Source organism: Cyrtonyx montezumae, unplaced genomic scaffold, assembly GCF_038088225.1.
Source record: "Cyrtonyx montezumae isolate F1298 unplaced genomic scaffold, pur_monq_1.0 scaffold_7, whole genome shotgun sequence".
NCBI lineage: Eukaryota > Metazoa > Chordata > Aves > Galliformes > Odontophoridae > Cyrtonyx > Cyrtonyx montezumae.
Genome location: NW_027072078.1, coordinates 264,951 through 335,904, shown reverse-complemented (window position 1 = coordinate 335,904; position 70,954 = coordinate 264,951). Strand labels below are relative to the sequence as shown.

The window sequence follows — 70,954 nt, the reverse complement described above, 5'->3', positions numbered from 1 at the left end:
CCCCATCCCTCACACCCCAAACACACATCCCTCACACAGTGTCAAAATTTTCACCATTACGTTGTACAGTATCAAATGCAATCAAACACGTAAATGAACGGGAATGCAACAGAAGAGCTGCACGTTCAGTATGCAGTGGAACAGGTAATGGCATTGTGAAACATGTAAAGGTGATTCGTGTCAAAGATAAAAAGTCAAAGCTGCTGACACAATACCTTCAGACTGGCATTAATTCCAATTGGTATACAAAGTTACTTAAAGGAGTAAAATGTCCTTGTGAGACATGGAAGGATAGAACTTAATCTACATTTCAAACACCAGTCTTGTGTAACAAAAAGCGTATTCCTCACACTAAGGGGTGAAACTAACACAGACCTTGGAAGATTAGCCTGGAATGCACCGAGAGATGGGGCCAGTGGCCCTTTTCGGGGTACTTTCCCCTCACTACAAGAAGGACATTGAGGCCCTGGAGCGTGTTCAGAGAAGGGCAACAAAACTGGTGAGGGGCCTGGAGCACAAGTCTTATGAGGAGCGGCTGAGGGAGCTGGGATTGTTCAGTCTGGAGAAGAGGAGGCTCAGAGGAGACCTTATTGCACTCTACCACTTCCTGAAGGGGGGTTGTGGTGAGGAGGGGGGTAGGCCTCTTCTCCCTGATAAGTAATGACAGGACGAGAGGGAATGGCCACAAGTTGCGCCGGGGAAGATTTAGATTAGACCTGAGGAAGCATTTCTTTTCTGAAAGAGTGGTCAGGCACTGGAATGGCCTGCCTAGGGAGGTGGTTGAGGCACCATCCCTAGCGCTGTTCAAGAAGCGTTTAGATGAGGTGCTAAAGGACTTAATTTAGTAGTTGGGTAGAGATAGTGATAGGAGGATGGTTGGACTAGATGATCTTATAGGTCCTTTCCAACCTTATGAACTTATGAACTTAGCTTGGGGAAGCTAATCCCTGGAAAAGGACCACATGGCGCCAAAGGTGCTACTCCCTTACTGATGTATCTGTTGGACCAGCTGTGTTAAGCTTATCGCTACCCCTCCTAACAAAATACCAGTGAGGGGCTCTTCCCCTTCAAGATTTGAAGATTTACATCAAAATCAACCCTTAAGTGTAATCCTCTCTATAAATCAGAGTTTGGAATGTGATGAATATGTATGAACTATACCTTGAAATAGGTATTCTTTCTTTCTTTGCGGTGTGTGTCATTGGTGGAGCGAGACTCCCCGGCACACCCAGCGCTGCTTGCTTATTACTTTTCACCTTTTGATTATAATAAAATATTCTAAAAACTCAGATTGGACTCTGAGCGTTTATGACAGCATGACCCTAGCCAAATGTACTCATCAATCCCACCCAACTCAATAAGGAAGCGTGTAAGTCAGCTCCTAACTGCTCTGCAGGCATCCAAGCACCACCCCAACCAAAGGACACTGCCTGCCTCTCCGCCTCTCCTATTGGCCAGCCGTTCCTTCAGGCCCTCCTCTCATTGGTTGTCGCTGTTGCCTGTCATATGCACACCCCCACCTTGGTCTTCTTTCCGGGAGAGCTCTGCCCCCATGATTGGCCACACACTCGTGCCCACCCCATAGTCTGAGCAGAATCAATTGGCTTCTGCAGCTGTCACTCAAACCCCGGGAGGAGTGACGACTGGACAAGCGAGCCCACTCTTGCTCTCCATTGGCAGCCTGCTCTGCGCATGCGCAGAACCTGTCACGGTGCCCAGGCAGCCGTGCTGAGTGAGGGCAACTCCGGGCAACGGCAGTGTGACGTCACCGGACGTGACACACAGCGGCCGTCGCGTGAGCTGAGGAGGCGGTAGCGCGGCGCTCGGGATGGGGTGACGTAGGTCCTTGCCGGGCTGCCGTGCTGGGAGGGGCCCGTGGGGCTGAGGGGGCACGGGCTGTTCTGTGGGGTGTTCCTCTGAGACTCGGGAGACGGCTCCGAAGGGAGAAGCAGGAATGCATTTCACACGCAGGAGGCCCTCGTGCTGTGTCACGAGGATCAGAGCGGACCCCTTTGCATTCTGAACTCCTCAGAGCAAAGAGCTGGGCACATCATATAGGGCAGAGAGTCTCTCCAGCACAGCAAAATGCAGATCTTACTGTCTCTGGGCTTGGAAGTAACTTTCAGTGCCCTCAGGATTCTGCCAGCCCCTTCAAGCTGTGTCTTGCTTGGGTTTTATACCCTCCTATTACTTCTGTGTGAATATGGAATTTGCATAGCTGGCCCGTTGCTTTTCCCTTTTTGGAGATGAGCAGCCAGGGCTACCTGTGAAGTTCTTTCGATGCTCACTTGGATGGAAATGCGTCATGTAAGGTACAGGATTTGATAGTGCTGTTCCTCTGCAGGGTCCGTGTAGCAGCTGGGATGGGCATCTCCTGCTACTCCACTGGAAAGGGCTGTACCAGAAAGGCTGAGCTGAATTCTGTTTCTATTACTTTGACAACTTAGAAGAAGGTAAAACTGGTGTAATTTGCATTTGCACTCATAAAACCTTTTTTGTATGTTAAAGGTTTCCTGTGTATAAAGAAATTCCCATTAAAAAAGCAATCTATTCCTTGTGCACTCCTGGAGATCTGCAGTACTCTTAAGTGTGCATTTAAAGAAAGAAGTAATAATCTTACAAGAGCTTTCAAGAAGCAAGCATCTGAAGCAGCTCCCCAAAGTTTGGGGCAGATTTTTATTAACGTGCTCTGACTGCAGGAACAGCAACAGCTTTAAGACCTGGATGGCAATCTTACCTACTTGGATGGCAATCTTACCTGCTGATGTGGTTCTTGTTTGCTTGTTTGTTTATAAATATCTGAATTTGAGGCGGTTTTGTTTTTTACTTTTCCCCTACAGGTTAAAAGCACTGGGAGTGAAGTCAAGCTGGGGAAGAACTTCTGTAGGTGGGCGGTACAAAGTGCATGAACAGGAGCTGTGCCAGGGCTGCAGAAAGCCTGGGTCCTGCTGCATCCCAAAGGAAGCAGAGATGATATGTTTGTGTGGCTTCAAGCATGAGGTCAGTGTTCATCCTTCATCCCTGGATGGAACAGTGGCTAGGATCTTGCTGACAGATTTGGAAAAGATGATTCTTTCAGTGTATTTTGAATGAATTTTTAAGGATGTCTGCCAAATGCTGTTTCCAAGCTCAATCTGCACTGAACTGTTCAGTATTACACAGTGACAAGGACAGACTAGCACCTTTCATTTGCCTATGAAAATTAACACATCCTAAGATGACATATCCTGAGCTACAGATCTCTTATTTAGAAAAAAACGTAGATCCATGGAGTTAAAAATCTTGGCCTGAAATAAAGTGGATGAGTTTTGTTACTGATTCCAGAGGCCTTAGAATTTTACCCTTTTTACTTAGGTGTGCTTAGAGTTACCTTTTCTCTCATTTGTCTTTTATATGATGATTTTTTCTTTCTGATGGAATGGTCTCCTCACAGCCTGCTCTCAACCCCACGTCTCATCTATTTTCTCCAGGCTTCTTCAGGGCCATGAAAGGTTTTTTTTTTCTCCTCCTTTCATGCATAACGTGGCCTCTGGGTTGGTTTGTTCTTCCGTCTTCCTCTGAAGCATCAGGAATTGGCCTCAGCTGGAAATGGGCTGTTGGATGGGGTCCACAGCTGCTTCTGGTGGTAGCAAGAAACTTCTCGGGCTCCTGGCTGATGTGTATTGCCCCCGGTCACATGGGCAGGGATCATTGCCATTCGCTTTTGTAACGCTTCTGTCTTGTGAAGGACAGAGCACAGGTGTGGTATTTGTGGGTTTTAGTCCTGTGTGCTCAAAGTCTGGAGCTTGCAGTAAGGCAGGGGAGGTTCCTGGATGCCTTGTGGTGAGGAGTGCTGGAGTTGAACTTCCGACTTCAGCTCTGGGATTGCTGTTGGCGTGGGCACTGTAGTGCAGCCTGTGTCTCGAGCTGTGTGTTGCAATGGTGTTAGCTGTGGTGCTGTACAGAGCCGGTAGATAGGAGATGTGAAATGAGTCTTTGCACTGCCTGTGCTCACTGAAGCTGCCGTGCAGCGGAGGAGCACGAGGAGCAGTGTTCTCTCTCTCTCCCACTTTTGGTCGCTGTGCATCCATCAGGTTAACAGAAGGGAGCAATGCAAGTCAGTGTGTCTGTGTATTGCAGTTTTCTGCATGAAAATATTAAGGCCAGGTTCTCATTTAGGCTAAGCCCACTTGCAATGTTCTGGCAACATAAAGATGCCTTAACAAGAATGTAAACTAAAGCCTCCTTCTTCTTTTAATAGTGTTTGTAGTTTCACTTGGCTGCAGTACAGGAAAAGCACATGTCTATACAAACTGCATTTGTCATCCACTTGAGATGGCTGCTGGTAGTCTTCGTGCCCCCAACTAGCTAAGCCACCAGTCTGCTGCAGTCCCAGCTTCCAACCTCCTTAAAACAAGTCTTTCATGTGAAACATCTAGACCAGAACTTAAGATAAAAATAAGTTTTCACCCTTTTTCCACTGTATATGAGCTTATATTTGCCTGCATAATCCTAGACTGAGTGCTCAGATCCAAAATGCTCAGCCAGACTCTTCTGATCACGTATGTTACTTCAACTGGAGAAGAAAGTCTTCAATCTCAGCATGTCTTATCTGATGCAGGACACCCTTTTATTTTCCTCATTAAGTAAAAGATCATCTCTTGGGAGAAAGCCTGTGTTATGAGCTCCTGAAGCAAGATTTTAAATTAAACCATCCCAGCTTCTATACTTAAGGTCCATTTTCATTTCTGGCTATAAAAGTAACATGTGCCAATGGGAAGTATTACTCTGGGTGATCTTATAGCCAGGACCACCAGTGGAAAATGCCTCACACTTCCCAGACTCAGGCTTGCCCCGCGCCACGAAAACCTTTATAATTACATGTCACAGCTCCATTTTCACACAGGGTGAGAGCCGTAACCCAGCTCCTTTTCTCTCTGATCAAACGAGACATGCTTGTAAGCAAGGATTCATTCCATCTCAAGTGGGAAGTTTCTCACTTTTGTCTCTCTACTGCTTCAGGATTCTCCATGCCTGTAACTTTGGAATCTAGGTCCACAAATCTGCCCATCTCATCTCTTACCCCAAAAAGGCCCAAAACAGCCTTGGTTATGAACAAACACAGGGTATGAGCAAGGATGGAGAGACAAGGGGATGGTGGGACAAGGACAAGACAAGAAGAAAACTCTTCCTTAGTTGAAAATATGCGCTCAACCCTGTCTTAAAATCAACTCCAGCAACCCCATGCAGCTGAAATTAACATTTTAGGATGGAAACACTGGTACAACTTTAGCACAGTGGTCACTCCGCTTGCTCATCCCACAGCATTCTGTCGGGTACTTCGCATCTCCAGACGCTGAGAAGCTCGAGGGCTCAGAGAAAAGGTCACATCAAGATGTAGAAAAGCAAATAGTGCAAGCAGGAATTTTGACATTTAGAAAACTAAATGACATCTGACAGAGCGTCACTGCTACCAGCAGGATCTAAACCTGTAATGATCCTTCACCTTAGGAAAATCGTTCACGTTTTTTGAATACTTGTCCCCTCCACCCCCTCCAAACAGCATACCTGAAAGAGAAGCACGAAGCACAGAGCCTAATGCTCCCAGAAAACCTAACCAGAAGAAGAGAAAGTTGTTCCAGACCAAAAGCCTCCAAAAGCTTTTTGAATCCCTTCTCAAGTGGATTCAACTTATAAAGCACACAGAAACACTGCACCCAGAACGCTTTAAATCCATGTCTACGTGTTGAGTTTTAATTTCAAAAGCCCCTTTTTTCTTTGAATGAAGAGGCACTCATTCAAGCATTTCATTTTTACTAGAAATAAACATAATGCAAGAGACAAGATTGCAGTCTTCCCACCAAGCATCAGACATGGAGCTACTTTTGAGGTTTAGATGAGTTTTTCATGTGTGATTTAAAGTCGTCCATACTCAGCACCAGCGAGCTCCCATCAGGGCTCATCACACAACAGCAGCTGCACAAAACTTTTCCCTCAGCCTTAATGCCAACTTCCACAGACTCCTGGACAAACCAAACACAAAAGCAGAGCGAGGACTTACATTCAAGGAGGGCAGCAGCACTGAAGAGTAGCAAAGCAGAAGAGGAAACCTTAACAAAGTACAAAAATCCCAAAAGCCAACCAGCTCTGCAACAGATGATGCTCTTATTTCCCTGCTCCAGTTTTCAGATCATCTTTCTTTTCACTAGTTACATAAAATGATGAATTCTTAGCACTACAAGGAGGTACGCTCTCCACTGGTCTTTTTTTTTTTTTTTGTCTTTCACTGTCCTTCATCCATTCACTGGAGGTGTTCTGTTTATTTCCCCTCGTGTTTATGTAGCATTGTTCATGGCAGCTGAATAGTGACAGCTCAGGAGAGGTATTTAAATGAAAGAAATGGTGGGAGAGGGATAGGAACAGAATGTGAGCTCATATACGTACAGCGAATCTGAGCTCAGAAATAGTACTTTCAAAGCAACCTTTTCGTTCCCACTTTGTAATTAAAAAGGGATTTGAGCATGAAACAACACATGTAAATCCACAGCACTTCTACAGAGTAGCAGGAGTAAGCAATGGGCAATCGCTGCAAGTAATCCTACTTGGTAATTTATTGCCTACAGGTACAATTACAGTCCTGCAAGAAGAAATAATACTGCTGAAGGTTAATAAATTCCTTAACCAAATCACTGCATGCAGCAGTGAGCTCAGAGATGTGTTTGGAGAAGCACCACCATCAGCCTTCAGACAGGCCCAGCGTCACAAGGAATTTCTCCAGTTGAATGAGACAAGGATAATGCAGCCAGCACAAAAAAAAGTTATTTTGGGTTCAGAAAATCCTACCAACCGACTCCTCAAGTGGCTTTTGGATAGTGTTTGTGATTTAGTCAGAATCTTAAGATTCTGCACCAGCATTAAGCTCCCAGCAAGCATTACTTTCAGCAGGCAAGGAAACCCTGCATTCCTCAACAGATGACAAACTGGCCTCAACCTGACTATTCCCAGCATTTCTGGCTCTGCCTGCACCACTGTGCTGAGTCCAGATACAGAAGGCCCATACAGAACAAACCCTTTTTTCAGGGGTTTATTTGTGGCAAGTAAACGTGACCTGACCTCTGCTCTGAGCCGCCTTGCTATCTCCAAGTGTACCTCCAAGGCATGGGGAAGCGTCTCTGGGTGAGATGATCAGAAGCAATGGCCGAGGTGAACCAGTCTGCTCCTCTGACATGAAATGCAAGTGTGTGCCTGTAGGGATTATCGGCGCAACAGTCTCCACATGAAACACGGCAGGAAGAGCACGTCACACGTGCCCTTGTTGCTCACTGCCATTCAACTCACACAAGATGGCCCAAATCCAGAGCCAGCTGCCTCCCTGCTGCATCCTCCTCAGCAAGCCCTGAGCCAGCACTATCTTTATTCCCTGATGAAAAGAAACAGAATAACAACGGTCCTGCTTTTAAATGATGTCGTCTGAAATTCCTCTTCAAACAGGAGCTCTCCTCACCACCAGCAGTGGCAACAGAACCAACGTAACTGCCCTTCCTCGCTGACTGCCGCACAAACTGGTGCTGAGTGCAGCCTTAAACACACATGCAGAGCTCTTCATTCATCCAAGGAGACCCCCAAAAGGATTTATTTACAAACAGAACCTCGCACTTCCAACAGCACTAATTCTGTAAGCCTTAAAAGTTGCTTCATGGCATTTTAATCAAGCACTACATTTCCAATATCTACTGAGCACTATGGTTGTTTGGGTTTTTCTGCACCTAATGGGACAGCATTCCACAAGAATTATATCATTTAGCAATTCCTTCCAGGAGAGGTTGTTGTCCTACACACCCAAGAAGCACAAACCAACGTAACCGTTCCTTACCTCAGACAAGTCTCGCAAAACTAAAAATGTCACACTTACTCAGGATTGTGTTCCAGTGTACGCACTCACGAAAAAACAGCAGGCTTACAGAAGTCATCTAAAGTAAATATTTTAAGTTAACTGTTTTAAGTTCATCACTCAAAACAAAACCAACATGTAGACACGGAATACAATAAAAGAAGGTTCTTGGCCACCTATCAAAAGCATTCATAACGTGGGTTGGCGTGGTGGGTTTTTTTCCCCTGCAAGAATTTGTCAAAGATGGATTAGAAACTCCGCTTCCATCAGTACTTAATCACCACTGGTTGACACACAGTACCTGGGACCACGCTCCTTTCTGAAGATAATTCAGCACAACCAATGGAAGATAGCCCTGATAATTTTGATGAGAAGCCAGCCTGGAGGCTGTCAGATTACCTGCCTATGACAGATGTAAGCATGGACTGCAAACTGGCACTCAGAGAAGGAGCAACTCTGCCATGTGCCCAAGGTCACTTTGCAGGGCACCAGATGTGATTCAAGGTGAGAGATCAGCAAAGAAGATTCATAACTGACAGAGAAGCCCATAGATATTTTTCTTTGTTGTTGTTGTTTTCTTTAACGTGAGTACAAGCCTTCTCATCTTGCTGCTCTCGTCCCATTTCACGTCAAAGGCTTTGCTCAGGCTGCTGGTCACAAAAGCAGAACGAAAAACAGAAAATGCAAGCGCATGAGTTCCCACTAATCCCCTTGCAGCCCACCACGGTGGCACGTGAGCCAGCAGCAGTGCCACGCCGCCACCACACGCCCTGTCCTGAAGCCCACCATGCTTCATCAAAAGTGCCCAGCCTGATGATTAACAACAGTCTTCAGCAGGGAACCAAAGGAACCGGGGGAACTTGGAGCCAATTCTCACCCAGAGGCTTTTCCCCCTTAGCAGAAGATGGGCTGACACCACCAGGCTGCTGAGCCAGTCAGTACCGAATAGCTGATCCAGCTGAGAGCGATCTCCTTCCCCTCGGCCATTAACTTCAGCCAGCTCCGATTTGCTTTCAGCAGAAGCTGGCAGCTGGATCGGTGTCACGGTGTTATCCGTGACAGTGACCCAAGGGAAACAGAGAAGGGAGAGAGGAGAGAAAAAGAAACTGCGTCAGTGGCTGCGCGGCTGCCCGAGCAGAGCCGCGCTTTGGGGCCAGGGGGGAAAAACAGCGGGAAGAGATGAGTCTACAAAAACAACGGCACGATCTGAGAGGGAACGGTAACTTTACTAAATATAATAAAATTGAACAATTGAGAGAGATAAAATTTCCAAACCAAAAGCTGTGAGCTTACCTAGGATGGTGTTTCGGGCGGTAGCATGGGGTACTGCGTATGTCTCAAGCCACCCAGTGGTCGCCTCCACCATGGTGAGCACGTAACGCTTACCATCGCGAGTTCGTGGCAAGGTGATATAATCAACCTGCCACGCCTCCCCATATTTATACTTTTCCCATCGCCCTTCCTGCCAGAGGGGTTTCATCCTCTTGGCCTGTTTAATTATGGCACATGTGTCACAGTCATGGATAACCTGTGCAATGGCATCCATAGTTAAGTCCACCCCTCGGTCTCTAGCCCGCTTATAGGTCGCATCCCTTCCTTGATGGCCTGAGGTCTCATGGGCCCACCGAGCTAAAAATAGCTCTCCTTTGTTCTGCCAGTCCAAGTCTATCTGAGACACCTCAATTCTGGCAGCTCGATCTACGTGATGGTTATTTTTCTGCTCTTCAGTAGCTCGATTCTTGGGCACATGAGCATCTACATGGTGCACCTTTACACCCAACCTTTTTGTTCAGGCAGCAATGTTTTTCCACAGTTCAGCAGCCCAAACAGGTTTACCCTTCCGTTGCCAGTTGTCCTGTTCCCACTGCTGCAACCACCCCCATAAAGCATTTGCCACCATCCAAGAGTCAGTATAAAGATATAGCATGGGCCACCTCTCCCGTTCAGCCACATCTAAGGCCAGCTGGACAGCCTTTACCTCTGCAAATTGGCTTGACTCTCCTTCTCCTTCGGTGGCCTCTGCAACTCATTGTGTGGGGCTCCACACAGCAGCCTTCCATCTGCGATGCTTCCCAACGATACGACACGATCCATCAGTGAAGAGGGCATACGTCTTTTCATTCTCTGGTAGTTCGTTATATGGTGGGGCCTCTTTAGCATGTGGTATCTCCTCTGATGGTGATGTCCCAAATTTCTTGCCTTCAGGCCAGTCCATGATCACCTCCAGGATTCCTGGACGGTTGAGGTTCCCCATCCGAGCTCGCTGTGTAATCAGTGCAATCCACTTACTCCAGGTGGCATCGGTAGCATGATGGGTGGGGGGAACCTTTCCTTTGAACATCCAATTCAGCACTGGCAGTCGAGGTGCCAGGAGGAGCATTGTCTCAGTACCAATTACTTCAGAGGCAGCCCGAACCCCCTCGTATACTGCCAAAATCTCCTTCTCAGTTGGAGTGTAGCACTCCTCTGAACCCCTGTACGCTCTGCTCCAAAATCCAAGGGGTCGGCCTCGGGTCTCCCCAGAGGCTCTTTGCCACAGACTCCAAGTGGGACCTTTCTCTCCAGCAGCAGTGTAGAGGATGTTTTTCACATCCTGTCCCAACCGTACTGGCCCCAGGGCCACAGCACGGGCTATCTCCTGCTTAATTTGCTCAAAGGCCTGCTGCTGTTCAGGACCCCATGCAAAGTTATTCTTTTTTCGGGTCACCTGATAGAGGGGGCTTACTATGAGGCTGTAGTTTGGGATGTGCATCCTCCAAAAACCTACTACACCCAGAAAAGACTGTGTCTCTTTCTTGCTAGTGGGTGGTGACATACTGGTGATTTTGTCAATCACATCTCCTGGAATGTGACGACGTCCATCTTGCCATTTTACTCCCAGGAACTGAATTTCTTGGGCAGGTCCCTTCACTTTCTTCCGTTTAATAGCAAAACCAGCACCCAGAAGAATTTGGATTATTCGCTCTCCTTTTTTAAAAACTTCCTCTGCTGTATCACCCCACACAACAATGTCATCAATGTACTGGAGGTGCTCAGGTGCCCCACCCTGTTCCAGTGTGGTTTGTATCAGCCCATGGCAAATGGATGGGCTGTGTTTCCACCCCTGGAGCAAACGGTTCCAGGTGCACTGAACACCCCTCCAGGTGAAAGCAAACTGTGGTCTGCACTCTGTGGCCAAAGGAACAGAAAAGAATGCATTGGCAATGTCAATGGTGGCATACCACTTGGCTGCTTTTAACTCCAGTTCATATTGCAGCTCCAACATATCTGGCACAGCTGCACTCAGTGGGGGTGTGACTTCATTCAGGCCACGGTAATCTACGGTAACCTACCGTCAGCCTCCATTCTCCACTGGCTTTACGCACCGGCCATATGGGGCTGTTAAAAGGTGAGTGAGTCTTGCTGATCACTCCCTGGCTCTCTAGCTGACGGATCAAGTTATGAATGGGGAGCAAGGAATCCCTGTTGGTGCGGTTGTGCCGTCTGTGCACTGTTTTTGTAGCAATAGGTACCTGCTGCTCTTTCACTTTCAGTACCCCCACAACAGACGGATCTTCTGACAGGCCAGGTAAAATAGACAGCTGCTGAATGTTGTCTGCATCTACAGCAGCTATTCCAAAAGCCCATCGGTACCCCTTGGGATCCTTGAAATGTCCCCTTCTGAGATAGTCAATATCGAGTATGCATGGAGCCCCCTGTCCAGTCACTATGGGATGCTTCTGCCAGGTTTTACCAGTGAGGCTTATTTCTGCCTCCAACACAGACAGTTCCTGAGAACCCCCAGTCACTCCAGAAATATGAATCAATTCTGTCCCTTTATAACGAGGGAATCAGAGTGCACTGTGCACCAGTGTCCACCAGTGCCTTATATCTTTGTGGCTCTAACGTGCCAGGCCATCTAATCCACACAGTCCAATACACTCTATTATCCCTTTCCCTCCCCTGGCTGAGGGCAGGGCCCCTCTATTGGTTACCTGCAGTGACGGGAGCAATTTCGTTGGTGGCTGATCTCTGCTGTAGTTCTCTCACCTGTGCTCGCAGTGCAGGAGTGGGTTTTTTATGCCACTTCCTCATGTCCTCTCCGTTTTCTCATAAGAAGCTCCACATGGCCACACGTGACATGGTGTTACTGCTGTCATTTGCTTGTGCAGAGAGGCGGTTGCCTTTGGTGGCCGAGACTTTCAACAGTTTGATCAATTGCTTCTTCAGATTCTTTGGGTCATGCTCGTTGTCATCAGGTGTTTCCAGTACTGACACAGGTTCATCCCTATTCATCAGTAATGACAGTTCCTCCAGTATAGTTTTCTTTATCTCACCTACTTCTTCTGCTACTAGAGCTGCAATGGAAGCACGTGATGGTGGAAACTGTTGTTCAAAGTTTTGGAGTGTAATAGTCAGTTCATAAACTGGGAGTCTTCTGTCTTGACCCTCGAATCTATGGAACATTGCTACCAGTGTACTTGCATACCTCTCTGGTGCTGTTTTTGAGAGCTTGCGATATACATCAGGTGTGCACCTTACTCTATCAGGATCACGGTCCTGGTGTGGATTGTTAGGGACGAAATTGGGATCATACAGCATCTCTACTATGGCTGTTTCTCTCAAAAATTGGATGCCTTTCTCCACGGTGTTCCATCTTTCCACCTTAGGCTCCAGATCATCTTTGTAAGGGTATCTATCCTTTACAGCCACTAGTACTCGTTCCTAGAGGGTAGCGACTCCACTCAGACATCTGCCAATTCCTCTGTCGATAGCTGGGTCTCGAGCAATGCTTCCCAGTTGGCGGGCATCGCTGCCATCTATGGACACGCTGCTGGCACCGTTGTCCCAACACCGCAGCAACCAGGTGACAATAGATTCACCCGAGTGCCGTACAAACTCCTTTCTTGAACCTTGTATTTCAGTCATCTTTAGGGGCCGACGAATAGTGGTAACAGTGACTCCATCATCATCGCTGGCTTCTCCATGTCTCTCACTTTTCTTAGTGACCTTTCTAGTAGGTGGTGGTGGTGGTGGTGGTGCTGAGGAGGGCCCCTCGCCTGGATCTTCCTTTTCTTTCTCTGCTTCTTCTTCTTTCCGTTCTAGGCGCGAGGACGGCCATGTCCATTTCTGGCCTTCCACAGGGGCAACCGACACTGATACCAGTGCTTCCTGTGATTGGTCAGGTCTAACTTCGAGGTTCTCATTTTTGCTTTGGACCTTGGTTTGGAAACCATTTCTCTCCAGAATATCAATTATAGCTCGATAAGCACAAGCCAGACCCCAAACAATACATTCCTTCTCAGATCGTCCTGAGTCACATGACTCCTTACCTAAACACTCACTGAATTTCTCAGGATCCCACAGGTGCTCAAGATCAAAACTGCATAACACCGGGGGTCCCCACGCTTCTAATTTCTTTCCTAATTTTTTCCACCTTCCCTGCCATTCAACACTCTCTGGTTTTGAGGAAAGCTTCCTCCACATGATGTAAATTACTGTTGCCGAGAGTGCATTCAGAAAAACAGATAACACAGTTGCCAGGCTGACATCCTGAATATAGGTAAAGACCTGAAAAGAGTAACTGGAAATCAATCCAAATGCCGCATAATCTGTCACGTTAGCCAGGGTATTTAGGCAGGAGGTATGTAACCCCCTCAGCACTCTAAAGTAGCTGTATGCACACATTACTCTGGTGCTGAACATGAGGAGCTTAAAAAGATGCCAGCATGCTATAAGGTATATGAAAAACCTTAGTCCACGTAGTACCAGATTTACAATGGAGTACAAATACTGCACTGCCTGCATTCTCCGCCAATAATTGTCACAGTGTTATCCGTGACAGTGACCCAAGGGAAACTGAGAAGGAAGAGAGTAGAGAAAAAGAAACTGCGTCAGTGGCCGCGCTCCAGGGCCAGGGGGGAAAAACAGCGGGAAGAGATGAGTCTACAAAAACAACGGCACGATCTGAGAGGAAACGGTAACTTTACTAAATATAATAAAATTGAACAATTGAGAGAGATAAAATTTCCAAACCAAAAGCCGTGAGCTTACGTTAAGGAGAAAACTGCAGGGGAAGCACACGTGCTGAACCTCCATGGCAGCCCAGAAGAACGCGCCCAGGCAGAGCGCCGCCTGGCATCCGGTGTGGAGCTCCGCCCCTTTGCTGCTCCCAGCAGCGTTAACTCCTTAACTGCTGTATCACGGTCTGATGTGGAATACCGGCATCAAAACCACAAAACCACAACAATCGGCTTAATGGCATCGGGACAGCATGGTGCCAGCATCACGTACCTGCACGCACCAAGTGGAACAGTGCGCTCTCATTGAAGTCTCCTGACCAAGGTCAGGGGTCGGGGATAATCCTGCTCTCCTTGGACACTTCGCCTGACTCACGGTAGCCCAGAGGTTCATTTCCCCTCCCACTGCCACCTGCAACGTTAAGGATAACCAACGCAAACCAGCAGCTGCACAAGCAGGATCCTGGAGCAGTGGCTTCACTGTAAAGGGAAAAATCTAGAAACAACAATACACAACTGGGCAGCACTGTTCTCACTCACCTGGAACAGCTTTCCATAGGTACCTGCTACATGATTCCTCCCCACAGACAGCTAACAGAGCTGGCATTTTAAGACAGAGCCATCAGTTCAGTGCTGAAGACTGCTCTCTGCTAGGAGACGTTCCCTTTTGGAACATTTTCTGGGGATGTGCGGCTTGCTGAGCTTACTTTTAGCTATGTAACTTCCCAGATACACAGGTCAAAGCACTCACTGCAGTCACACAAGCAAGGAACGTAACACTGTGATGCTTGACCTGCCGAACGCAGCAGCAAGACCATAGTGAGTCCAGCAGAGAAAAAGAAGCCTAATGCATTTCCCTTTTTATCTTCTGCATCATCTGCCAAGAGTCTCACAGTTTACGCAGGCTAAGTCCTGGACACCTGTGCTTTCAAACACCTACCCAAACCTACAGACTAATGTTACGAGAAGCCAAACAGACATCCACAATCATAACCCCAATGGTGAGACGGCCACAACACTCTGTGTTCCACCTCGCCGTGATCCCAGCCGCCCAACCTGAGAGCGCAGCACTGCGTTTGCAAACGCCAACATGTAGCAGGAAGCCCAAGCTGCTGCTCCTTGGAGCAAGGAGCCTTCCAGACACAGGCAAAAAATCTCTCATTATCCTGCTCTTGCCTGAAGGAATGCTCGGGAAAGTATCAAATTTGCAAACTTTAAGCCATGTTTACTTTCAGAAAAGAGAGAAATCCTGTTCAGTTAAGAAGAAGTTAGGCAAATGTAGGCATGCAGCCTGAGAAAATCGGGCAGCTCTTTTTAACCCCTGCAACAATAGCTCCCAACGCTGAGCCCTGTGCACAGAACAGCCCCTGCCCCACCAGCTGCCGTCAACCTCGCAGTGGGCAGTGCCCAGCTTCCTGCTGCAGCCAGCAGCCCTCCTGCAGCTCTCAGTTCATGGCAGTGCTGCTTGAGGGCTTTACAGGCAGAAGGAGCTGCGATTCTGTGTTATTTATAAAAGAGTTGGGAGCAGGAATCTACAGATCCAGTCAGACCAGCTAGGACACTTCAGCAGCAAGGCTTGACAACGCTGCTCTCCCCCCGATAAATGCACATTTAAAGGAATTGCACCCAACAGTTTGAACAAGAACTAGACCTTAGCAGAAATCATCCTCCTGACCAGATGCATGCTTTTTGCTGCGCCCGCTGTGAAAATGCCACTCTAAACCCAAAAGATGGCTTTTGGATAGCACTAACTCCAAAATGAATGTTTTTCCTAAGGTCCAACAGCTAAAACTTCAGGAAGATGAGTTCTCAGAGCTGCAAGAGCTGACTCTGCTCCTCACCCACCCTGCTTCCAGCCATCCCACCAATGTGGTGCCAGGCAGTGGGAGCTGCATGGGGATGAGGAGTGGTGCTTCCCTGTGCTCGCAGCACTCCCCCTGTTGACTTGTGGGTGAGTTGGAGGATCCCTACAGGGATCCCAAGGAGCTGGAGGCCATCCCTGGGGAAATCAAGCAGCAAGCAGGCAATCTGGAGCTCTGGTGCAGCCGCACCTCGAAACGGGCAGTGCTGAGGCTGCGCAGGTAACCCTCGGTTTCATGTTTCCCGGGCACCTGACCCTGCACACTTAACATTCTCAGGTTTTCTTGTGAACAGGATGAAAGCTCACCAAAATGGCCACGACAACAGTAATTCAGGAATATGACATTCAGGTGTGTGGCAGAACATGCGAGATGGAAGCTCGGGTTCAGCGTGAGAGGTGGCAGCTGAGGCTCCCCCAGATCCACACAGAACACAGTTGCATTGCCTAAGCAAGGGTTGTGAATCCAGCACACCATCCTCGCCGCTACACCACGAGCATCACGCTGTCACTGATGGACCAGGGGACAAAAGCCATGTGTCACGCTGCTCAGTTCTGACAGTCCCTGCACCAAAAGCCTCACAGGCGGTCAGAGGAAGTGAGGCGAGGCTGTGCCATCACCGCTCTGGGACGCGGCTCCCACTGCCTGCTCCGTGCTGTAAGCTCCCTGCCAGCACACGGAGCTGCCGACACCTGCAAAGCACAGCGTTGGGCAGGGACAGCGGGGATTGCTGGTGGGAGGGAGAGATCCTCCTGGATTTCGGAAAATTCTAGAAACAGACAGTGCCCGGAGCACCTCCAGAAAGTGTGTGTGTGTGTGTGGGGGGGATACACAAGGGGATGGGAGAACAGTGGTGGAAAGGGTGCAGGGGTGGGTACAGAGGTGAAGGGCTGCTTAGAAACATACGGGTGAAGGTGGGGGGGGTGCAGAGGTGGAGGGCTGCTTATAGACGTAAGGGTGAAGGGGGGGGGGGCTGCAGAAGGTATAAGGGGGGAAATATAAACATGGTGGGAATACAGAGGGCTGAAGAAGGGAGGCACAAGGTCGATTAAAGAAGGGATAGGGCTGAATACAGACACGGGGATGAGGGCAGAGGGCCGCAGATGGATGCGCGGTGCAGACGCAGGGACGCAGTGCGGGGTGCAGACGCAGGGACGCAGTGCGGGGCGCCTCGGACCGAGCGGGGCCGCCGCCCGCCGCGACGCGGCCGTTCCCCGGGGCGGGCTCTGCGGCAGACACAGAGCGCCTCGCCCCGCTCCCGGCGCGGATGGCGGCTGTTAGCCCGCGGGGACCGCTCGCAACAAAGGCCCCGCCGCGCAGGGGCTGAGCGGTACTGAGGGGTACTGCGGTGCTCCCTCCCATCACCTTTCCCCCCCACTCCACCCCCCCGTCCTCAGCGCCCACCGCTCGGTGCTCACCTGGTCCCGGGGCGCGCGCCGCGGGCGGGATTGGGCAGCTGGGCGGGGGGGGGGGTGAGGGGGGGGGGGGGCGGTGGCTCGCGCTGCCCTCCCGCTGCCCGCGCGCCGCTCTCAGGCGCGTGCCGCCACGGGGTGGGAGGGGGGAGCGCGAGGAGAAGGAGAAGGAGAAGGAGGAGGAGGAGGAGGAGGAGGAGGAGGAGGAGCCGGCCCCACCCGGCCCCACCCGGCCCCGCCCCACCCCGCCCCGCGCGACTCGTGTTACGACACCGCGCCGCGCTGTTTTACGGCGACGATCGGCAACTGGGTGATGAGGCGGCAGGTAAGGAGCGGTGCGCTGAGGGGGCTCGGGGCGGCGGGAGTGGGGCTATGAGGGCACTGCGGGGCTTCCCGCGGTCTCGTGCAGCTGTGAGGGGACTGCCTGGCCAGTCCTCCTCCGTCCCGTCCCGTCCCGTCCCGTCCCGTCGATGGGACCGAAGGTGGCAGTGCGAAGCTCCCCGCGCTGTACCCTTTCCCTGGGCACTGCGGTCACGTGACTTGGCGCTGGGACGGAGGAGCGCGGCGCCCTTTTCACGGATCGCCCCATCCTAGCGGGAGATGCGTTTTTATAATTAAAATTCCTGAGCAGGAATTGCGCTGGGATTGTCCGCAGCGCAGGTGAGGTTTGCGGCCGCAAAGCGCTCACCAGAGCTTGGTGCTGCCCCCGGAGCCCGGCTCGGGCCATGGCACGCCATGCCTCCCAGCCCCACCGGCGCTGCCCACGAGGACTCTTCAATTACTTCTCTGGGAAGCTCGGTCTGCTGCTCGCTGCTTGCTGAGGAGGATCATGGGGCGCACGTGGTGTGGTGTCCTGACAAAGCTGTAGTCTTGTTGCGTCATTCCTCTTTCTACCCCTTCTGTTTTCCAGCTTTCAAAGTTCCCTGGAGTGCTGTGGCCCCACCAAGTGCAGGATGGACCCTGTTGTTCTCAGTTACATGGACAGCTTGCTGAGGCAGTCTGACGTTGCCCTGCTAGATCCTCCAAACTGGCTCAACGATCACATCATTGGATTTGCCTTTGAGTACTTTGCCAGTGACCAGTTGTCATGGTTTTATGATTTTTGGTACTGGTATTCCACATCATAACATCATGTAGTGCATTTAGAGTTAAAAGAACCCACGCCCCCGAAGAGACTGGAGTTTGGAACATGCATTCTCCAAAAGCCCACTACACCCAGAAAAGCTTGGGTTTCTAAAAATATGGAACACTTCACGAATTTGCGCAGGGGCCATGCTAATCTTCTCTGTATCGTTCCAATTTTAGTATATGTGCTGCCGAAGCGAGCACAAACCAGGGGAGACCAGAAATCCCATCGGGAAGGCTCAAGCCTTGAGTGCATTTAGAGTTAAAGAGTTAATGCTGTGGTGTAGTAGTTAGGAGCCGGTGCTTGCACGGCCGCGGCCCGGGTTTGATTCCCGGTCAGGTATACCCAGAACGGAGCTAGAGCATTAACTCTTTAACTCTAAATGCACTACATGATGTTATGATGTGGAATACCAGTACCAAAAATCATAAAACCATGACACCAGTTCCAAGAATTTAGCGACCAGATTTGCTTTATCAGCCCTGAAGTGGCTCAGTTCATCATATGTGCCCTTAGTCAGGAAGAAATAGCCATATTCCTTCAGCCACTGGACTTGCTCCACAAGAAGCTGGTGTTCCTGCCCATCAATGATAACTCCAGCCAGGTGGCGGGGGGCACCCACTGGAGCTTACTGGTTTACTTCAGGGACAAAAAGTGCTTTGCTCATTACGATTCCCACAGTAAGTGCAACTCTGTCCATGCCAAGCAAGTGGCGGGGAAACTGGAGGCCTTCCTGGGGAAAAGAGGGGGCAAAGCAACCTTCGTGGAAGAGAAGGCACCTGCCCAGCAGAACAGCTATGACTGTGGGATGTATGTGATCTGCAATGCTGAGGCTCTGTGCCAGGGGTACTTCAGGGAACAGCAGGAGCCTCTGCTACAGCTCCTCACCCCTTCATACATCACACAGAAGAGAAATGAATGGAAAGCAATCATTACCAAGCTCACGCAGAAGTGATCTGGCTGCTCCTGTGTCACCACTCCCAGTGCCTGAGGAAGGTGCCCACACTCAGGATTTTTCCCCTCTAGAAGAATGTAACCCCTTCACAGCACAGTCACAACCTGCAGTGCCCTCCTCCCAAAGCCTTAGTCTCCTCTGGAAGTCACCAGCCTTTCAGATTCCCACCAGTGAAGCCACTTGGCTTTCAAAGAAATTCCCTATCCATGGTGATTTTTATGCTTGCTGCTGTGGGGAAAATGAAGTGCTAAAGACACTTTTCTGCCTCTACCCACCAAGCAACATACCCTCATCAGGTGGATTTAATTAGCTGGTGGCATTGCTGCTCCAGCCAGGTTTAAAAACAAAAAACAAGTACAAAATGTTTTATCACAGAGAGCCCTCATCTGCACCTCCAGCTCTGGGTATTTGAATTTGCCACCAAACACTTGACACTGAGATACATCCAGTGGTCAGACTCAAAAGGAAATGCTGCAGTGAACTGCAGAATGGGGCAAAAATCACTGTTTTTCAGATAGCTGTTCCTGGTCTCTGTGGAGGCAGCTTTATTTTTGTAATTTTTTCTTCCTTTTTTTTCTTCCCTCCTTCCCCACCCCTGCTTGCTCTAATTTCAAATTAAAGCCTGACTCTGAGCTGCTGGAAGATGAATAGGTGAACAGGAAGCTGAGAAAACAACTCCTAGGAAAGGAAGCTTAATGGAGATGGAAAGTGACGCTCTGTCTTTGAAATTTTTTTTTTCTTTCCTTATGATTTTAGGTCATCTCCATTTAGGGGTGTTGTGGTTTTGTGGTTTTGATGCCGGTATTCCACATCAGAGCATCATGCAGCAGTTAAGGAGTTAATGCTGTGGGAGCAGCAGAGGGGAGGGGCGGAGCTCCGCACCAGATGCGAGGGGGCGGCGCTCGGTCTGGGCGCGTTGCTCTGGGCTGCCGTGGAGGTTCAGCACATGTGCTTCCCCTGCAGTTTTCTCCTTAACGTAAGCTCACAGCTTTTGGTTTGGAAATTTTTATCTCTCTCTCAATTGTTCAATTTTATTAGATTTAGTAAAGTTACCGTTCCTTCTCAGATCGTACCGTTGTTTTCTTGTAGACCCATCTCTTCCCACTGTTTCCCCCTCCCCTTCCCGGAGCGCGGCTCTGCTCGGGCGGCCGCGTGGCCACTGACGCAGTTTCTTTTTCTCTCCTCTCTTCCTTCTCAGTTTCCCTTGGGTTACTGTCACGGATAACACCGTGACAATTATTGGTGGAGAATGCGGGCAGTGAAGAATTTGTACTCAATTGTAAATCTGGTGCTAAGTGGACTAAGGTTTTTCATGTACCTTATAGCATGCTGGCATCTTTTTAAGCTCTTCGTGCTCAGCACCGAAGTAATGTATATATACAGCTACTTTAGTGTGCTGAGGGGGTTACATACCTCCTGCCTAAACACCCTGGCTAACGTGACAGATTATGCAGCATTTGGATTGGTTTCCAGTTACTCTTTTCAGGTCTTTACCTATATTCAGGATGTCAGCCTGGCAACTGTGTAATCTGTTTTTCTGAATGCACTCTCGGCAACAGTAATTTACATCATGTGGAGGAAGCTTTCCTCAAAACCAGAGAGTGTTGAATGGCAGGGAAGGTGGAAAAAATTAGGAAAGAAATTAGAAGCGTGGGGACCCCTGGTGTTATGCAGTTTTGATCTTGAGCACCTGTGGGATCCTGAGAAATTCAGTGAGTGTTTAGGTAAGGAGTCATGTGACTCAGGACGATCTGAGAAGGAATGTATTGTTTGGGGTCTGGCTTGTGCTTATCGAGCTATAATTGATATTCTGGAGAGAAATGGTTTCCAAACCAAGGTCCAAAGCAAAAATGAAAACCTCGAAGTTAGACCTGACCAGTCACAGGAAGCACCGGTATCAGTGTCGGTTGCCCCTGTGGAAGGCCAGAAATGGACACGGCCGTCTTCACGCCTAGAACGGAAAGAAGAAGAAGCAGAGAAATAAAAGGAAGATCCAGGCGAGGGGCCCTCCTCAGCACCACCACCACCACCACCACCACCTAGAAAGGCCACTAAGAAAAGTGAGAGACATGGAGAAGCCAGCGATGATGATGGAGTCACTGTTACCACTATTCGTCGGCCCCTAAAGATGACTGAAATACAAGGTTCAAGAAAGGAGTTTGTACGGCGCTCGGGTGAATCTTTTGTCACCTGGTTGCTGCGGTGTTGGGACAACGGTGCCAGCAGCGTGTCCCTAGGTGGCAGCGAAGCCCGCCAACTGGCAAGCATTGCCCGAGACCCAGCTATCGACAGAGGAATTGGCAGATGTCTGAATGGAGTCGCTACCCTCTAGGAACGAGTACTAGTGGCTGTAAAGGATAGATACCCTTACAAAAATGATCTGGAGCCTAAGGTGGAAAGATGGAACACCGTGGAGAAAGGCATCCAATTTTTGAGAGAAACAGCCATAGTAGAGATGCTGTATGATCCCAATTTCGTCCCTAACAATCCACACCAGGACCGTGATCCTGATAGAGTAAGGTGCACACCTGATGTATATCGCAAGCTCTCAAAAACAGCACCAGAGAGGTACGCAAGTACACTGGTAGCAATGTTCCATAGATTCGAGGGTCAAGACAGAAGACTCCCAGTTTATGAATTAATTATTACACTCCAAAACTTTGAACAACAGTTTCCACCATCACGTGCTTCCATTGCAGCTCTAGTAGCAGAAGAAGTAGGTGAGATTAAGGAGACACAGAAAACTATACTGGAGGAACTGTCATTACTGATGAATAGGGATGAACCTGTGTCAGTACTGGAAACACCTGATGACAACGAGCATGACCCAAAGAATCTGAAGAAGCAATTGATCAAACTGTTGAAAGTCTCGGCCACCAAAGGCAACCGCCTCTCTGCACGAGCAAATGACGGCAGTAACATCATGTCACGTGTGGCCATGTGGAGCTTCTTACGAGAAAACGGAGAGGACATGAGGAAGTGGCATAAAAAACCCACTCCTGCACTGCGAGCACAGGTGAGAGAACTACAGCAGAGATCAGCCACCAATGAAATTGCTCCCGTCACTGCAGGTAACCAATAGAGGGGCCCTGCCCTCAGCCAGGGGAGGGAAAGGGATAATAGGGTGTATTGGACTGTGTGGATTAGATGGCCTGGCACATTAGAGCCACAAAGATATAAGGCACTGGTGGACACTGGTGCACAGTGCACTCTGATTCCCTCGAGTTATAAAGGGACAGAATTGATTCATATTTCTGGAGTGACTGGGGGTTCTCAGGAACTGTCTGTGTTGGAGGCAGAAATAAGCCTCACCGGTAAAACCTGGCAGAAGCATCCCATAGTGACTGGACAAGGGGCTCCATGCATACTCGGTATTGACTATCTCAGAAGGGGACATTTCAAGGATCCCAAGGGGTACCGATGGGCTTTTGGAATAGCTGCTGTAGATGCAGACAACATTCAGCAGCTGTCTGTTTTACCTGGCCTGTCAGAAGATCCGTCTGTTGTGGGGGTACTGAAAGTGAAAGAGCAGCAGGAACCTACTGCTACAAAAACAGTGCACAGACGGCACAACCGCACCAACAGGGATTCCTTGCTCCCCATTCATAACTTGATCCATCAGCTAGAGAGCCAGGGAGTGATCAGCAAGACTCACTCACCTTTTAACAGCCCCATATGGCCGGTGCGTAAAGCCAGTGGAGAATGGAGGCTGACGGTAGATTACCGTGGCCTGAATGAAGTCACACCCCCACTGAGTGCAGCTGTGCCAGATATGTTGGAGCTGCAGTATGAACTGGAGTCAAAAGCAGCCAAGTGGTATGCCACCATTGACATTGCCAATGCATTCTTTTCTATTCCTTTGGCCACAGAGTGCAGACCACAGTTTGCTTTCACGTGGAGGGGTGTTCAGTACACCTGGAACCGTTTGCCCCAGGGGTGGAAACACAGCCCATCCATTTGCCATGGGCTGATACAAACCACACTGGAACAGGGTGGGGCACCTGAGCACCTCCAGTACATCGATGACATTGTTGTGTGGGGTGATACAGCAGAGGAAGTTTTTAAAAAAAAGGAGAGCGAATAATCCAAATTCTTCTGGGTGCTGGTTTTGCTATTAAACGGAAGAAAGTGAAGGGACCTGCCCAAGAAATTCAGTTCCTGGGAGTAAAATGGCAAGATGGACGTCGTCACATTCCAGGAGATGTGATTGACAAAATCACCAGTATGTCACCACCCACTAGCAAGAAAGAGACACAGTCTTTTCTGGGTGTAGTAGGTTTTTGGAGGATGCACATCCCAAACTACAGCCTCATAGTAAGCCCCCTCTATCAGGTGACCCGAAAAAAGAATAACTTTGCATGGGGTCCTGAACAGCAGCAGGCCTTTGAGCAAATTAAGCAGGAGATAGCCCGTGCTGTGGCCCTGGGGCCAGTACGGTTGGGACAGGATGTGAAAAACATCCTCTACACTGCTGCTGGAGAGAAAGGTCCCACTTGGAGTCTGTGGCAAAGAGCCTCTGGGGAGACCCGAGGCCGACCCCTTGGATTTTGGAGCAGAGCGTACAGGGGTTCAGAGGAGTGCTACACTCCAACTGAGAAGGAGATTTTGGCAGTATACGAGGGGGTTCGGGCTGCCTCTGAAGTAATTGGTACTGAGACAATGCTCCTCCTGGCACCTCGACTGCCAGTGCTGAATTGGATGTTCAAAGGAAAGGTTCCCCCCACCCATCATGCTACCGATGCCACCTGGAGTAAGTGGATTGCACTGATTACACAGCGAGCTCGGATGGGGAACCTCAACCGTCCAGGAATCCTGGAGGTGATCATGGACTGGCCTGAAGGCAAGAAATTTGGAACATCACCATCAGAGGAGATACCACATGCTAAAGAGGCCCCACCATATAACGAACTACCAGAGAATGAAAAGACGTATGCCCTCTTCACTGATGGATCGTGTCGTATCGTTGGGAAGCATCGCAGATGGAAGGCTGCTGTGTGGAGCCCCACACAATGAGTTGCAGAGGCCACTGAAGGAGAAGGAGAGTCAAGCCAATTTGCGGAGGTAAAGGCTGTCCAGCTGGCCTTAGATGTGGCTGAACGGGAGAGGTGGCCCATGCTATATCTTTATACTGACTCTTGGATGGTGGCAAATGCTTTATGGGGGTGGTTGCAGCAGTGGGAACAGGACAACTGGCAACGGAAGGGTAAACCTGTTTGGGCTGCTGAACTGTGGAAAAACATTGCTGCCTGAACAAAAAGGTTGGGTGTAAAGGTGCACCATGTAGATGCTCATGTGCCCAAGAATCGAGCTACTGAAGAGCAGAAAAATAACCATCACGTAGATCGAGCTGCCAGAATTGAGGTGTCTCAGATAGACTTGGACTGGCAGAACAAAGGAGAGCTATTTTTAGCTCGGTGGGCCCATGAGACCTCAGGCCATCAAGGAAGGGATGCGACCTATAAGCGGGCTAGAGACCGAGGGGTGGACTTAACTATGGATGCCATTGCACAGGTTATCCATGACTGTGACACATGTGCCATAATTAAACAGGCCAAGAGGATGAAACCCCTCTGGCAGGAAGGGCGATGGGAAAAGTATAAATATGGGGAGGCGTGGCAGGTTGATTATATCACCTTGCCACGAACTCGCGATGGTAAGCGTTACGTGCTCACCATGGTGGAGGCGACCACTGGGTGGCTTGAGACATATGCAGTACCCCATGCTACCGCCCGAAACACCATCTTAGGGCTCGAGAAACAAGTCCTGTGGCGACATGGAACTCCAGAGAGAATTGAGTCTGATAACAGGACTCATTTCAAAAATTCTCTTGTGGATATCTGGGTCAAAGAACACGGCATTGAATGCATCTACCATATCCCCTACCATGCACCAGCTGCTCGTAAGATCGAGCGCTACAACGGGTTGTTAAAAACCACGTTGAGAGCAATGGGTGGTGGGACATTCAAGCACTGGGAGAAGCATCTGGCAGAAGCCACCTGGCTGGTCAACACTAGGGGATCAGTCAACCGAGAGGGTCCTACACAGTCCAGCTCCCTACAGACCATAGAGGGAGATAAGGTCCCTGTGGTAAATGTGAGGAGCATGTTGGGAAAAGCGGTGTGGGTTCTTCCAGCCTCTGGAAAGGGCAAACCCCTCCGTGGAACCGTTTTTGCGCAGGGACCTGAGTGCACCTGGTGGGTAATGGATAAAAATGGGGACGTCCAGTATGTCCCACAAGGGAATTTGATATGGGGGAATGCAGTTTGTAATTACGTGTGTATGTATGTATATATATATATGTTTCTGTGTAACTTACGTTATTACTGTTTTGGTTATGTATAGATGTGTGTTAAGCATGATGTGATGATGTGGAATAAGGGGTGGAATGTTGTGGTTTTGTGGTTTTGATGCCGGTATTCCACATCAGAGCATCATGCTGCAGTGAAGGAGTCAATGCTGTGGGAGCAGCAGAGGGGCGGAGCTCCGCACCGGATGCGAGGCGGTGCTCGGTCTGGGCGCGTTGCTCTGGGCTGCCGTGGAGGTTCAGCACGTGTGCTTCCCCTGCAGGTCCTCCTTAACGTAAGCTCACAGCTTTTGGTTTGGAAATTTTTCTCTCTCTCTCAATTGTTCAATTTTATTAGATTTAGTAAAGTTACCGTTCCTTCTCAGATCGTGCCGTTGTTTTCTTGTAGACCCATCTCTTTCCGGTGTTTCCCCCTCCCCTTCCCGGAGCGCGGCTCTGCTCGGGCGGCCGCGCGGCCACTGACGCAGTTTCTTTTTCTCTCCCCTCTCCCTTCTCGGTTTCCCTTGGGTCACTGTCACGGTCAACACCATGACAAGGGGGAGGGTGCTGCACCAGTCCCCAGCCCTCGTTATTGTTTGCTGTGCTTTCTGTAGCACAAAAAGTTCTTGTATTACCCCAATTAAAAAAAAAAAAAAAGAAACAACAAAACAAGGATAACAAAGGGGCAGAATTTGAGGTATAAAAGCGAAAGATAAGAGTGTTCTCTTTGAAGCTGAAGATGTTGGTCCCTAATATCCTTCTGTCACAGTCATTGCACTCAGAACATAGGAGTGCCAACTGGACTGAGGGAATCCAGATTTAAAACAACCCTCAGAAGGGTGGAGGGGTTCCTTCAACCTCCACCTCCTCATGCATCCCAGCATAGCACAGCTGCAGCATGGGGCACAAGAGTCTTCAGCTCCCCTTGTTTTTAAGAAAGGTAAGTAGAGGCAGTGTGGCAGACTGTTCCAAACACACACGCAGCAGCGGTGGTGGGGCAGAACAGGGCTCCAAGTCGTTACGAAAGGTGAGCAGCCAGCAGCATGTGGCTTTTCTTCCTGCAAAATCACTGTCTCTGCTCGGATAGATCCAAACACCCCAAAGTGGCATCATCTCTTGCTGAGGGAATTACCTTCTGAGCATGGGTCATGCGTGGCTGAGCCAGTGCTGTTCCCCAGACATGTGTGACACCCCTGTGTGCTGTGGTGTAATCACTTATCAGAGACATTGCAGAAGAGCTACTCGTTTAATGCCAGCAAATAGTTCTGTCTGGTGTGATGGCGTTAACACCCTGACCGTACCCAAGCAGGAGGAGTGGATGAAGGAATAAACTCCTGGGTCTCTTCTTTCTTGGGGGAACCATGAATAAAACTTAAAGTAAACCCTATGCTTGGTTGAATCATGGTATTTATGCCAGCACCCAGTGGCAGGGTGGTGCCCAGCTGTCCCACTGTAAGTTCTTATGGCATCGTACCAAGGGTTTTGACTGCTGGAGTCCTTCTCCTCCCAGGCACCACTCCTGCAGCTGGTAAAGCAAAGTGGCACTACTGCAAGCACAGGAACTGTGTGGTATCATCAAAACATTGCTTTGGGGGGGATTTAGAGCAGAGTGGGTGGAGGGGTGGCTGTGACCAGGCACTGCTGGGGGACACGAGGACAGGAGGTGGTGGGAGAGGAGCTCCGGGAGAGCATATCTGAGGGCCGTGGCACAGCCCCCCCCTCTGAGCTGCCTCTGTCCTGCAAGGAAGGCAGGGCTGCCAGAGATGGCTAAGCTGCCAAGGAGGGTTGGTGCACCCTGAGCTTTTACGTGTCATTTCTTTACACAAAGAAAAGCAAATAGGTCCAACCTGGGCGTCATCAAGAGCAAACAAGTCCAGAGCAGGCAGGCAGACACCTGGAGAAGAAAACAACCAACATCCAGCAGAAAGGAATCCCCCAACCTTGGGGAGCAGCACCCTGACTTGAGCCCACGAGTGGTGCTGTAATGGCAAGCACCAAGCTGGGCACGCAAGATGAAATAATATCAAAGCTCTAAACCTCTTTTATGGGCAGAGAGCCCTACTGTGAGGTTGAACACCAACATCATTTAATTAGAGAAATCCTAAGCCTTCCCTGCAAACCTGTATAGGAGACTGGAGAAGCCAGGGGAGGCCAATGCTGGGACACAGAGGAAATTCCTACAGAGCCTTGGGAGGGATGTGCATGGACCATCTGTGTGCACACCTTACCTCACCACCACATGAGCACACATACTGCCGTGGGGTGTTTACAGAGTGGGCGGTGCCCCAAAGCTCCAGCTGGGCACCTTGCCTTTGGGGCTGGGAAACAAAGCAACCCAAAATGTGGGTCTGGTTTTTGCTTAGGGGCAGTGAGAGATGGTTATGTACTTCCGACTTTGCTCTTCTACTTAAGACAAAACCTTCTGCTTTGGGTTCGGTCCCCAGACACAATCCTTGCTGAGATAAAACCACGCAGAACTGCACATACAAGAAAATAATCCCAAAGAGAGCTCCACATTGCACAGAGAACCACTTCGGGAACTGAGCCAGCTGAATGAGCAGAACGAGTCCCTAAAAGGATCACCCTAGAACGGAGCTGATGACAAGTGTCACCCGGCTTTGTCCCGTCCATACTGCATCCCCGAAACGTGCCCCAGGGTCAGCGTAATGTTGGCAGCGGACATGGGCCGGGGACGCCCGAGGAGGAGGAAGGCTCAGCCCGCTTCCCTCTGCCGCTGTCCCCAGGCGGTCCCTGCCACCGCCGCAGCTTCGATCCTGCAGCCTTTGCTGCCACCTGGAGTAGAATCCCTCCCTGGCATCTTCAGCCTCGGCTTCTCCCAGAATCTATCCTGGCTGCATCAAACGCTGGAGGATTTGTCCACAGATCTGATTGCTACATCTGCCTGAAGGGACACCACCATTCCCAGCCACGGTGTGGGGACAGCCAGGACCCGCCCCAGCACTCAGCCAGGGTAAGCCTCACATAGCCACATCCTCGCTCTGTGCACTGAGGGGACACAGCCAGGCACACAGGAGCACCAACTGTCCCATTGTAACCCCGGCATCAACACCAGGATGCTCGCAGCACTGCTAGAAAAATCATTTATTTATTATCATTTAAAATATGTTCACAGCCTCAAGCCGGGCAACAAGCTCTTCCCCAGGGCTCAGGGATTTGGCCCCATCAGCACTTTTAGTTCCCAAAAAACCAGGAAAAATACAACAGAGAAATCCCATGGCTATCCCCTAACTCTCCAGCATGTTGCGGTGCCGGACGTGTGAGCTCAAGGGAAGAGTTCCAACAAATGGCTGTGTGCAGTGACAAAGGCTGACACACATACAAACAACATGACCCTGGTCGTTCTCAGCCAGGCCTTTTGAGACATCTTAATGAGGCGAGCAGGGCTAACGAAGCCTTGGTCCAGCACCATTCCCAGGCATGGTCCCCAGCAAGGACGCCCGTTGTGAAGGACCCTAAAGTGCTTTGTGTGCCCCTTTGCTCCAGGACAGAGGGGCTCAGGAGAGCATGGCACCCCCATCCCTGCAATGTCTGGGTGGAGGAGGGGGTCATAGAAAGACAAACAGAATGGTGCAGCTGCACCTGCCCCAGCTTCATGCAGGGCAGAAGCGGCCCATCCACGTGTCACAGGGCTCACAGTGAGCCTCGGGTCATCTCTGTGAAAGAAAACCCTCATCTGGTGTACAAACCAGTGATTGTTTTAGCAGCAAGTCTTAAAGGGAGGCTTGTGTTCCCCCAAGCCATCGTCCCCCTGTGTGCCGTGGAGGAAAAGGGTTGGCAGGGAGTTGGCAGCCATGGCCACAAGCCAGGGGCAATCCTGCAGGGAGCAGGAGAGGAGAGTTTGGTCCCATGTTACGGCCAAGGGGACACTAGGCCACGTGCAAGTCGCAGAGTTCAGCTGGAAGACGGCTCTGGCCCTTCTGCCTCTGTACACAACGTGCTACCACCTGGTCCTCGTCCGGTGCTGAAGTGGTGGTCACCTGCAGGAGAGCAAGAGTGAATGGCTGGGGAAAGCAGCTCTTTCTCAAAATATCCCCTGGCTCATGCTGCCCCAATGGTCCCTCACCTCCTGTGCCCACGGGAGAGGTAGCTCTGCTTGAGAGAGCAGAGCTTCTGCTTCAAGCGGAAGATGCGGAACGCCAGGTAGGAGGAAAGACACTACCAGCAGGCAGATTCTGGGCGGTAGGAACAGGCACAACGCTTGTGTGCGCCCCATATCCCCAGTCCCACCACCCCCAGCACACTTACAGCATGATGAAGATCTTGAGGAGCTGATAGTCGGAGGGTCTCAGCTCCGCCACACAGCCCTGCTCTGCCAGCTCCTCCTCTGTATTTATTGTACTTTCTGCATGGTGAGAAGAGTCAGCATGGGCAGCTCTTCCTGCCCAGCGTGCTCCTGCCCAACATCCCCACACAGGCACAGCCCTCACCTGAGGCCAGGGGCTCCTCGGAGGTGAAGCTCTCCTTGGCACTGAGGCCAAGAGGTCTGGTGGATACACTGGTAGTCGGCATCAGGCAGGGACAGGGACAGCGAGGCAGGGGACACCTTCCTCCACTTGCCCTCGGGGACAATCACCTCCTGCAAGGATCCCGGGTTGAGCAGTGCTACCAGACACCTCCAGGCATGCCCCAACCCACGAGAATGCTCTCTCCTTGCACGTGTTGAAGCAGGAGAGCCCACATAGCCTATTCTGTGGTCACTGTCACTGGCCATGCTCCAAAGTGCAGGGGTCCAATGCCAACTGCCCAGACCCCATGGTAGCAAGACACTGCGGTGGCTCAGCGATGCTGTAAGCACCCCTGTGCCACGTGCTGGGACCAGCACCAGCTGCAGCAGCTCCCCGAGCATCAGCCACAACTGAACAAGTGGGCTTTTTTCGCTTTCTTTTGGCTGATTCAGTCGCATGCTCAGCGTGCTATCAGTGCTGGCAGTTGTGAACTGCATCAAACTGGGAGGCCGCAGCGAGAGCCAGGAAGCACTCTGCACACGGATCAGAAGCATCCATCAGCGAGCCCGGGGAGCGGCTGGCAGTGCTGCACCGACTGCACACCTCCCACACTATGGCCTTTGCTTTCAAAGCATCACAACAGAGCCCTCTGCCAGCAAAGTGCCCAACCCTTACCGGGGACACGGCATCGGGCTCCTCTGTCAGCTTCTTCAGGCTCAGGCTCTTCTTACTTGAAACCTGGAGGGAGAACAAGACAGGATTAAACTGCCTTCCATCTTCTCGCTCCAACGGGAGCTACAGATTTAGATTCTGAGGTTTACAACCAGTGTGATGTTATGCAAAGGAGCTGCTTTAATGCTTGCAGCCTGGCACAGGATGCCCAGAGAGGCAGTGGTGCCCCATCCCTGCAGACACCCAGGTCAGACTGAGGAGTTCTGAGCACCCGATGGAGCTGTGGCTGTCCCTGTTCATTGCAGGGGGTTGCACTGATGGCCTTTAATGTCCCTTCTAACCCAAGCAGTTCTGTGATCTGACAGGGCTGCTTCCCATTTCACAACAAGCCCTACACAATGCAAAGGGGGTGAACCGTGGAGAAGGAAAACAGGAATAGTGGAGTGGGTGGGAGCGGCTCCAGCACCACTTCCCACGTGTTTCAAAGGCAGAAGGAGAGCTCCTAGCACCTCTCAGCTCCAGCCTGAGGAACAATGGGTTTCCTCCCCAAGTCAGGCTTTTTAATTCTAATTTTTACTTTGTGGCATTTTTCCCCCTACAAGGGTAAGGAGATCTGGGGGAAAGTCAGCAATGCACATAGTGGTGGAACAGGAAGAGCCACCAGATTATAAACACTGCCTCTCCACACCCTGTGAGGGTGAGCACAGGAACTCCAAGGGCTCTGCCCCACTCATCCATGACCTACAACAGGTCACAAGGACAGGACACTGTGTGACACGCCAGGAACAGGGACAAGTCATGTCCTACTGGGATGCTGAGGGCAGGACTGGCCCTGTGATGTTCAACAGCATGCCCCAAAGCAAGAAACAGCCAGCGGGACATTGGGATGGAAAACAGGCAGAGCAGGATGGATGCTGAGCGCAGCACAGTACCTGCAGGTGTGTGCAGACCCTCCGCAGCACGTCGTACACGCTGTCACGAGAGATCAGTGACACAAAGATGTACTGTAAGCGGGAGAGAGGACGCTGGGAGGGGCTTTCCCCCGCACTGAGCTCAGTCCTTCCTACAGACCAGAAAATGGCCCAGTGTGCCCAGGAGTTTTTAAGCACCAGTTCCCTATCTGCAGGGCAGGCAGAGACGTCCCCTCCCCAAACCACCTCCCTGCTCAGCTCCCCATTTCTATTTTCTCAGCCTGTTCAAGATTGGGGCAGATTTTTTCAGGGCCAGTTTTGTTCCCTGTTGCTCTGAGCTGCACCCAAAGTGACTGGAAGGATCCCAGGGACAGCAGCTCACATCACCTCAGCAGTATAGAAGGGCTGCAAAGGGGCAGCCAGGCTGAGCGGCCCAGAGCCCGTGTTGTGCCATGGTGCCACCACAGAGCACTGCCAGGAGCAGGCACAGGGCACCCAGCAGGGCTACGTCAGCACATTTCAGCAGGCAACGAGCAGTGCATATTAACAGCTCGGCCACAGCTCACACTCAGCCCATTAACTGAGTTCTGCGCCAGCCTAACTGTGCCCTGAACCCTATCCCCTCCTCAGCCGTAAGAAGTTTAAAGGTTTATCTGAGCCTGGCAGGGATTGGCTGAGCTCAGACGAGTTTCACTCAGTGTTTGCTTCAGGCAGAAACAAAGTGAAATTCAGAAACAAAAGCAGAACTCCGCGTTTGCCCTGGCCAGCTGCCAGCACAAAGCCGAGCTCAGTTCCCCAGCATCCCGGCAGGACGGAAGGCGCTGAGGCCACAGTACCTTCCTGCCGGCGGTGGTGGTGATGGCCAACCTGTTGGGCAGCAGCCGTGCTGTCTTGTGCTTCTTGATGAGCTGCGCAGAGACCACCAGGATCATGACCTGCAGGCGAAGCACACGGGGCGTGTGATCACTTTGGGAAGGCAGGGAGTGGCGAGTTACGTGGGGAGCTGCTGTTTCCCAGAGACTGCTTTGTTTTCATTAAAGGTCATGGCAACCCCCCAACGTTAATCTCAGCTTGGAGTCAGTTTCTGCCTGATCAAAACAGCGAGGACACAGGGAAACCACTGTCCAACACAAACACAGTGCGTCCCAAAAGCTCACTGAGAGAGCTCCTGCAAGTAGGGCCACAGTTAAGAAGCAGGAAGGATGCAATCTGCAGAACCACAGTTTGCTCAGCACAGCGAGCGATGTGCCATGCCTCTGCAGATAGATTTGTTTCAAGCTGCCGACATAAATAATGCAGTTCTTCAGCCCAGCTTGAAAGGAAGTCGCTTCCCTCAAAGGTCCCCGTCAACCACAACATAAGTGGGGAGCGTCAGTGTAAATCAGGCAGAAGAGCCAAAAGAGATTCACACCCCCTCCAGAATCTTCTGGAACCTTTCATCTCCCTTCACACCAGGTTCTGCCTGGGGAAATTCTGCACCAAAGCAGTTTTTGGCTCTCCCAGGCAGAGCCTGCAGGACACCTGAGGAACAGGCACAGCCACATTCAGTGCAAAGCACTGAAGGGGAACATCAGTGGCATGTGGGGAGGGAGAGGCATGCTGCAGAGGGGGTTCTTTAGGATGGGGCAGTGGACATGGGAGGAGGGCTGCACCCAGGCACCGCGTCACCTTGATGTTCTTCCCAAAGAGGTTGGCATAAAAGCAGATCCAGGTGGGGGAGATGTAAAGCCACCCCTGGATGAGGATGTCCCTCTGCAGTGCACAGGAGTAGACTGCAGAGCAGAGCGGTGTCAGAATGCGGCGGCCCTGTGCCTCCCGCTGCACAACGTCCCGCACCGCCCCACTCCGCACCGCACCGCCCACCTTTCAGCACGCTCTCCTCCGTCAGGATGTCCTTGAACAGCTTGTGGTACTGGGGTTGTACTTGCTGGCAGCCTGCAAGGGAGCAGAGCAAAGCAGTGAGGAGGAGGAAGAGACAGGAGCAGTGGGGAGAGGAGACCAGCATCCAGCAGCACGCGGCTCAGGACAGTCCCGCAAACAATTATTCCCACTGATAGCTAAAAGCTATCCAAAGAGCTGCTGAGCCTCTGCTCGCTCTCCAGCACAGCAGTTAGGCTGCTGACAAACGTTTCTCCCTTCTGCCCCATGGAGCAGTGCCACACTTGCTTTGTGCCTGTTGCGCCGTGCCATGGCAGTCTGTGTCGCAGTCCCTCCTTGCTGCACGACGACAGGAGCAGTGGGCAGCAGTGTGCACCACAAATGATAGATTTAAGCCAAAAGTGCAGCAGAAGCTCAGTGACCTGCACTAAATCTGCTCAGTGAGCCCTCCCAGGCTGCGCAGGAAGGTTTTTGCCCCCTGCCCCTCTGCCGGTGCTCACGGCACAGTTGCAATCCAGGCAAAGACCCAAGGGAGACAGCGGGCAGGGAGAAATGCAGCACAGCCCTGCACCAAGGTCACCCCTACACCACGCACCTTGCTGCCAGATCAGTACGGCTCAAAGAGGATCAGGCTCAGCATCACCTGGAGATGGCCCAGGCAACCCCCATCACCCCGGAGCTCCAGGGGCATTGAGCTGCCCCCAGCCCCATCACAACAGGAGAAGCACCCAGCTCCCTGGCAGCCTGCCTGGCACTCACAGCCCTCCCAAATGCCACTGAATAATCAACAAAATATTTTGCTAAATATATCTGCTCCAGGACAAGGAGCTGCTCCCTGCCAAGCACAGAGTCAAGCTGAAGTGGGGCAGCCCTGAGAACCCGCTGCCCCACAGCTGCAGGCACACAGTGCACATGGATGCTGGTGTGCATTGCACCCAAGCACTCTCCTTGCTGCAGGAGGACATGCTCCAGATGTCCACCCATTTGACATGGCTCTAGATTACTGGGCTGATCTCCTGCATCACAACATCAGCTGGAGAGGGTTTGGTGGCACCATGCCTGCACATCCATGCTCCGAGCGCACGCAGCGGGGTCAGTGTGGGTCTGCCTGGGCAGCCCTGAGCCCTGGGGTGCTGCTGCGTGGGGACATGGCTGCGTGCCAGCTGGCACTGGCTTGCCTGCTGGCCCAATGGGGAGAGCTGTCCTTTCTCTTCCCAGATCGCTCGGGGTCACAGGCGAGGAGAAAAGCTTTACCATGAGCACAACGCGAAGAAGCACGCAGGCTCCACCGGTTTAACTGAATTAAATTAAATGTAATCGCTGTGAAAGACTGATGACGTTGCACACACAGGGTAGAAGCCTTCACTGTCACTCTGAAAAAGGGCTTTTAAAACGTAGACGTAGAGTTTCCAAGAAATGCAGTCCTGGGTGGACAGCTTTACCTGGTGACCATATTCTCTGACTTCCCCTTGCTCAGGGTCTTCAGTGAGCAAGATCAGGGAGCTGCCCTGGTTGCTGGTGAGCTGGCTCTGTGGAAGGTCCTTGGCGCCATAAGAAGCAGCCTCCAAGTTTGCAGAGGGCTTCTTGTTGTCATCAGAGTCTCCAGCAAGGCCTTCCAAGCTGTAATGGAAGAGAAACCATGCAGGTTAGGTCTTGATGAGCTCTCAGTGACCAGTGCGAAACAGCACACAATACTTCTGACAGTAAACCAGAATGCAGTCACTAGCTGTACCACTCAGAGATATGCTGATGCCATTCCTCAGCATACAAGTGCATTCCTCAACAAACAAGTGCAGTCACTGGGGGAGAGATTTATATTTGCATTATATTCAGAAGGAACAGCAGAATCTTGTGTGAGACAAGATGTATAACACGACACTATCTGTCCCAGACCACCACCCTCCCTCCTGGGCTGCACGTAACATTCATCTTAGCAGATATATCCTCTGAATCCATTTAGTACTTGCCACTCCACAAAGCTTTGGTGCCAACAATGCCTTTCTGCCAAAGCTGTCTTTTTTTTTCCTTTAATTCCTGTTTTCCCCCTCTCTTTTTTCATAAATTCAATAAACATCTCCATCAGTGTTGCTTTACCATTAGCTGATGAAGCTAGCTCTGACCAATGGAGCCAGACAGAATCACTCAGAAATACTGAAAACACCAATCTTCATGTCACCGGTTTGCGGGACAGTTTGACCCAGTGCCGTGACAATTGAGGCAGGGGACCCACGGGCCCACACCCCGGGGAAGGGGAAAGGAGAAAGGGAAAAAGGAGAAGGGAGATGGGCCTAGGAACAAAACAGCGGCAACTATCTGAGGAGGAAAGCTAATTTACTAAATAGATATCAGAAAGGAAAAATAACACAATATAATATAATATAATTGGAATTGAGGCAAATGGATCAAATAAAATGAGCAAGAGAGAGTGTCCGATAAACCGAAGGCCTTATGCTAACGCTGAAGGCGGATGGCTGCAACAAACACTCACTGCCGAGCTCGGTCCCGAAGGGAAGAGAGGGTCCCATGACCACAGACAGTTTTTATCTTTCCCTCTGGGCGGAAATATGTAAAAATGCAAAGCATCGCAAAGTCCTCTGGGGAATGTGGTTCTCTTCTGAGACAGGTACACCCAGAACTATCGATGATTCACAGAGCTGGAGCATTAACTCCTTAACTCCCAATACTCCACATGATGTTATGATGTGGAATATCAACAATACAACAAAAATCACAAAACCATAAAATTCCACTCCTTATTCAACATCATTACATCATGCTTAAAATATATACAAAGAAACAATGATTAACAAGCATTAAATACAAACACATACAACATACATATATACACATATACATATATACATATATACATAGTAATAGAATTACTGAGGGCGCTCTCCCCACATCAAATTCCCTTGTGGTACACATTGAACATCCCCATTCTTCTGCATCACCCACCAGGTAGACCCAGGTCCCTGAGCAAAAACAGTTCCACGGAGAGGTTTGCCCTCTTCAGAAGCTGGAAGAACCCAAACTGCTTTTCCCAACATGTTCTTCACATGTACTACAGGGACCTTATCTCCCTCTACAGTAGGTAGAGATCTGGATTGGGCAGGACCATCGCGATTGATGGATCCTCTGGTGTTGACCAACCAGGTGGCTTCTGACAAATTCTTCTCCCAGTGCTTAAATGTTCCACCACCCATTGCTTTCAACATTGTTTTTAACAACCCATTGTACCTTTCAATTTTACCAGAAGCTGGTGCATGATAGGGGATATGATAAATCCACTCGATGCCATGATCTTTGGCCCAAGTATTTACAAGAGAATTTTTGAAATGAGTTCCATTATCAGACTCAATTCTCTCTGGAGTGCCATGTCGCCACAGGACTTGTTTCTCGAACCCTAAGATGGTGTTCCGGGCGGTAGCATGGGGTACTGCATATGTTTCAAGCCACCCAGTAGTTGCCTCCACCATGGTGAGCACATAACGCTTACCACTGCGAGATCGTGGCAAGGTGATATAATCAACCTGCCACGCCTCCCCGTATTTATACTTTTGCCATTGCCCTTCCTCCCAAAGAGGTTTCATCCTCTTGGCTTGTTTAATTGTGGTGCACGTATCACAGTCATGGATATCCTGTGCAATGGCATCCATAGTTAAGTCCACCTCTCGGTCTCTAGCCCACTTATATGTTGCATCTCTTCCTTGACGGCCCGAGGTCTCATGGGCCCACCGAGCTAGAAATAATTCACTCTTGTGTTGCCAGTCCAAGTCTGCTTGAGCCACCTTAACTTTGGCAGCTCGATCTACCTGATGGTTATTTTGTTGTTCTTCAGTTGCCCGGCTCTTAGGAACATGAGCATCTACATGGCGCACCTTTATAACCATATTCTTTATTCGGGCAGCAATGTTTTTCCACAGTTCAGCAGCCCAAATAGGTTTACCCCTCTGTTGCCAACTATTTTGTTCCCACTGCTGTAACCACCCCCATAAAGCATTTGCCACCATCCATGAGTCAGTATAAAGATAAAGCACTGGCCACCTCTCTCATTCAGCAATATCTAAGGCCAGCTGGACAGCCTTTACCTCTGCAAACTGACTTGATTCTCCTTCTCCTTCAGTGGCCTCTGCAACTCGTCGTGTGGGGCTCCACACAGCAGATTTCCATCTGCGGTGCTTACCCACAATGCGTCAGGATCCATCTGTGAACAGGGCATATCTCTTTTCCTTGTCTGGTAGTTCATTATATGGTGGGGCTTCTTAGCATGTGACACCTCCTCTGCTGTTGTTGTTCCAAACTTTTTACCTTCAGGCCAGTCCATGATCACCTCCAGGATTCCTGGACGGTTGAGGTTCCCCATCCGAGCTCGCTGTGTAATCAGTGCAGTCCACTTACTCCAAGTGGCATCAGTAGCATGATGGGTAGAGGGAGCTGTCCCTTTAAACATCCAGCTCAGCACTGGCAGTCGAGGTGCCAGGAGGAGCTGCGTTTCAGTACCGATTACTTCAGAAGCAACTCGAACCCCCTCGTACGCGGCTAAGATATCCTTCTCAGTTGGAGTGTAGCGCTCCTCAGACCCCCTGTACACCCGACTCCAGAATCCAAGGGGTCGGCCTCGGGTCTCCCCAGAGGCTCTTTGCCACAGACTCCAAGTGGGACCTTCCTTTCCAGCAGCAGTATAGAGGATGTTCTTTACATCCTGTCCCGTCCGCACTGGCCCCAGGGCCACGGCACGGGCTATTTCCTGCTTAATTTGCTTAAAAGCCTGCTGCTACTCAGGGCCCCACACAAAATCATTCTTCTTCCGCGTCACCCAATAGAGAGGGCTCACAATGAGGCTGTAGTTTGGAACATGCATTCTCCAAAAGCCCACTACACCCAGAAAAGCTTGGGTTTCTGTCTTACTGGTGGGTGGAGACATGGCAGTAATTTTGTCAATCACATCTGTTGGGATGTGACGACGTCCATCTTGCCACTTTATACCTAGGAACTGAATTTCTTGTGCAGGCCCTTTCACTTTGCTTCGCTTGATAGCAAAGCCAGCTCGTAGGAGAATTTGGATAATCTGCTCTCCTTTCTCAAAGACTTCCTCTGCTGTATTGCCCCACACAACAATGTCATCAATGTACTGGAGGTGCTCAGGAGCACCACCCTGCTCCAATGCAGTTTGGACCAACCCATGGCAAATGGTTGAGCTGTGTTTCCACCCCTGGGGCAAACGGTTCCAGGTGTACTGAATGCCCCTCCACGTGAAAGCAAACTGTGGTCTGCACTCTGTGGCCAAAGGAATAGAAAAGAATGCATTGGCAATGTCAATGGTGGCATACCACTTGGCTGCTTTTGACTCCAGTTCATACTGCAGCTCCAACATATCTGGCACAGCTGCACTCAGTGGGGGTGTGACTTCATTCAGGCCACGGTAATCTACCGTCAGCCTCCATTCTCCACTGGCTTTACGCACCGGCCATATGGGGCTGTTAAAAGGTGAGTGAGTCTTGCTGATCACTCCCTGGCTCTCTAGCTGATGGATCAAGTTATGAATGGGGAGCAAGGAATCCCTGTTGGTGCGGTTGTGCCGTCTGTGCACTGTTTTTGTAGCGATAGGTTCCTGCTGCTCTTTCACTTTCAGTACCCCCACAACAGATGGATCTTCTGACAGGCTAGGTAAAAGAGACAGCTGCTGAATGTTGTATGCATCTACAGCAGCTACTCCAAAAGCCCATCGGTATCCCTTGGGATCCTTGAAATGTCCCCTTCTGAGATAGTCAATATCGAGTATGCATGGAGCCCCCTGTCCAGTCACTATGGGATGCTTCTGCCAGGTTTTACCGGTGAGGCTTATTTCTGCCTCCAACACAGACAATTCCTGAGAGCCCCCAGTCACTCCAGAGATATGGATCACTTCTGTCCCTTTATAACTCGAGGGAATCAGAGTACACTGTGCACCAGTATCCACCAGTGCCTCATATTTTTGTGGTTCTGATGTGCCAGGCCACCGAATCCACACAGTCCAATACACTCTATTATCCCTCTCCCTCCTCTGGCTGAGGGCAGGGCCCCTCTATTGGTTACCTGTAGTGACAGGAACAACTTCACTGGTCGTTGGTCTGTGTTGTAATTCTCTCACCCGTGCTCGCAGTGCAGGGGTGGGTTTTTGATGCCATTCCTTCATATCTTCTCCATTTTCACGTAAGTAACTCCACAGAGCCGCACGTGACATGAAGTTAGTGCTGTCATTTGCTCGAGCAGGACGACGTTTGCTTCTGAAAGCTGCAATCTTTTCAACCCTATCAATCAGTCGGGATACTTTCTCTAACACGTCTTCCATCTGTACTTCTAACCTTGATATGGCTGAAATGGAAGCGTGTGATGGCGGAAATTTTTGGACTAATATCCCAAATGCTAACATAGTCCCTAAGCTGTAATCTTGAAAATTCATAAGGAACTGAGAGGAGAACCTGGACACCCATTCAAATATTGTTTGGTTTGTTAACATGGTATCGTTTGTTACATTAGCCGGGGTGCCCAGGTATTTGGTAGGTGTCTCCATCACTGCTTTTAGTTTGTCATATAGGGACCAGGCTCCATAGATCAGACTGGCAAGCTTAACCAAATTCCAATACGTTTTGAGCATTAAAAGGGAAAAAGCAATGAAATACAATCCCTGTAAGGGCAGTTTTAACAGAAACAGTAAAAACATTTTTTTTTCCTTTTACTCAAACAAGCCGGCAGCACCCAAAAAGTTTACAAATATCCCAGAAGAACTGGCAGTACGCCTGGACTTCAAGGTTGTGTTTTGCCGTACAGGACCTGCAGTACAGATAAGCTTCCTAACAAAAGACAGAGATTCACTCTAAAAGTATGTCTCTGTCCGGCCAAGGCAGCTAGTTTTGCCCGACGTTGGGCGCCAAAAATGTCACCGGTTTGCGGGACAGTTTGACCCGGTGCCGTGACAATTGAGGCAGGGGACCCACGGGCCCACACCCCGGGGAAGGGGAAAGGGGAAAGGGAAAAAGGAGAAGGGAGATGGGCCTAGGAACAAAACAGCGGCAACTATCTGAGGAGGAAAGCTAATTTACTAAATAGATATCAGAAAGGAAAAATAACACAATATAATATAATATAATTGGAATTGAGGCAAATGGATCAAATAAAATGAGCAAGAGAGAGAGTGTCCGATAAACCGAAGGCCTTACGCTAACGCTGAAGGCGGACGGCTGCAACAAACACCCACTGCCGAGCTCGGTCCCAAAGGGAAGAGAGGGTCCCGTGACCACAGACAGTTTTTATCTTTCCCTCTGGGCGGAAATATGTAAAAATGCAAAGCATCGCAAAGTCCTCTGGGGAATGTGGTTCTCTTCTGAGACAGGTACACCCAGAACTATCGATGATCCACAGAGCTGGAGCATTAACTCCTTAACTCCCAATACTCCACATGATGTTATGATGTGGAATATCAACAATACAACAAAAATCACAAAACCATAACACTTCAGCTTGCAGAACATGGTACCTATAAAAGGTTTGGCCAGTCTCTGTAGAGACGGCACCTGCAGACAAGTGACATCTACAGAGAACAAAGCTAATACACTCTCCTTTCATCTACACAAAACAATTACATTTAAAAATGTGACTATTTCCATCTGATCTTTCTTAATCCCTGTATTCTGCCTCTAACCCTTGTGCTCCTCATGCCAATACTGATAAGCCCACTGCCATTTGGGCTTAATGAGGATGCTCTGCACATTCACCTCCTTGCACACCTCCATGACCAATGTTTGACCTCATGTGCACAAACCCTGCTAGCCAGAAGCAAGATCTACCCTGGGTATGTAGTCCAGCTTGGGTACACAGAACATCAATATGAGCAAGTGACATAATGTGGATTATTTTTTAAGGCAATCTTTGCCTACCAACAAAAAATAGTCATAAGGTACCAAAATGTAATGACATCAAAGTGGGCAAAAAACAACAAGCACCAACATACGAAAGGGAAAACACACTACAGATTGCATAGATGAGTTGAACAAGCAGAGAAGCTTTACATTCAGGTAGACTTGCATAGTAATGATTCATTTTCTTCATTCGTTTTGAATCATATTGATGAATATGCAACTTCAAAGCCAAAAATGCCATAAACCTTGAGAAAGAAAATTTATTGAAACTTTTAGGACTTCCTTCTTGTTGATTAATGAGAAAGAAGGATGGATGAGGCATTTACCATCTAATCTGCTTTAGAACGATTTGGATCAACAACGCGTATCAATAGCAGGCACTATAAAGCTTATCCTAAAGCACCTGCAAAGAGAAATGAGTCCCTTTCATATCAATTTTTTAGGCCCCAGGAACATTTTTTCTTCTACCCCAAGATAATGGTATTACAGAGTAAAGAAAAAAACACAGTTGTAACCCAAAGAACTCTGTTCAAAACTGAAAATATTAGCCCATAAAATAATTATCATTTGGTAATACTGCTCTGTAATTGTTAGTACATAATTAAACAGAATTAGTTTAATAACATGAAGAACAGATTAACTTATTTTTCAATATCTAGTCTTCAGAGTTTCAATAGCTCTACCCACAACCAACAAGAGCTGCCAGTTGTTCAAGCATGGTATCCTGTCAAGACTTGACCAGCAACCATGAGTCTGACCTTTCATTTCTGCAGAAGCAAGCAGTGAGTACTCTGTAAATCTTCATCTGCGGCTATCAGACTCCTTTCCACATACAGTGATCAGAAGAAGACAGAGCAGCTGTCCACGTACAGAGAGCACACCTGTACTGAACTTCAGCTGCTCACATCTGTCCAGTACACAGTCTCTAACGGTCATCCGTGGCTGCTACTGGAAAGTGCCTTAAAGTCACGGTGCCCCAAAGGCTCCAACCAAAAGCACAGTTTCTCAAACACCCAAAGCCAATGAAAAGCAGCCACCACCTTCACCCATAGGGTGAAGTGTCATCAGGACACCCATTACCACAGCTCACTGCTGAAAAAGCAGGCGAAGCAAACAAGACACGTGCACGCTTCAGCCAGAGCAGCAGAGGAAGAGGCAACACACAACAAGCTGACAGCACAGTTTTTGCAGCACTCAGTCACTGCTGCAGCACATTTATTTATACCATACCTTCTACAATTAAAGTCACGACCCATGGCAGCGAACTGCACACCAGAGGGACACCAGCTCAAACTAGGAACATCGGAAGAGGCAAAGAAAGGAGAAGGGCTGTGACTATTGGCTTGTTACGGCACAGGTTGTTAAAATATTCTTTCCTGAATATCTCAAAATGAAAACAAACGCACACACAAAAAAACCCCCAAACCCTCAGAAATAATGCAGTCCTTAATGTAGGCTTGTGGCTGTGAGAACACACCCAACAGGAAGTGGGGCAGCCTGTGCTTCCCTCACACCCATCCCACCTGCCAGCATACAGCAGATTGGAGAAATGGCTCCTGCTGAGGAGAGATGCTTTTGGGAACACATGGCTGAGACACAGCAAAGTCATCTCTGCGTACGTGATCTCACAGCCACTGTGTTAGTAAGGATTAGTATTGTCTGGTACCTCTCACACCACAATCAGGAAGAGAGCCCCTTACAAATATTTAGTCACTCACGTCTCCTCCTCACAAGAATTAATCACTTCGGGCTATGCTTGGGAAAAAATAAGAAAGGGAAGTTACATTCTGAAAAGCTGCACAGCAAGTCAGTGGAAGAGGCCGGAAGGAAAAACAGGCTTGTTCTGCTGCTAACTTGGGATTCATTCAAAGCAGGCTTCTTCAAGGAGTGCTTTGACTAGAAAACCTTTCAGATCTCATACCCCAAAAGAATCCCAAGTTGCACCAGGAAAGGCATAAGCAGTGCAAATACAGGATGCAAATATTTTGGTTGTCATTTTAAACACCGCTTTTGTTATTTTTTTCGGTTTTGCAATTTTTTGGTATTTTAGGTTTTGCAAATACAGAGAAATCAATCCTCTTGTCAGCTATGGCATATAAAAGACATCTGAATACCAGAAAGGCTGTCCAGGAAACGTCAAGTGTGAAGGGAATTTTGCATCAGCACAGGTCTGCCAAAGCAGTGCTGCACCAGTCCTGCTCCCAGCCCTTCCCTGTAGGCCATGCATGGAGAGGACGTGGCCAGAGCATGCTCTGATCCAAGCCTGGAGCCTACAGAGTGGGCAGCACAAAGGTCTAAGTGTCCCTCAGTCAGGGTTTGTGAGTGGCAGAAACCTCAAATGGCACAAAGGAGGGTTTAAAGCCACTGGCTGCATCTGTTGCTTGTCAAGTTCTTGCATTGCTCCCACACACAGTACAACACTGGAAACATTTCGGAAGCGTTTATGGTTGATATTCAGTGTTGGAATTCAGATAATTGCTACTTGCTTTATTAAGGATGTTAACTGGGGAAGATGCATCTGAAGTACCTGTGCTTTGCAACCCAAAGCTCTGGGTGCTTACCCTAGAAGCTCTCAGCTCAGTACCATAAGTGCTCTTTATGAAGACCTTCCCATCATATACCAATATTTTGAGTATTTTTTCATGATTTAGCTACACCAAGGTGGCAAAGGGAGGTATAAATGAGGGATAAATTGGATGTAGCTAGATACTTAAGAGAAACACATCCTCATGGCCACAGCAAATCATTTTCCACCATCAACCTCAGTCTGCACTTTGAGGCCCATGTCCAGCCCTCAGCTGGGTCAGTAAAACCCACCCAGAGGAAACTAGCTGAAGGCTGAGCAAACATCCCAAGGAAGACATCATCAATGCTTTCCCTCTTCTTGCTCCCCCCAGCCACCAGCTCATGGCTACAATACTGCTGGGCTGGGTGGACCCCTGGAGCTGTGCTCGCGTTGACTTCCTTTCACTGACCTGTTTGCAGAAGTCAGAAGTTTGTGACTGCTTACAAATGGAAGAGTAGACAACTTTACTCTCTAATGACGTGCAACATTTACACCAGACAGTGCACTTTACAAGATGCTAAAACTGCAGGGAAGGAAGGCAGAAGACAGGAGGGATGGGAGCTGTGAATGCATGCAAGAGGAAGCTGGGAAGTGGTGCGACATCTCCGAGAGGGATAAAGACCTTTTGGCAAGGGCTCTGGAAAGCAGTCTTCCAGAATTACAATCTTGCTGGTGAGCCACTCGCAATCTGCTGGCAACACCATCAAAACTGCACAAGATCATTGCATAGCACGCAAAAAGCCTTCACAGAAAAAGATTTGGGGAAGAGGAGAGCAATTATAGAAAACAGCCTCGTGTGAGAACTGCTGGAATTAGTTTCAGGCTGCTGCTCTGTAACTGGTGTGAGAGAGGATAGGACCAAAATGGCTGGGAAGGAAGAAAAGGAAAGAGAATGCTTCTGAAAGAACATCAGGACATATTCAGATTTTACTAAATATTTTGGGTTGCCTGTTTGAGACATTTTCTTTGTGTGTAAGCTCAGGATTTCAGAATATTATGACTCTGTGGGAGCTGTAATAGTACCAATAGTGACTACTAAAGAGGTGTTCATTTGCATGAACTGACAAGATGAGTGCTTCCTCCAGAGCAGTGTCATGCAAATAAAGTGGCTTCTTAGAAGCAAAAAACCATGCTCTTTCTTGTGCCTTTCCTGCAAGAGCCCTCTCCTGAACTGCACAGCAGCTTCGTTTATGCTGATGCATGGTAAGGCCCTCGTCACATTTCTCCCACATGTGGAGATTTGGCAGTTTGTTTAAACACACATCTAACATGCATGTCAGGTAACCACAGCTGTGTCATGGGAAGAGAGGTCCTCAGCTAACCTGCTGCAGGGTGGGGGAGAGCAGAAAAGGCTGAACTGCTCAAGGGGAGTGGTTAAATATCTCCTTTCCTGGAACCTAAAGATGTAGAAATGTGGACAGTCCACACAGCTGCTGAGTCAGAAATGAAGCAGCCTGTTTTGTATGTGAATTGGCAGCTGGAAGGTTACGTGAGTGAAAGTATGTATCTGCACCGTGGATGTGGAATTGAAAGTTTGCTATGCAGAAGAAAACCAGAACAACCCACGGAAGAAAAGAAAAAAAATACACTTTCTATTTGTCAGGGAGGTGGTTTTAAAGAGCAGCAAAAGTGCAATATCAAAGCCATGTAATTTAAGCAGCTGCAGACCTGCAGAGTAATCTGTGACTCTGAGATGGTTTCGGTGCATCACTTCAGCAGGTGCTCCCCCTGCAAGTCCTGGCACACAGCTCTCCTGTGCTCTAGGAACAAGCTATGCCTGTGCTTGCAGGTAAATGATCATTGTCATACAATCCCAACCTGACACACGCCAAAGCCTGTGTCTGAGACTGCTCCAAGCTCTGGAGTGAGCGGCTTGAGCTTGTGCCCAGGGTCAGGCTGGAGAGGGAAAAGCAGCCAAGCGGGATGCACTACCCTAGCACGACTGTTTCAGAGGTACGAACTCCAGGTTCACTAAGTGACATACGGAGTTAGTAGGCATTCAAACACAAAATGGTTAGTCACGTTAGCTGGCTGTGTACCTTCTCCTATGAATGGGAGGCTTCTTTATAGCATCCCCCAGAACTTGCATTGAACTGAAAATGAATCATGGACAGTGGTCAGACACTCGGATGGAAAAAAATGAACAAATGACAGCTGAAGGAGTACTATCCCATCGACAAACTACAGAGGGAATGGTAGTTCAGAGAAAACACAAAGAGCAGTACTGCTGGAAGCAATGAGCCTCTTCCAATCCTCTCCCATTGGTGATCTGTTTAACAAGTACTGACCATGTTGCAACTCAGCTGCTGCCCAAGATGGGTCAGCTTTAAGTTTAAATAAGGGCAAACCACCAGACAGAAGCTGTTCACCACCACAGTTAACAACAGCTCGTTTTGCAGCACTTAATCCGTCAGTAAAAAATGCAGGCATTTCTTTGTCCTCAGGCACCAATGTGAAGAACACTGCATTATTGTTGAAAGACAGGCATTTCAAATCCGCTACGAATGTCAGGAATTACTGAAGGATGAACACTCTTTTGTGGAAGTCTTGTTCACTTCCTTTGTGTTTTTAATAGCAAAATGTAGACATGGGGATTATCTACAAAGAGAGGGGGTGCAGAGGGGAAATAAGCATGTTTTCACAGTTTGCTTTCAAGACGATTAATTTTTTTTTTCTAATCTTTTATGCAGACTATTTTTTACACTCTTTTCCCCTACAGACAGAAAATACAATATGGGAAAAGACCACATCCTACAAAAGATGGATTTTTATGTGTGTGGGCTCCATGCATCCCACCCTAGCAGCCTCTGCGCTGGGGACAGGGCTGTTTCTGGTGGGATGGACCCAGAAGGCATCACCTGCTGCCTGGCTGCCAGTGTTCCTCTGGGAAGTACAGCCGTGCTCCACAATGGAGTCTGGTGGCAATTTCCTCTTTTTTAGCTCATCTTGCACTTGCCTAGTCAGTGCAAACTGCTCAGACAAGGGTTGGGTGGGGTACCACGAATCTTAACTTTAGTGAAGGTTTGTGCTTCACGTAGCTTCATTTCAAAGGTCTGCAGAAGTCAGATGACAGTAAGGGCTTTCCACTCTTTAAGTGGAAAAGTAACGCCCCATGTGAAATAAATGAATAAGCATACACTCCACATTTAATTGCCTTGTCTGGATGCTACTTCTTTGGGCTCCACTTGGTATTTCTTGTTGCCCACTAAGCAACCAGAACCTCAACATCACAACAGCTGTGTATGAAAAAAGACAACAATAAAAGAAAACAAAGCAAAATAAAAACAAATCATCCAAATTCCTTACAAACGAAAACACAAAACCAAACGGGAACCAAGTTATCAGCAAAGATCTTCCAGTTTTTCTTTTCTAATTGACCTGTGTGACAGATATCCTTACGTAGCGGCAGCTGCATCTAGGAACATATGAGAATAATTACTGTTCCTTTACTGAAATTATCTTACATTTACAACGAGTGTATTTTCCCATATCAGAAACCGCCTCTGAACTCTGATGTGGAAGAATTTAACCCCACCTGTTACATGTTAGCAGTCACTGCCACATATGCAGTTTATCACCATCACAAATCCTTACGTAACAGGTCCCACACGGAAAAACATATCTTTCTAAATGAGCTTATAAGCTTATGGTCTGATGCTGCCATAACCCCGCATGTATACCCAACACCAACTCTTCTTTAGCTTTAAAATATCAGTACTGCATAATCCACTGAAATATTTCCTGGGAACCAAGGATGAAGCCACAAAACGTGGCAGCAGTAAACAAATGATCATTATAATTGAAACTGTTCACCCCGTGATGCTCCATTTATTTTAAAAGCCTGCTGCTGACTTAGTGGTGCCCGGCTGGGGCAGGCAGCCTGGAAACAGTGCCCTGATTCCTGCTCGGCATTAAAATACATGACACTCAATGGCCACACTTCCCCTAGTTTCAGTATGGTTTTGATCCCAAGCATCCTGAATGCAGCCCAAACAGTGCCAGCAGCGCAGGGCATGCTGGTGCATGAACTTCTTTGGCTGGTGCTGACAGCAGGGGTTGGATGCTCACAGATGTGGCCTGGCAGCCCTTACCTGTACCCGTGAATGTACTGGGTGACACATTCACCCTCAGAGGCACAGGGAAATTTGAACCTGCAACCACAGCCTGTCTGTGCACAGGTGATGAAGGCCCCCATCACCGGGCTCCTCACTCTGCCCTGGCTGCACTGCCCTCCTGCTTGGGTGCCCAGGGCCCCTCACCCCTGTGAGGTGTGATGATGTCACACAGGGTGGCAGGGAGTGGCCATTGTGATGTACAGGGAGCAGTTAAAAGGCTGCAGGGCTCTAGCCAAACTCAGTGCAAGCTGGTGAGGTACGTGGACAGCAGGAGGAAAGGGCTGCCTGAGGCTGCCCAGGGAGGAGGGGATCCCATTGCTCCATGGACTGAGCTGCGATCTCACCCTTGTCCCGCTTCTCCCATAGGCTTGATACAGGAGTGTGCAGAGGAGAAAGCTCAGCACTGCTGGGACAGGGACTCTGCGAGTGCTCATCGTTGCCATACATCATGTCCATGGTGTCACAGGAGGCCGCCGGCTCGAGGGAGCAGGGTGAGAGCAACGTATCCCTACACCCTACATGCTTCCCATCGTTGGGCAGATTGCTGCTGGGGTCTGCCTGCAGTGGAGAGGGGAGAAGGGGCAGGCAAGGGCTCCTCTGCTCCTTGGTCAGAGGGGCCGCGGTTGGGCTGTGGCTGCCTGCCGTCAACACCGAGCCTGCAGTGTCCCTTCCTCTCCACTGCCTCGGGCCCTGCTCCTCATCCAGCATGGCTGGCACAGAACAGCCCCTGAGACAGCCCTCGGAGGCAGCTGGCAAGGCACTCACTGCTGTTGCTCTCCCCTCTCCAGCATGTTTGCTTTGTGGCCAGGTGGATGAAGACTCAGACATCCTTGGGCAAAAATTTGAGTTATATGGATCCTATTTCCACACTTACTGTGCGGTGAGTTCCCTTGCAGCTCCTACCATCTTCCTCCAACCAATGGTTCCATTCTTCCTGCCCTTACAACATCATGTTCTTACCCCTTGTGCAGTTATTTGCCAATGGTCTTTGTCAAGAGGAAGATGACGGGAGTTTCAGTGTTTCTGAAGAAGATGCCATACGCACAATTGAGCAGGCAGAGCAAACGGTGAGGACCTGAGTGGAACAGAGAGCTTTGTGGCTGGAGAGGATTGGCAATCTTAACCTGCTCCCAAGAAATCAATCCCAGCTTTTCCAACCAGCTCCATGATGAAGTCTCCCTCTTGCAGATGACGCCTGTTCACCGGGCAGCTCAGCAGAGTGCAACCTAGCCATGCCTGCATTCTGGGCTCTGCCCAGTAGTGGAGGACCAGCTACATAGGCCCTGAGCCTTTTGCTTACGGGAGCTGCTTTGTTCTTTCCAGCACTGCATCATCTGTGGCAAGATGGGGGCCTCCATCACCTGTGCAGAAACAGGATGTGACCGCAGCTTCCATCTCCCCTGTGCCTCGCAGGGTGAATGTGTCACCCAGTACATTCACGGGTACAGGTAAGGGCTGCCAGGCCTCATCTGTGAGCCTCCAACCCCTGCTGTCAGCACCAGCCAAAGAAATGAGGAAGGCCCCAGGCTCCCAGCAGCCTGCCAGAGCCAGAGCCAGGACCTGCGCTCCTTTGTGTTACTCTGCCCTCCTCGCAGCACTTCTCACCTTGCCCATCCCTCCCATCTTCCCGCAGCTCCTTCTGCTGGGAGCACTGCCCACAGCAGGCAGTGGAGGCAATGCCAGCGCAGGACACCACCTGCATCATGTGCATGGACCCCGTGGGGGACAGCATCTCATACAGCACCATGGTGTGCCCATGCTGCCAACACGCCTGGTTCCACCGGGCCTGTGTCCAGGTAGGATCCCTCCCCTTGCCCCATGGGCATGGCAGGAGCTCAGCAGCACCTGGTCCCTCCCGCTCATGCTCATGCTTCTTGTGTTTCTGCTGCAGGAACACGCCCTGTGTGCTGGGATTTTGTGCTTCTGGTGTCCCTTCTGCAAAGACAGGTTCAGGTTTTTCCTAAACATGGTCAACATGGGGATCCGAATCCCAGTCAGGTTGGTGCCTTTCTGCCATTTCCCAAGATGCGAGGATACATGAGCTGTGCCTGCCCAGGGACTGACAACCCCGGCAGGCCTGGACCTTTGCTGCCATTAAACCAGGCCTGAGCATCATTGGGAAGGTGGAACTGAGGAGGAGAATTGGGTGGAGGAGGAGGGAAGCCATGGATTAGTTTTAGTCCTGGCACAGTGGGTGACTCTGACATTCCCTCCCTTCTCTGACAGGACACCAAGGTGGCTGGACGATGATGCATATTCATCACTACTAGAGAGGCACAGGTGCTGCGATGCCAGCGAGTGCCATTACCCACAAGGCAGGGAGCAGGCAGAGGGAGCAGGGTGAGTTTCCTCAGCAGCCCTCTGGGGCTCTGCATGGGATCACAGCCTCAGCGCAGGGGTGGGGAGCACGGACTGAGCAGCAGAGCTGTGCTAGGCACTCCGTGGCTCAGGTCACTTAGTCCTCATGTCCACAACCCATTTTTTTCCCCAGGCCCTGGGAGCTGCTGCTCTGCAGCTCCTGCGCTGCACAGGGCACCCATCGGTGCTGCTCCAACTTGAGTGAGAGTGCCTCCACCTGGGAGTGCAATGCCTGCGCTGGAGAGGACACTGGTAAGAGGCATGCTCAGGGCAGCCTTGCTCACATCCCTTTACCCTGGAGAGCTGGGAGAGCTGATCCCACCCCCAGGCAGAAATTCCATCCTGCTCTCCTTCCTGCCTTCATTACAGACTCCAGCACTACCAGCCAGCAGGGATTGGAGCCATCCCAAGGTTCCCCAGCACTGGAGAGCAGTACTTCCAGCACCACCAGCCAGGCACCATCGGATCCAGATCATGGTTCCCATGTGCCTGAGAGCAGCGGCCTGTCCAGACAGCGTGGGACAGACTGTGGGAGAATCTCCCCACATTTACCTCAGGTTGAGAATAGCTTCAATGAGCTCCGAGGACACCGTTGGAACTGCCGCAATGCTGCCCTGGACTTGGCCAGCCAGGGGATGTCAGAGGCCTCGAGGCCCTCCCTGGCACATGGCTACAACCTCCGGCCCAGGGAGGGAGGGCGGGCCCGGACACGAAGCCGCTCTCCACTGCAGTGCCGGGTCCCAGATTCCCCAAGCCAGCCCCGAACACGTTGTGGGAGCAGGCACACACCCACCCCAAGTGCTGAGAGCTGCACGCACAGCTACAGCCAGCGAGCAGCACTGGGGTCCTCGAGGGGTTCCGCAGCAGCTAATGGAAGCCAGTGCACGCAGCCAGGGAGGGCTCGGACTCGAAGCCGCTCCCCTCTCAAACATCATGATGCAGAGTCCCAGAGCCAGCCTTCTTTACACCGCAGGGTTTGGTCCAGGAGGACAGAGTCAGCCCAGGAGCAAAGCCGCTCCCGGGTACCACGTCGGGCCCGGAACATCAACAGCCAGTCCCAACACCACCACGGGAGCAGCAGTTTATGACATCTTGGGGCTGCTTCCAGATGCCGATGGGCCAGGACCTGGTTGGACCGTTGAACCTGATGACTTTTTTGGTCTTTCCTAACCTTAATGACTCTGCAAATCTAAATGCACATGAGAGGATATCTGAGGAGCAGACAAAAGTCTGTGGGGCTCAGGCCAAGCTCACTGTGAGCTGGTGAGGTGAGCGGAGGGCAGGAGGAAGGGGATGCCTGAGGCTGCCCAGGGTGGAGGGGTTCCCAACAAACGGGCCTGAGCTGTGAGGTCACCCTTGTCCCATTTGTCCCTTAGGATTGTGTGGAGTATAAAGCCCAGTGCTGCTGGGACAGGGACTCCACCAGTACTTGCCATTAACGTGCACCACGTCCACAGGGACGTGGGAGGCTGCCAGCTAGAGGGAGCAGGGTGAGAGCAACGTATCCCTACATGCAGCACGTGCTGCCGGGCAGAGGGCTCCTGAGGGGAGGTGGGGGCTCCCTTGCTGCCGTGGGCAGGGCCTCTCTGCTCCTTGGCCACTTGGGGTCACAGTTTGATCTGAAGCATCCTGAACGCAGCCCAAACAGTGCCAGCAACGCAGGGCATGCTGGTGAATGAAATGCAATTATGTTCCTGGCCTGCATCTTTGTCTTTTTCCCCCAATGAGACAGAGGACTGAAAGAATAAAAGGGAAAAGGAATTATCTTCCCGGAGGTATGGTGATGTGTTTGATGGGACTTACTGTCCACAGGAGGCTCAAGTAGAACCAGTTCCTTGAAAATGTACCAGGAGTCCAACAGGGACTACACATCTCTCCACTATGTACCTCTTTTTAAAACTTGGAGCCCATTCTATTTCTGAATATAGTCAATGAGATTTTAAACTCCAGTTATTCCTTTAACAGAGCTCTTCTTATAGAAAGGAGTGGTTGTGTTTCAAACTTACGACACACACCAAGGTATCTAGAGGAGGGCTGTAAGAAGGAAGAGGACTTTCTTTAGCAGGTCTGAGACGGGAGAATGTGAAATGGTTTCAAACTAAAAGAGGAGAGATATAGTCTGGATTTAAGAAACTTATTTACAGTCAGGGTGGTGAGGCACTGGCACAGGTTGCCCTGTCCTTGGAAACACCCAAGACCAGGCTGGATAGGGCTCTGAACATGTGATCAGTTGTAGATGTCCTTGTTCACTGCAGGGCAGTTGGACTAGAAGACAAGTCCATTTCAACTCAAAGGATTCTACGATTCTTTGATTTCCATTCACTCGAATAAACTTTGGGTTATTCCTTCTGTCCTATGGAGAGTTAGAGTGTACTATAGGTATAAAGAAAATTCAACCTGAAAGTTAAAGACCTGTATATGTTAGGAGGTTGTTTTCACTCCTCAGAGTGAAAATGGTTTTGAGGGAGGAGTGACTTCCCCAATTTTCTGTTTCATCACGCTGAGTCCAAAGCTCAGATAAGCCCACATGACTGGATGCAAAGCAAATCAGGGCAGCTCTCTACTCACCTCCTCTGACTGATTTCTGCTTCATTGGTGGCGTTCTTCCCCGGCCCCAGCTGTGGCGACGGAAAGGCGACAGCGGCCGCATGGAGTTTCTTGAGACAGAGGAAGGAGCAGGTACGTCTGTGATACTGCCCAGCTCCTCTTCCTTCTCTCCCAAGCCAACGAGTTCACCCTCTCCTCCCTCCACAGCCACCATGCTCGTGCAGCTCCCATCCAGGCTGCGCCTGTCCTTGGGCTGTGCGAAGCTCACCGCAGGTGGAAAGGGCAGGGATGTGTCGCTGCCCAGGGATGAGTTCCTCTCCAAGGACACGGTGTCATCAGCAGAAGAGCTGGAGCTCGTGACATCTCCTGCAGAGTGTTCCTCTTCAGGCTGCTGCAGGGAAGAAAAAATAAATATGAGCCTTTATCTCTGTTATCACACAGCAGCTCTTGCTCTTGCCATTTCTGGCTGAAACTGCTGTCAGAGCTCTGCTTTGGTGCACAGCTGCCAAAGAGGTCCCAGGTGTTAATGATGGAGAGAGACTAAGGGGAAGCCAGTTCATCACGGCTCCCCATGACCAATGCCAGTCTCTCCCAGGTGACAAGGGGCCAACCTGCACTCTTAGCCATGAGAACTTGAAGGCAACAACACACCGTTCTGCTGCATCCTGTGATGCAAAAGGAACAATTATTCAGTCATTGGAAACAGACACAAAATTAAAAGCTTAAATCCTCATCCCCTGCTACTTTCCATTAAGCAAAAAGTTAATGCCAGGGTTTGCAGTATTTCTTGAAACCCAACTGTAATAAAAAAATACTGTTCTATGGGATCAGCCACACTGTATTACAGGCCTGTATTCATACTGCAATTTCTGGTTTACATTGCTCCGAAAGCAGTTAAGTGGAACCCAAACTGGTTCTCTTTGGCAAAATGCCGCTTGCTGACCATACAGCCTAGAAAGAGCCTGTGATCATTCTGTGTTCCCCGTGGCTAGGGTAAAAACACAAGCATGTATCTGACATCACCTTCAGTCTGAAATAGTGTTTGCCCCAAGAGACTGACGTGGGAAGTTTTAATTTATTCTCCTGCAGAGCCCTGCACGGTATCATTTAAAATAATAATGGGCAGAATAAGCTGTCAGATCATATATAATGGACTATTCACCAAAGCCACAGCAGCTAATTGTCCTCAAATAGCAGGCTGGGCTGTCAGCAGAAGCTGAGTACTTGAGGAGCTGCAGTCTGTTTGGCAGAACACAACATCCTGTTCTGCAAAGGGCAACGGGCACCACAACCCATGTGGGATGAGATGAGCATCATCCTCATCTCCCATCAAGCCCAGCACAGTTAGATGCTCCAGGCACTGCTTTCTCATGGGCATACAGTGTAAGGTAAGAGCTTCCTGTTACACTAAATAAAAACACACTGCAGTGTTCATAAAGCATCCTAACCCAACATTTCAAAAGCCCTATTTCATTTTTTGCCTATTTTTTATTCTTATTTCAGTTTAACATGTAAACAGTAATGTTCCTAAGATGGTGTCAATAAATGCTCTCACACTACTACCCCCTCCCCCCCACAAAAAAAAGAAATCCTTAAAAAAAAAAAAGGAAGCAGAGACAGCATCCACAGCACAATCCTCGCTTTCAACATCGAACATTAAACGACCACAAAAAAACACACAGAGGTACACATTATTACATTGGCAAAGAATGTCAAACATTAGCCATGAATTTATGTAAATTAGAGTAAATTTTACCATAAACTTGAATGATTGGATTTGACACATATTTAAATAGGAAGTATAGGTTAAAGCAAGAGAGAACTGAAAGGCATGGCTTGCAGTATTTGTCATTGTTCAAGATATTTGTGACATCTGATATTTGTGTGATTCAGGATGAGAGCTGAGCTTAAATCCAGACAAATTAAGCAGCCATTATGTGGATAACATGCCCTCGGTAGAGGAAACAGTCTGCTTTGCCTTCCTGAGACACAGGAAAATACTGTTAGACACCTGGGCAGCACAGCAGGAGCGATGACAACATGCCATCTGTGTAGTGGAAGGATGGGACAGTTTGGAAACATTAAATTTGAATGTAATTCTGGTGAAAATAGCCTAGAACAATAAAACATTAAAGGATATCTTTCCCCCAGAGTAAAAAGAGGAATTTTTATTTCTCAGGTGAGAAATAATGCTGCTGCAGTTTAAAATGCAGAACAGAAACCGCTTCCCCAGCAAGGAAGATTTAGGATTTCTATCACAGCTCAGAGAGATGATTGAAACTGCACAATGTATTTGGCCCAGTTTGAGTTTTACGTTGAGCATCCAACAGAGTACAGAGCACAAATGATACTTTCCTTGAACTTGTGCCTTATGCATTTGCTATAAAAACTGTTCTGTCTTCACTTAAACGACATCTTTTGTTGTGCTTTCTGAAACAAATGAGAATAGTGAACACGAAGGACCAGGACTCTGTCTGGAAAATGCCAAGTGTGGCAGACACATCTAAGGAACATCTGTATTGGAGCCAGCTCTGCCAAAAATTAGCTGGCTGGCCAAGTGTCAGTAAATAAGCATTGCTGTTTAATCCTGTTTGAGTCAGAAAACACTCTGTTTGCAGAATGGAAATGGTTCTCCAATTCTTTTCCTGAAGGAATAAAGCATTAAAGAAATGTTAACTTTCCCCTAGTTAGGTTTGCTGCATTGCACCTCGATACATTCAACCAGTAATTATGACAATAAAACTGATGGCCTTGCAAGTGTGCTATGGGGCACATTCTTTGCTGTCAGAAACAGTATTAAGTGAGAAGTGAGGAAAAAAAATGAGGTAAAACCTAAAAAGAGAGCTTTCTGAGAAAGAACATATGTTCTTCTTGAGTAGGGATAAGAGAAATCAGTAGGATGGTATGGGGCTGCAAGAGAACTTCTTCAACTAAAACCCTTCATCTATTGGAAGTCTTGAGAAGTGAAACTGTAATGTTCTTTCTTATTATTTTCTTGATGACAGCAAGCAAAACACTGAGGGACAAACTTACTTAGTTCTTCACGTTTGACAAAGGCATTAATGGTGTTACAGTATTGAAACAAAAACAACAAAAAGAAAACAAATAAGACCTTGTGGTTCTGAGATTTGATATATCATTATGTGAAGGGAGTCGAATTGTTTGGTTGGCTTGATACACAATCGAGTAGAATATTTTTTAATTCAGATTTACCAGTGGCTCCAGAAAGCCCAAAGTTAACCTTGCTAGTGGCATCACCGAAATTCATTATCATCGCATTTACGATTTGGAGCACACCAGCTTTCCCCTGCTGCAAACCTTTTCCTTCAAGCTTTAATTTCTGAGGGTTTGCTTTTTGCTTTAGAGAGAGAAACAATAATAAATAATAAACGCAGAAGAGATTTGGTGTACTTCCTTGATCAACTCAAAATAGAGGCAGAAACTAAAAGTTCAGATTCAACTCCTTTCTTTGACAATGAGCTGCAGGTCCTCGGCTTCCCAAGTCCCCTGCACATGAACCACTTCCCAAGGGGCACCTTCAGAGAGTTCCTAGGAACACTGAGTTTCAGTGGCAGGTTAAAAGTTAAGATGAGCAAAGCGTATGGGCTACGCCCCAGGATGTTGCCAGACAATTGTGAGAAATGACCTCATGCAGCATTAATCATCCAAGAAGGAGAGCACTGTGAAGCCTGCCCAGACAGCTGGGTAGAGACAGAGAAGGAAGAGGAGGATGACGAGGACGTGGGAATGAGGCACTGAAGTCAAACAAACAAATAAATAAATGAGACCTCATGTTGGACATGATTTCTGGATTTTTTGCAACTGCCCCTCCAGTCCAAATTAAAAAAAAAAACAAAAAAAAACAAGCCAGGCTCTAATGCTGAAGATTCTCAATCCAGGGGTTGATGCTATGCAGCTCAGCATGCATCACTCCGAGAGTAAAAAGGAGAAGGCAAGGAGGCAGCAATGAGAACACACAGCTCACATCAGGGACACTCCAAGGCACCTGCAGATTTCATGACTCCAAAGACCCTAATTTTTCATGGTCCTGCAATTGAACCAGGGCTTAAAAATCATGGATTTCAATTTATCCTTATGGAAGCATCCCAAAGACCCTGGACAGACAGTAGCTCATTCCTTCAACATTTCTTCAATGTATTTAGCAGTCAAGAGAGAAGGAGTGGCTTGTACAGTAAAAAACAAACAAACAAGCAACCAAAGACAAAACTCTAATAGATAAAAGTTCAACTGTTGCTCCGTACAAAGGAAAAATAAGAACAGGACCCATAATAACAATAATAGTAACGATACAGAAAGGCTTGAGATGCTCATAAAACTTATTCCCTCTATTCCCAATTAAATAAAAAAATTGCAGTACTTAATACAGTTATAATTAATTGGCTACAACCAATAAATACATCTGTATGGGAACTGCTGAATCACAACCTGAACCACTGATTGGTCACCTGAGGTGAGCACCAAGTCAGCCATGGGGCCACAGGTGAAGGTGATATACCTGTGTGATTGGAAGGGGTGGAGCCTGGCTCCACCTCTCCCAAACCCCATGTAAGGGCTGACCACCACCAGGGAAGGATCTCTTCTCAGAGGTCCCTCCCATGTGGAGTCCCCTGCGAGCCTTGACATCCTGAAGGTGCGCCATCTTCTCTTTTGTATTATTTGTGTCCTATCTATATAGAACTACTCAAAATGTACCATCACCTATACTATTTCTTGGCAAAGTACCATCCTTGGGAGTTATTTACCCCGCAACATCTGATAGTACTTGGTAGAAGAAAGCCTTAATCCAAGAACAACGTTAACAGTTATTAAAAATACCTAAAACCTGCATTTCCACCAGCTGTGCTCGGTAGCCTAGAAAAAAGGCAGACCTGAGGACAAGCCCACAACACTAAATGAGTCCTTACGTGAGTAACTGCAACTTTAGAAAAGGTACTCAAGACAAATTTGGATAAAGGAGACAGGGAACTGAGTCAGCAAAGCAGAAACAAAAAAACTCAAGTGACTGGGGCTGTGATTACCTTTGAACGACTTCCTAAACGAAACTTATAAAACTTTTGAACTTCACCCATTTCTAGACAAAGCCCACAATCCACCAAATGATGAGAACAATGCATGGGCTGCCAAATTAAAAAGAACTTTCCTTTTCTACAAAGAAAATTTCCTCACTCTACACTTTCTTCACTGACAATTGAAGATCTGCTTTCCCACCACCTCTTTCTTTTCCTCATGGCACACCCATTACATTGCCCTACCTATCCTTTTTAACTTTTGCTTCATATATTTGGAGAAGCAAACTTTCCACATAAAAGAGAGGAAAAAAGCTAAAGCTCTGTACGTTATAAAATGTACCTTGTTCTCACAGAACTGTTCTCCCATGCATCCCCATACAAACATTAAGTGAGGCTCAAATGACAAAGTCTGCTGTTGGAATTCGTTCTACACAAGCAAATTGAAGACAGTCTTCTTTTTAGCAGCAGCTGGAGAGCATTGTTTGAAAACAGCAGCAATTGCTGTTCCTCAACATCTTTTAGGTATGAGAGGCATAGATGGAGGCATGGATCCAGCCATGCTCAAATATATACTGGACAACTGGAAGTAGGGCATGAAAGGGGGGGTCCCTATTAGCACTGCCCAGAGGTGCATAGAACATCCCCAGATACCACACTGGCACATGCTGCCCGAACCCCAGCTGCAAGAAAAAGAGGATATTAAAGCAAGAGGAGGGTTAAACACAAAACCTCAGCACAAAGGGGATCCCTGTGGTGCAGGCCAATATGGCAGCTGGGGTCTTGGTGTAAGCTCCATAACCTCGGGGGAAGAGGAGGAACAGCATCCCACACTCTGATTTAAGCCATCCTCTCATTGAGAGGTTCATCTAGTTGAGATGAACCAGGCCACGCTTTCCACCTTCCTCTTCTTTTCCATCTTGGGGTGTGTATGAAGGGATCATTTATCCTAGGCAAGGCACGTATTATCGATCATCCTGACTATTATTCCCACTTGTGGTAGCTGCTGTAAAGATTTCAGCTACCCTTTAATCTTACCACACCTCAGAGAGCAGCCAGGGCAGGATCTGATTGCAATGTAATGCTAGAATTGTTTGCTTTGAAATCCAAAACTAAATTACTGACCACTTGCAAATGAAATAAGCCTTTGCCAATTACATTTTCATTCTGAGTGGCTTAGATAGATTTCAGTATGAGGGAATTCTCTGGATTACCCTATCACATTATGCACTTCATCTGGACTTGGTCCAGGGAAGATTTCTGATGTCTTTGTATCTTCTTCCTTGTGTTTTTCAGGATTGTGTACACATAGCCATTGTCCTGAGGTTGGGGAATAGTTCCCTCTGAATGCCTAATTAAGCTCTGATTAGCATTTCTTATAGGAGCAGATGCAGCTTTTCCAGCCCAGCAAACAATGCCATCTGTTGTTCTCCTGCTGCAGTTTCCATCTGCAAGTCTGCTCTGCTTCTATATTTAATCATGAAGTTTCCTGCTGCCAAAAAAGTAAGGTTGTTCAAATTTACCATTGGGAGGAAAAGGCTGAGGGGGAAGGAGGGAAGATTGGATTTTTACTGTTACTGCAGGGAATGCTGAGCTGGTTCAGTGTGAATGACAGCTCTGCAATCTGCTGTCTCATGTGGGATCAGACCAGGTGTGAAAGCCTCCATCTAGTCTTCCATTGCATCATATCCTTGACCTGAAGGGTACTCTGCTGGGTCTCTTCAGTTGGGTTTTCCTACTACCCCTCCCTAAATGTCTGAATTAGTGGTGACAGCACAGTCTTAACCTTGTAACGCTGTAATGTGACAGAAAGTACAGCAATAACAGCAGAGTGGCACAATCCCATGCTACTGCAAATGAAGACAAGCCCAAATGCAACAGCCACAGAATACTGCTTACCTTTAGTAGACATCAAGCACACAGACATCACTAATAAGACACACTTTACTTCCACTGCCAACCCCTAAATGAGGTTTGGGAAGGGGTAGATCCTGGCTCCACCCCTTCCAGCTCCTCAGGTGCACTGCATTCATTGCATGCAGCTGAGCTCCCCTGGGTTGGCCCTGCCTTCCCACCAGGTGCTCCATCACTGCTTCAGACCCTGACTCAGCATTTCCACTACATACCTGTACTGCTGTGCTGAGATGTCCTCTGAAGACTTCTGGCATTCATAACAGGGTGAAAGTAGTCACAAGCAATCTTGTTTGTGTTCCTAGCCTCCAGGAATTGCTTAGTTTCTATGGCCTCTTCAATCCTTGACCAACCTGCTGTGACTGTCAACAAGGAAGCCAATTGGAGAAGTGATTTTCAGGCATTTATCAACTGCTGCCTGGCTTGAAATCCACTGAACTGATTTAATGCAGACCATCTAGCAGCCATTAGCTGGTTGTGGCATGGACTGTGGCGGACTGCAACCAGTGACCTAGAGAGGAAAGAAATAAAAGTTATTGTTTAACCTCTTGATCAGTTGGATATCATAGACTAGAAATGTTCAGTGAAAAATAGAAAATGGTGCAGTATCGTTTGCTGACTAGATTTTACCCTTCCTGCTTCTTCTAAGAACATCACCTACTTAGCTCCCTCCGAGACTGAATCTATGATATAAATAAAAGCAGCTAGGGAATGTGGAGTAGGACCTTTGTGCTGTCTACTTCAGGAAAGTGATGATTTAATGGGAACAGAGCAATTAGGGCTGATGTCTATAACAGGTCAGATTAAATACTTAATTTTGCAAATGTTTAAATGCTCCATCAGTGATTAATGTTACACTAAACAAATACAGCCACCGGGTAAATGCTATTTATTTAAAACTTTGGGGGTTTTTGTGTGTGTGGTTCATTTTTCCCCCAAATTTTAAATTTAACCCTTATTCCCTCTGATAGGATGAGTTATCCAATCCATTTTCAAAACACCAACTACTTGTAGAGCACTGTCCCTCAGCACTGCCTATGTATTATGTTCATCAAGCCAAAGGCCAGTGTAGGGCGTGATTTGTTTAACAGTGCAAGAGAATTTCCTCAATACACTGAAACCATAACCACAGCACTAGTCCCTGAAATACCCTGAGGGACACTGGAGGCCAGTATCATATGTAAGGAGCTGGTATTAACATTCATTCTAAATTAAGCTTCTTTTCCCTACACACGCTTAGATCTTAAATCCTCTTTAACAGGAGGTTTGAAAACGTTTTAAACTATCTGCCCAGGGTTTTGTGTTTGTTTTCTTTCTTTCTCTATAAAGCATTCCCATTACGCTCCCGTCTCAGATAGCTCAGCCTATCCCTCTCAGCCCTGCCATGTGCCCACAACTGCGGGATCTGCTGACCACCCTTCTGCTCACCCAGCAGGGGCATGACTCGTCCACAGTGGGCAAGCGGGTGGAACTTGGCCAGGCTGCTCTATTTAGAATTACAGTTCCAGGGCTGATGATTACATTGGCAGGAGTCAGGAGCGACTGCACTGAGACTGAAAGCTTGATGTTGATTTCTAGCACAGATAGATAGCTGGCGGGCAGGAGATCAACATTAGGCATTATGCCTTGGGAGCATCTCCTCACACAGCTTTGCAGAGAGCTCTGTGAGCTTTGCAGGTCCCTGGGACAGACAGGTCCAGAATCAGGGCTGGATTCACCCACAACTCGCTAGGACAGGACTGTGCTTTTGTAGTGGCCCCCTTAAAACCCTTCAGAATTGAGACAGGACCTTACCTACCTTGCTCCAGAACTGGAGCAGCTGGGTGGAACTCAGCAGCAAAAGGGAAAAAAAAAAACCACAACAGTTTTGCCTTTTGTGTTGCTGTTAAGTAACAGTTGCACTCAGGATGCCACCATGCCCACCTTGCACACAAATCCCAGCCGTCTTCCTCAGCAGCTCATTACAGTCATTAACAAGTCCCAAAGAAATGTGTAGGCTCTTCAGGAGAAGCCGTCCTGGGAACTGGGAAAGCAACAGCACTAAGGGTTAAGCTGCAATGACCTGCAGCAGACCAAAAAGACAGGAATATGAGACAGCCCCATGTTTCAGCATACTTTGCTATTTACCATCCACAGCCTCTGCCAGCTGTAGCAGGGAAGGGAAGAAGGGCTGTATTTTGTATTTATTGGCACTTTGGCTGTGATCAGCCCCTGTGGCAGCCACAGAATGCCCACTCCCACACCCAGCTGGTGCTACAAAAGCAGGGCAGGCACAGTGAGGCTGGAAGAGCTCTCCTCCACGAGCTAAAAACCAACACCTCGAGGCAGGCCCCTCAGCAGCACACCTGCAAGCAGGCAATGGGCCGCATCCTTCCATCCTGCAGCAACCTGCTGGCCGCGGGGCTGAGCACGGCTGAATGAAGAGCACGGCTGAAGAGCACGGCTGAAGAGCACGGCTGAAGAGCACGGCTGAAGAGCACGGCTGAAGAGCACGGCTGAAGAGCACGGCTGAAGAGCACGGCTGAAGAGCACGGCTGAAGAGCACGGCTGAAGAGCACGGCTGAAGAGCACGGCTGAAGAGCACGGCTGAAGAGCACGGCTGAAGAGCACGGCTGAAGAGCACGGCTGAAGAGCACGGCTGAAGAGCACGGCTGAAGAGCACGGCTGAAGAGCACGGCTGAAGAGCACGGCTGAAGAGCACGGCTGAAGAGCACGGCTGAAGAGCACGGCTGAAGAGCACGGCTGAAGAGCACGGCTGAAGAGCACGGCTGAAGAGCACGGCTGAAGAGCACGGCTGAAGAGCACGGCTGAAGAGCACGGCTGAAGAGCACGGCTGAAGAGCACGTGGGGTCCGGAGCTTGGGGTGCCCGGCACCGAGGCTGCCTTAGGGACACGGGCCCAGCGCAGCCCTGAGTCATAGGGCAAAGGCCAGGACCAGGTAGGGAACATCCTCCCGCCTTCCCCGCTCGGGCTTTAGGACCTCTGGGGCCTCCGTAGCCCCGCCCCCCTCCTCTCCCATTGGTCACACTGCTCCTCCCGTCCCGGCCCCAACATGCGCCTCTCCGCAGGGGGTGTGAGGGGAGGGGCGGCCTCCTCCGTACGTCATGAGCAGCGCGCTCGCTGATTGGCTGCGGGCGGCCCCGCCCTCTGCTCAGGGACCCCAAATCCTGCCTTAGGGGGCTGGGTTTTACCATCTTCCCTTGCTTCTCAGGTATGACGAAATGACAGGAGCTGGTCAGGAAGGCTGAATGCAGATTTCTCCCAGCAATACCCCTGATTCACAGCATGTTGCCCAAATTCCAAGGTGAAGAATCATGGTTGCATATTTGCTGAGTTAGTCATCCTGCAGAGAAGATCAAATGGGACTGACACGGAGCTCAGAGGCATTGCTGGAGGTGAAGCTTCCCTGTCAGGGAGCAGAGCTGGGTGAGGACAGAGCAGGGGACACATCCTGGAGGTGCCACGCAGGTCTCTGGCTGTCCCTGCCTGGCTGCAGCTTGGGCTTTATGCCTGACAAGTGCAGTGTTATGCTCTGATGCCCGCTGCTATTTTTATTTCTTTCATCACAAGCACTCTTTGCAGTAGGATGTTATCAGTACCATGCACTTCCAGCAGCTCTGAGCTGTACACCTGGTAGTCCACTGTGTTCTGAAGGGTCATGAAACATACCTGAAAAACCCCTTCAGATTTGTTCCTTCCCCTTTTCTTGCTGTCTGCCTCCTTCCCCTCATGTCTTTTCCTGTTTTCTGTGTGGTTTTTTCTTCTGCTTTTGAAGCCCAAGCGGTGCCCATGAGTAGCTGATGAAAGCGTTTGTGTGCTGGAGTCCTCTTCTCAAACCTTTTTGACAAACCTTCACCAATTGCTCTGCAATTCAGCAATTGCTTTGCATGCTTCAGAAACAAGGCTGCATCCAGGCTGTGTGTCAGTGCATTGCCACACTTCTCTTTGTCCTGAGCAGCTCTGCAAGGAGCTCTCTTCCCCATGAAGATGAAATGCTGACTTTATGTTTCTGCATTGCAGCTCTTCAAATAAGAAAAAAAAGGAATCAGCTGTCCTACAGCAGTAACTGTGTCCTGGGGTGGTGTTGCTGGCCGAGGCACCAGGCATTGCAGTTCATGAAAGCATTGGAAAGGCACAGGTATTCAGGACTAATAAGTAGAGCATTTGTTCTAGGAAGAAACTGAGCTTTCTCTGAATTCGACATGGCATTTCACCCCAAAGGGTGGATGCTGTGAAATCAGAGACGGAAAGATGTGTCTTACACTTGCTCCCCTGCAAAATCAGGCACTGCTGGCTGCTCAGGGCTGCCCTGCTCTCTTGTGTTGTGTTGTCACATTGGCTTCCTCCCAACGTGCATCATTTCAGCTATGAAAGGATGTCCTCTTGCTCTAAGTGACTGCAGTAAGACTGTCCCCTGGACCCACAGTGCTGGGATGGGAGCTTGGTGGTCCTAAACTGCACAGACACTACTCCAGACCAAAGGTCGTGCAGCAGCTTACGGAACACTGCTGGACAAACTGGGCTATGGGCTCTTGGTGAATCCATAATCGTGACTGTTTATTGATTGAGTGCAACCAAAGAAGACTTGGAGTGCCAAGTTGGGCGGCACTCGGAGCGCTGCCCTGTAACGCACTGCAGCCGCTGCCTTCTGCTGCTCCTCCCATCAGTCCTTCAGCTGCAGCTTCTGCATCGCCTCCACCAGGCTGTTCACTGCGGACTAGAAAGAAACAAAGCATGTGTAGAAATAGGACAAACAATCTCAGGAGATCTCATGAGGAAAGTCTGATGGGTAAACCTTCCAGAATGCCCCCATGCAGAACAGCACGTTCCCGTCATTCGGGTTGCTGACGTTCCAGAACATGTTGCCTAGGATAAATTTTGTGCCCTGCTGCTGGAACATGGCTTCAAAGTTTTCAGTCCCTGACGAGGCAAGCTTCTTTGTCACAGCAAAACCCTCTGGCCATTACCAACTGTGTCCTTCTCGAGCCAGAGGAAGTGTGAAGAAGTTTCCATGGGGTGCTACGACTCCCAATGGGGCACTATGGGTCCCTAGTGGTGCCTATGCTTCCAGTAGGGAGCTGTGGCTCCCAGTGGGTCTCTATCACAGAATTGCAGGGGTTGGAAGGGACACCTGGAGATCATGGTGTCCAGTCCCTGCACAAAGCAGCTCCCCAGCCCAAATTGCATGGCAAATCCCTGTCTGTTTTGTATTGAGGAGCCCAGAAGTGGACACAATCCTCCAGGTGTGGCCTCACCAGGGCTGAGTAGAGGGGGAGGATCACTTCCCTCAACCTGCTGGCCACGCACTGAATGCACCCCAGGATCCCACTGGCCTTCTTGGCCACCAGGACACCCAGGTCCCTCTCCTCAGAGCTCAAACAAGGGAGACTACATCCACTGCTCTCCTCCCCGTCCACCCAGCCAGTAATGACATCGCAGAAGGCACCAGGTTAGTCAGGCATGACCTCCCCCTGGTCAACCCGTGCTGACTACACAGCTGGGTGCTTTTCTATTACATCACTTCCCTTGGGGTTTTACCATCTCTTCTGTGCACTGAGAACAAGCGAGCATGTGCCTGTGTTCACCAAGGACTCACCTCCATACGTGCAGCAGCAGCTCTCAGAGAAGCCTTCATCATTTCTGCTCTCCTCTCATCTTCTTCGTCTCTGTTCTCTTCTCCTTTCTAAAGAGCGAGAAAAAACAGATGAATTAATTTTGTCAACACCAAAACTGCAGGAACGTGGGTACCATAAAAACAGATAGCAGAAAAAAGACAAAGGAAATTGGACTAGGAACCCTCTCAGTGAATGATGCTCCCAGGGGGACGTGCAGAAGACTGTCATGTAGTGAATGGATCAAGACGGGGTTACGCATTCTGGCACACCCTTGCCTTTGGACTCTGTAGCCTTAAATTCATTTTCCCCTCTCCAGAGAAGGAAAAGCAAACCCTAAGCAATCTCAGTGTGCACACTAAGGGCAGCAGCTCAGCAGGGCGGGTCCCACAGCACTTTCTCACCTCTTTTCTTGGAGATCCGTTCTGGGACAGGCCCAGGGAGTGCTGCTGGAGCCGGCACGCTGTCTCCACTTGGACACATCACCCTGCTGTGCTCACCCCTCACTCTCTTATGGGCAGGGAGTCACTCTGTTTGTTTCTCTTCCTCCAAGTCCTTGCGCTTTCTTCCAGCCAGGGTCTCAGAGAGAGAGAGTGGGGGTTCACTGCAGGGGAAGGTCTTCCCCCTGGGCTGGGACCTGCTTTGCAATGAAGCCCTCCGGTCTGGACGTGGGCTTTGGATTTTGTTCTTCGACGATCTTTCTCAGAAGGGACAGCATTCACACGGCTCTTTCCATTTCTCTCAGCAACGACAAATAAGGTTGAAAGAGAGTCCAGCACTGCTTTCGGTCTGCACAGTGGGCCACAGTACTCGGAAATCCCATCTTGACTGTTCACGGCCGTGGATCTTAGGATCTCGGGTTCACTTTTCAAGTCAGGACAGGAAAGGTCACTGTAAAGATTCAGGGATTCAGAGCCCAAGCAACATGCAACAACAACAGTTCCAGGAAGGAACAGACAGAAAACCCAACTAGAAAGACAGTGCACCAAACCCAGATGCCTGTTGTGTGTCTGTACCTCTCTTGGAGGCTGTGCCACACTCCGTAGCCCTCCCCTGCCTTTCCACAAAGCCGCGCTTCACAGGAAGGTCACTGACATCAGCCTCTGACAGAAAGGAGACAAGAATTATTTGAAGAGCATCACTCGGGAGAACGACGTTAGCAAAGCCAACCACAAACTTCTCATCTTCAAGCCTAGCTTCTTCCATTTGCCTGCCCACTGCTCCAGCCCTGCTTCATTTCTGCAGTCAGCATAGATCTGCAGTGTCCTTCCCTCTCTCCTCTGTCACACGCACCCCTTCATGCAGCCTTTGGTGTACCCACACCACAGCTCACAAGAGGCTCGTACCTGCCGAGGCTTTCCGTTTCCCTGCTTGCCCGGCACCGTGCCATGGACACGCAGGCTCCGTCCCTAAAACAAAATATCATTTGCTGATGTAACAGGAACCAGGAGGCAGTAGCAGTATTGTCCCATTAGCCCATGGCTGCCCCCAAAGAAACAAAGACACTGCTTTTACAGCCAACACACAAACTGATGTGTAAACCACAACACGCTTACAAAAACCATTACGAGTCTCATTCCTGCTCAGGTGGCAGCAAAGGAAGCCCGGTTTGCCTGACAGCTCTACACTCTGCAGAGCAGAGGTGCATCAGCAAACAAAACACTCTTGGGTGTACAAGTGGAGGAACATTTTTTTGGACTCTAAAAAGTATTCACTCAACTCTAAGCACAATTTGTACACAGATTTCCATCTCACTGATGCCACCAACTGCTGCTGTTGGCCTCTCAGTGTTTCCACAATGGTTATTTGACATCCCCTACAGCACTGCACCTGCTCTGAAGTAATACTCAGAATTCATTCTTGCACATCACATGTGCAGTGTGCAAGAAGAAACTCACTCCTGTGTGGTGGTAAGTACAGTCCACCTCCATCGCGTCCCACAGTGTGCCGAGAGGTGCAGATGTGTCTCTGCTGTACCCAAAAACATGGAACTGCACCACGATGCTTCTGGAGAGAGAAAGGAAGAAACATTGGTGAACGAGCAGCCAAGGTTTGCAGAGAGGTTGTAGATGGTGCCAGAGGTGGGATATGAGAGTGCTGAGACACTATTTATCACTAAGGGAAAATACAGGCTGAGCCACCTCTGTGCTATTAGCTCAGGCTGTGTGCAGCAAGTGCACAATCCAACAGGTTATTGTGCCACTGGGATACCCATGTGCCATAGGGACATCCACATCTCATTGGGATGGAGACCCATGCACCACTGGGACACCCATATGTCAATGGGACATCCGTGTGCCACTGGGACACCCATATGTCAATGGGACATCCATGTGCCATTAGGGCACCAGCGTGTAACTGGGACACCAACGTGACATTGGGATGGACACCCACATGGCATTGGGACACCCATATGCCATATGGACACCCATGTGCCTGCTCCACCCTTAGGGTTCTAGAGTTTCTGCTCCACCCCTTCTCCTTAGAAACAAGGAAGAAAACCCAAGCAAAAGAAACCCAGCCATACCTTTCCACAGGTAGAGCAGAAGCGGTCGTCTCCTTGCTGAGCCATGACCACTGAAGTGTCCGAGGAAGCTCAGGCTCTGAGGGTCTCTTCACAGGAACTTCCCTCGCTCTCAAATAGAGCCCGCTTCACTCCTTGACTACCTTGCTCCCTGAGATCTCCTTTAAAAAGGGAACCCTGCAGAAAGTATCCACAAGTGAAAAATCATAAGGAACAAGCATTTTCCCAGCATCCTTCTGTCATGTAATTTAGCCTCTGGAGGAGGGCAATGTCTGTAAATCAGCTGGCTGCAAGAGCTGCTGGGCAGCTTGTGTCTGACTGCCATGGCTCCCACCAGCAAGTATCCCTCTCCATCTCCTCGGCAGCTCTGCACACAGCTGGTGTTGCTGTCGTGAAGAAGTCTCGCTCTGTCTTTGAGTCTTGCTGCAGCACTTTGGGAATCTGAGAGACCTCCAGCTCTGGCTTACCCAGGCACAGCAGCACTCCTTCTCCCTCCTGGCTGACACATAGCACAGTGGCGGTGCCACATGGTCAGCACTCATCAGCCTCCCCCTGCTCTCACCGCTAGCCGGGATGAGGGTGGACGTAGCGTGCCCACCCTCGTGCACAGCTCACGGCCGTGACACTCCCTGGTGGCAGCCATGGCCCAAAGCACACAGTGCTTGACGTGTCCTCAGACAGTCCGTGTCCCAGCTGGGCATCTGGCTTTCTGCTGTTACCTCAGAGGGGCTTTGCTCAATATTTCCTGATATGGCGCACCTGTGCATCACTAAGGCACAAATTGCACTCTATGAAGTCAGCACTCTCCTTCTTTTTTAACATCTGACATGAAGGCAGGGCCCTGGCAGCAATTTTCCAGGGGAGTAATGGTAAGTTTCAGCATCCTCACCAAAAACGTGGCATGAAATCTCAACAGGAACCCACTTCCCCTGGAAACAGCCATACAGAGGGGTGCCGCTGGAGCTGGAGCTCCTCCCCAGCCCAGCTTTATCTTGAGACACCTCACAGCGACCACCCAGCACCAAGCCCAGCTCACCTGCTTGGCCTGCTCAGCCTCAGCTGTGCCCAGCTCACGCACACGCCGCAGCGCTGCTTCTGATGGGCTGTCCCAGTGTGGTCACTTCCAAGAAAGCCCAGAGCTCAGTCTTGGTGTGCAGCACGCTCACCAGAGCACCAGCTCTGCTCACCTCCTGGGGAACAAATGCTCCCACCCCGGCAAGGACTGTGACCTCACTGAGTTCTCCCATCGCTTCTGCGCTTTCATCTTAAGCAAAGGGCATGGTCACCTCCCAAATTTTAGGAAGCCAACACCAGGGTCAGCCAATGGGGTTATATGAACTAAAATAATGGAGAAATTCAGATGAGTCTTGTGCAGCCAGCTCAGGTCATCCTCTCGCTCAGGCACTGCACAAATGGACCCAGGAGAAGTTGCCCCCGGGCTGCCTCCAGCTTGGAGGCCAGAAGGATTTGGGCTACCAAGCAATCAGCAAGCATTCGGATGAACCAGCCCTCTGGGTTTGATGGGGACACACAAGTCCTTCTTCGCAAAGCCAGCTTGGCTAAGGCAGAATAGCTCTGTTGTAGGGCCACAGCTCTCCATGGCCAGGTGCTGCTCCAGCACTGGGGCTGGATTTCCTCCTGGGCACCCACACGTGCTCTGACTCTCCTGCAGGTTTTTGCAGGGTTTGTGGCTTTCTGCAGGGGAGCTTCTCACGTTGCAGAAGAACATCATTCCTGCCTCCTCTGGCACCCTACCGGGAGCTGCTGCACAGCTTATCAGCCTGGATTCATCCTCCCAGCAGCAGCTGCTCCTGCACTGCCACCAGCTGCATAAGCTGACTTGCAAGGCAGAGGGAGGCACTGTGTGATGGGTGCAAATGGAGGAGCCCAGGTCTGTGTCACAGCTGTGCATTGCAGCCTTGGGAAGCAATTAGCAGCAGCAGCTTTTGTCATCAGCAGCCATTGCAAATGGAGTGGGACCTCTGACCTGCAGTTATTGCTGTGGTCAGAAAAATTCCTTGGGCACCATTCCATTGGGAAGGAAATCCTTTTTTCCCTGCCATGCCACATCCATCCCTCCTCTCAGGGTTGTGCTGACGCAGTGCCATGTTTTTGGGATTTTTGTCTTTTTGCATTCCACACCATCCCACCACGTGGTTCATGGGGAGCTACAGTGAGTGCTGCAGCTCTGTGGGCTTTCAGCAGTGCTGGTACCCACCTCAGAAGAGCACTCCCTCTCCCTGCAGACGTCACCGTTCTGTTTCCAATTTCCACTCAGAGGACAGGACAGCAGTGCCTGTGAGTCATGAGACAGCCCCTCCTGCTCCTGCCCCTCCCTGTGCTGTGTGTGCACTGCCTGTCTCACCGTCAGCATGACACTGAGGCCTTCACATTGGGACACTCTTTCTAATTTCTCTGATTCATCGGTGCCAATCCCAACAGTGTGACACTGTGATCTTCTGCTACAAGTCAGCTGATGAGTTTCACCCTATCTGCATTGTAAGAGAAGCTCTCTAGCCTTTAATAAATATAGCACAATGGATGTTTAAGAAATAGCACAATGAATGGTTCTGTTTATGCTTTTGGCTTTTGACTGCCTTATTTTCTTCAGGGTATCTGCCTTGCACTTTTCCTCCACAGTTTTACTGATGGTGCATGCTGCATCTATCAAATTCTGCTTTACTGAAGGAATGACACATGTATGAATCTCTTCCAACCTGAGGCCTTCCACTTTACTGAAATGTACTTGAGGATTTCAAGGCACCTTGACTAGTAAAGCTTGAATGCATTTAGCTCAGCACTGGAAATGTTTGATTCAATTTCCTGATTATCACTGTTAACTTCCACACTTCTGAAGAGGAGCAGACAGAAATGAGAGAGCCAGATTTAGTGCTTTACGTGCATAGCACAGAATCACAGAATTGCAGGAGGTGGAAGAGACCTCAAGAGATCATTGCTTTCT

General features: G+C 49.5%; 2 protein-coding genes, 1 long non-coding RNA gene and 1 pseudogene across 3 annotated transcripts; 1 reads left to right on the top strand and 3 right to left on the bottom strand.

Moving 5' to 3' along the window:
- Positions 1-18,375: 18,375 nt before the first annotated feature.
- Positions 18,376-18,469, bottom strand: LOC136058144 (U6 spliceosomal RNA; annotated as a pseudogene).
- An 11,115-nt stretch (positions 18,470-29,584) lies between these two features.
- On the bottom strand, positions 29,585-48,093 carry LOC136057875 (GRAM domain-containing protein 2A-like). The gene is given in 13 exon segments (XM_065750919.1): positions 29,585-29,674; positions 29,676-29,697; positions 29,771-29,867; positions 29,953-30,002; positions 30,004-30,101; positions 30,646-30,708; positions 31,575-31,646; positions 32,390-32,488; positions 33,222-33,325; positions 33,417-33,470; positions 33,473-33,488; positions 34,874-35,051; positions 47,990-48,093. Coding segments are annotated over 13 exon segments (1,047 nt in total).
- Positions 48,094-48,174: 81 nt separating this feature from the next.
- LOC136057874 (uncharacterized) lies at positions 48,175-51,757 on the top strand. Its single transcript, XM_065750918.1, has 11 exons — positions 48,175-48,269; positions 48,380-48,515; positions 48,822-48,893; positions 48,985-49,080; positions 49,337-49,461; positions 49,647-49,809; positions 49,905-50,011; positions 50,240-50,353; positions 50,505-50,623; positions 50,741-51,639; positions 51,748-51,757. The coding sequence occupies exons 1-10, from the start codon at positions 48,175-48,177 to the stop codon at positions 51,457-51,459; spliced, it is 1,746 nt and encodes a 581-aa protein (XP_065606990.1). The 3' UTR covers positions 51,460-51,639; positions 51,748-51,757.
- A 12,631-nt stretch (positions 51,758-64,388) lies between these two features.
- LOC136057838 (uncharacterized) lies at positions 64,389-66,194 on the bottom strand. The gene is made up of 3 exons (XR_010623081.1): positions 65,873-66,194; positions 65,453-65,539; positions 64,389-64,573 (listed from the first exon to the last, which is right to left on the bottom strand). It is a non-coding gene; the product is annotated as an uncharacterized LOC136057838 (long non-coding RNA).
- Between the last annotated feature and the right edge of the window lie 4,760 nt (positions 66,195-70,954).

Excerpts from the sequence above, each read along its gene's own strand:
- LOC136057874 (XM_065750918.1), top strand. The coding sequence starts at position 48,175 with ATGTCACACAGGGTGGCAGGGAGTGGCCATTGTGATGTACAGGGAGCA. Across the intron at positions 48,270-48,379 it reads ACTCAGTGCAAGCTGGTGAG|GCTTGATACAGGAGTGTGCA; the intron begins GTACGTGGACAG and ends CTTCTCCCATAG. Across the intron at positions 50,354-50,504 it reads GAGCAGGCAGAGGGAGCAGG|GCCCTGGGAGCTGCTGCTCT; the intron begins GTGAGTTTCCTC and ends TTTTTTCCCCAG.